General features: G+C 44.8%; 8 protein-coding genes and 1 long non-coding RNA gene across 12 annotated transcripts; 2 read left to right on the top strand and 7 right to left on the bottom strand.

Moving 5' to 3' along the window:
* Positions 1 to 3,852: 3,852 nt before the first annotated feature.
* Positions 3,853 to 7,367, bottom strand: LOC102720543 (serine/threonine-protein kinase D6PK-like). The gene is made up of 3 exons (XM_006659465.3): positions 6,952 to 7,367; positions 5,355 to 6,385; positions 3,853 to 5,016 (listed from the first exon to the last, which is right to left on the bottom strand). The coding sequence occupies exons 2-3, from the start codon at positions 6,257 to 6,259 to the stop codon at positions 4,137 to 4,139; spliced, it is 1,785 nt and encodes a 594-aa protein (XP_006659528.1). The 5' UTR covers positions 6,260 to 6,385; positions 6,952 to 7,367; the 3' UTR covers positions 3,853 to 4,136.
* An 8,530-nt stretch (positions 7,368 to 15,897) lies between these two features.
* LOC121053205 (histone H2B.2) lies at positions 15,898 to 16,542 on the bottom strand. Its single transcript, XM_015840704.2, has one exon. It carries the CDS (start codon positions 16,470 to 16,472, stop codon positions 16,011 to 16,013), a length of 462 nt encoding a protein of 153 aa, XP_015696190.1. The 5' UTR covers positions 16,473 to 16,542; the 3' UTR covers positions 15,898 to 16,010.
* A 4,657-nt stretch (positions 16,543 to 21,199) lies between these two features.
* On the bottom strand, positions 21,200 to 21,970 carry LOC102708275 (cytochrome c1-like). The gene has a single exon (XM_006660179.1). The coding sequence runs from the start codon at positions 21,968 to 21,970 to the stop codon at positions 21,200 to 21,202; it is 771 nt and encodes a 256-aa protein (XP_006660242.1).
* A 10,237-nt stretch (positions 21,971 to 32,207) lies between these two features.
* LOC121055163 (fasciclin-like arabinogalactan protein 1) lies at positions 32,208 to 33,302 on the bottom strand. Its single transcript, XM_040526933.1, has one exon. It carries the CDS (start codon positions 33,284 to 33,286, stop codon positions 32,429 to 32,431), a length of 858 nt encoding a protein of 285 aa, XP_040382867.1. The 5' UTR covers positions 33,287 to 33,302; the 3' UTR covers positions 32,208 to 32,428.
* Positions 33,303 to 37,202: 3,900 nt separating this feature from the next.
* On the bottom strand, positions 37,203 to 37,823 carry LOC107304745 (skin secretory protein xP2-like). Its single transcript, XM_015840163.2, has one exon. The coding sequence runs from the start codon at positions 37,821 to 37,823 to the stop codon at positions 37,203 to 37,205; it is 621 nt and encodes a 206-aa protein (XP_015695649.2).
* A 1,735-nt stretch (positions 37,824 to 39,558) lies between these two features.
* Positions 39,559 to 43,503, top strand: LOC102719697 (translation initiation factor IF-2-like). Of its 2 annotated transcripts, XR_001550912.2 has the most exons (2): positions 39,559 to 41,669; positions 43,154 to 43,503. XR_001550912.2 is itself a non-coding variant. In XM_006659462.3 (1 exon), exon 1 carries the CDS (start codon positions 39,718 to 39,720, stop codon positions 41,518 to 41,520), a length of 1,803 nt encoding a protein of 600 aa, XP_006659525.1. In that variant the 5' UTR covers positions 39,559 to 39,717; the 3' UTR covers positions 41,521 to 42,096. The 2 variants fall into 2 exon arrangements, 1 of the variants encoding a protein (XP_006659525.1); XM_006659462.3 differs by lacking the exon at positions 43,154 to 43,503 and having other exon boundaries at positions 39,559 to 42,096.
* A 5,692-nt stretch (positions 43,504 to 49,195) lies between these two features.
* LOC102707426 (dof zinc finger protein MNB1A-like) lies at positions 49,196 to 50,368 on the bottom strand. Its single transcript, XM_015840563.2, has one exon. The coding sequence runs from the start codon at positions 50,253 to 50,255 to the stop codon at positions 49,446 to 49,448; it is 810 nt and encodes a 269-aa protein (XP_015696049.2). The 5' UTR covers positions 50,256 to 50,368; the 3' UTR covers positions 49,196 to 49,445.
* A 1,554-nt stretch (positions 50,369 to 51,922) lies between these two features.
* Positions 51,923 to 54,482, top strand: LOC107304812. Of its 3 annotated transcripts, none has more exons than XR_005812367.1 (4): positions 51,923 to 52,124; positions 52,264 to 52,378; positions 52,671 to 52,946; positions 53,098 to 54,482. It is a non-coding gene; the product is annotated as an uncharacterized LOC107304812 (long non-coding RNA). The 3 variants fall into 3 exon arrangements; XR_001550860.2 differs by lacking the exon at positions 51,923 to 52,124 and having other exon boundaries at positions 52,214 to 52,378; positions 52,671 to 52,754; positions 52,826 to 52,946; XR_001550859.2 differs by lacking the exon at positions 51,923 to 52,124 and having other exon boundaries at positions 52,214 to 52,378.
* A 9,146-nt stretch (positions 54,483 to 63,628) lies between these two features.
* On the bottom strand, positions 63,629 to 69,321 carry LOC102707148 (transcription factor BIM1-like). Its single transcript, XM_040526944.1, has 11 exons — positions 69,144 to 69,321; positions 68,903 to 69,028; positions 68,010 to 68,240; positions 66,253 to 66,447; positions 65,997 to 66,126; positions 65,277 to 65,346; positions 65,069 to 65,203; positions 64,756 to 64,969; positions 64,510 to 64,651; positions 64,222 to 64,345; positions 63,629 to 64,041 (listed from the first exon to the last, which is right to left on the bottom strand). Exons 1-11 carry the CDS (start codon positions 69,154 to 69,156, stop codon positions 63,922 to 63,924), a joined length of 1,500 nt encoding a protein of 499 aa, XP_040382878.1. The 5' UTR covers positions 69,157 to 69,321; the 3' UTR covers positions 63,629 to 63,921.
* Positions 69,322 to 70,452: the final 1,131 nt, after the last annotated feature.

The raw sequence follows: 70,452 nt of genomic DNA, 5'->3' as shown, positions 1-70,452 counted from the left end.
GGCTACATTATTAGCCTTGCTATTAGTCTATTAGTCCCTTCCATAGGTACTTATTAGGACTAAAACTTCCTTTTACACATGCCCCCTAACAAACATTACTATACATGATACACTTTTAGTCTCTTTTAGTCCCTCTAACTAAATAGTAGGGACTAAAGATTTTAAGCCATAAATTAATTTGTAGTCCTATAACTAAAGAACCAAACACCACCTTGGTTTTTCCCATATCCATATAGATCTAATTATTATTATTATAACATAAAAAGGAGATAGTGATAGCGTAATTTCCGGAATTCAGATCTAATCGTGCCCAAGATTACGGTGACCTCCGTAAATATAAGCGCATTGCAGTTTTTACATCTCCGATTGTACGGGTGCGTGGGCTATGACGAAGAGGAAGAGAGAGGGCTGCGCCGCCGCGGATGGAGAAGAGATCGTGGCCGGCGCGCAAGCGCCCCCCTCGTCGCCATCGGCGGGCGCCATCTGCGACGACGTCGTCCGGCACATCTTCGCCCGCCTGCCGGCCCGCGACGCCGTCGCGTCCATGGTGCTCTCGCCGTACCACCGCCGCCTGATCACTAGCCAGGAGTTCCGCCGCCTCCACTGCCGCCACGGCGAGCCCCTGCCGCGCCCGCACATCGCCTACGTCGCGACGGCAGCCGTCTTCTCCCACCGCCACACGATCGGCCGCGTCAAATCTCTCGAGAAATGGGCCCAAGAACGAGCGCAGCTCGGCTTCGGGACCGGGGGTTTCGCCTGCATGTCGCGTTACGACCCGGCCGACCCGGACTCGTCGAGGTACCATGGCTTCCACGTCGCCGGCGCCGGCCGTACCAACCCGATGCGCGCGCTCGCCGGGAAGATGTACAACCACCGCAAGTACGTCGGCACGTGCAACGGCGTCATCCTCCTCTCCGGCGGCCTCTTGCTGAACCCGGCCGTCGCCGACGGCCATAGGGAAGTCCCCATCGACACTTCCTCCTCTCACATATTGGGTTTCGGCTACGGTCCAAGGACTGGAACCTACAAGCTGCTCGTTTCCGAACACAAATGGGTTCCCAACCCCAAATACCCCAGAAGTAGCAGTGGTGGTATGGCAAGGCTCAGCTATGGCGGACCGGCCTATGGCGGTAGGGCACGCCGTCCCCCCAGCCCTAGTGTTCGTGCTGACGAGCTGCTCGTTTACTCGCTGGGCAGCGCGGCGGAGGAGCAGCCGCGGACGTTGCTCGCCGGCGAGCCGGGCAACGAAACGATACGCAGCCGCACGGTTTACATCGACGGCACGGTGTACCTCCTCAACCCCGACAAGGGGACAGTCCTCGCGTTCGACGTCGACGACGAGATCATCACCTCCATCGACTTGCCCGGAGAGCCGCCAGCCACAGGCGGTGGCGAACCGCAGCTGCACGTCAAATCGGAGCTCATAGAGATGTCGGGACGCGTGTGCGTGGCTACGGTCCACGACGGCGACAAAGAGCGCCTCGCCGTGTGGCTGCTCAACGCTGATCGCCAGTGGGAGCGGCGGTGCATATTACGCAATGGCTGGGCCTGGCCGCGTATCGCCGGCGTCTGGGACTGCGGCGGCGTGGTGCTCGCCGTCGACGAACAGAGCACCATCTCTCTGTACGACGACGCGACGGGGGAGGTGTCCCAGCTGAACCCGCCGCCTGACGCGTCGCCGGAGATGCGTGACTACCGGGTCTGCTGGGGATACAAGCCGACGCTCGTGTCGCCGGCGAGCGTCGTCGGTGAGCTCAACCAGGGCGAGCAGCAGCAGCGGGACCTCGCGGCGAAGGTGCTCGCCGCCGTGAATCCCCTGAACGAGATGAACAAGAGGAAAGGGCAGGACGCGGCGCTGCACATCGTGTGCTTCATGGAGTTCTTGGTCAGCGTCATGCGGGAGCTCCCCGGCAAGTTGCACCATGGTATCGGAGATTTAGATGAACTTTACTAGTCGCGCAGGAATGAATTTCAATAATGTTGTTTAATTTTCAGTAACCTGCAGGAATCAGAAAAATAAATTACATCGTTCTGAATTGCGCTGCATCATTAGTAGTACTGATCGTTGGGTGTTACTTTTCTCTTCTTTTTTCTCCATTATGTATAATAATTTAATTGAATTTGGAGTTTGCAATTTTTTTTTCAATATGCCCGACAATTTTTTTTTCAATATGGCACACGATATTATCATTCATTACTAAATTTTTTAGGGAAATTTGCGATGCCTAAATATATATATATATATATATATATTTATATTTATATTTATATTTATATTTATATATAACTAGTCTCGTAAAATTGAACAAAAAACATCTTAGATATGTCGTATCTTGTAATTGGCAAAATGTTCCAATTCTTATTTCTTTCTCGGAAGAAATGACTTACTTCACCCTCAAGTTCAAGATATCTGTTAGCACGCCGATCACCAGATTGTTTCTTATTTCCGTATATCTGGCAAAATCGTAAGAAAGATCGTGGGAACCTACACCGTATCAAGCGATTTGCGACTTTGGTCCATGTATTCTAAGATCAAATGAACAGCGGATATATATATATATATATATATATATATATATATATATATATATATATATATATATATATATATATATATATATATATATATATATATATATATAAAGAAAGGATTGTTTTATATTTTTTTTTGAATGGGACGTGATGGTTTATATTTGGTATCTTCGCATATACAAACTTTGATGGTATAACGGAACTAGGACACGCGCACCGCGCATGGTTGCTAAATATATGTTGTGCTCATCCATTTTTAAGAGCGATTAAATGACCCAGCAGCGACAGATGCATTTTTCTGCGCGACGGCGTGATGAGGAGGTGTTCCATTTCAACGCATCGCCGGAGAAGTTCGACTGCGGACTAGCACCGGATCTGCTGGGATTACCAGCTGACACTCGTGTCTGGGGCCGGCGAGCATCGTCAGTGAGTTCAGCCAGGACGATCGAACGGCGGCGCCGGGACCTTGCAGGCCGATGTCCTCGCCGCCGTGAAGCCTGTGAACAAGTTGAGAGGGCAGGACGTGCAGGGACGCAGCGCTGGGCATCTTGATCGGCGACATGCGGAAGCTTCCCAGCAAGTCGCACTGGTTTCGTGGATTTAGATCAATTGTACTAATCTCTGTGTTTTTCTGCAAAAAATGGAGTTGGGACTTGATTTGGGCTCCCTCGGAGATGTGCGAATTCAGTAGGAATTTTATGTAGTGAAGTAGCTCAGTTCCTGGAGGAACACCTGAAATGATCCTGTTATGAATTAACTTTTAGGGTGATATATTGGTTCTTGTAAGTCATTTGAAGCTAACAAGCATAGTAATACTGAATATGCACATGTTAATGTATATCAATGAATGATTCATATGTTGAAAGTTGCAGCCTAATCTTCTTGCTTATTATATGTATAAACAGAACAGCTTATTAATAATTAAAAATAATTTATGAATAAAACTTTTATATACATGTTTATTAGTGATGAAAAGCAAAGGCTGGAAAATGAACTGTGATGAAAAAACTCTAAATTTAAGTTCTAAAAATCAATTTTTAACTTATAATTATAAAGCATAAGTGAAAGATCGGACATGGGAGGCTTGGTTTTCTTTTTCTTCTCCTATCTGTGATCGAATTTGGAGTTTAAATTTTGCAACTTTGCACCAGCCCAGTTAAAAACTGCAATCAGCCAACCTGCTAGTACACAGTACAACTCTCTCACAAAATGATAGTGTACAGTAGTTACTGGTTGTAGATTCACAAATTGTGTAAGTTTAAATATTGTGTTCACAATCATGTAGTTTTTCGGCAGTACGCTTGCACCATACATGATGCAGCAAAGAAGCTTCAGTTGCAAACTTGCAATTCACTCTGAAGCAAAACATGAGTTAATTGTACCAGGGGAAACAGGGCAGTGTATATCCTTTCAAACATCATCCCTGGATTTGATTACAAATTACACCATGCACAGGACGGATTAGATCATAAGCAGTTCATGGAAAAATAAAAGGTTGCTCGGAATACAGCTAATAATCTAAACAGATATTTCTAAAGCATCCTCCTTTCATACATCAGCTTGCATGCACCAAACCCTTTTCAGAAGCAGAAAGGAAGGCAAACCTAGAAGAACTCAAACTCTAGATAATTGTCTGAGCCCTTCTGATTGGCAGCTGGGGCAACCTTCTCTGGAGCTGGTGCTGGCCTTGGTGGGCGCTCAAGCTCAACTGGCTTGGGTATCTCAGGAGGGCTTGCGCACCGTATGAGCGCCCAATTCACACCCTCAAAGAATGGATGCTGCTTGATCTCTGTCGCGCCACGCTTGTAGGCGAGACGGTGTTGCGGGTCCTTGACCAGCAATCCTCTTATCAGGTCCCTTGCAGAGAAGCTCACCAATGGTGATTCCGGAAACCGCAGGGGCTGGCCGACAACATTGAAGAGTGTAGCCCGGTTTCCTGATCCCTTGAAGGGGGTCTTGCCAAACAAGAGTTCATAGAGGAAAATGCCAAAGGTCCACCAATCCACAGCACTGCCATGACCCTCCCCCTTGATGATTTCCGGTGCCAAGTACTCATGGGTGCCAACAAAAGACATGGACCGAGCGTCGGTTGGCTCAGCTATGAGCTCTGGCAGTGGGCTAATTTGGTTGACAACCTCAGGTTTTGATTTCTTCTCCTTGGACTTGGACTTGGACTTGGACTTGGAGAAAAACCGGGGACCGAAGCAGGTTGTTGGAGCTACACATGATGGCTGGATGCAGGATGGTTGAATACAAGCAGGCTGAACACAGTAAGCTTGATTGTTCCTCTGCAACGCATCTGGTCCAGGATTGGCGGACTTGACGACGGTGGGGCTTACAGCACAACGAAGGGAGAGATCAAAATCAGACAGCATTATGTGCCCATCCTCCCGGACAAGGACATTTTCTGGTTTCAGATCACGGTATATAATCCCAAGCATATGCAGGTATTCTAATGCAAGTAGAACCTCTGCCACATAGAACCTGAAATATAACATCCCCAAAAGTTTGAATAAGAAGAGTCATTCATGCCTTCGAAGACGCCAAAAGAATTAATCAAATGATCATGAGCACTTCTGAAGTTCTGGACTACAACTAAGCAATGATTATATATTGCAGGGATTGTATAGTTATATATAATAGAAGCTATGGCTGATATTTAAAGGGGATTCATGCAAAAGAATGTATAAACGCAGTGACGCTACAAAATAATAATGAAGATGGGAACGTAAATTTTTATAAGTGATACTCATAAACCTGAAAGGTAAATGGCATGCATTGTATATATAATAATAAATGTAAATTCAATAGTTTTCACATACTTTGCCGCTTGCTCTGAGAAATGTTTTCCAGGCTGCCTTTGTCGAAGAGTGTGCAGGTCCCCTCCTGGGCAGAACTCCATAACTAAACATGAGAACTTATCTGTCTCAAAGTGTGTATACAGTGTTGGCAGAAATGGATGATCCAGAGATTGCAGGATCTCCCGCTCTGTTTGCGCCCGAAGCAGCTTCTTCCGACTTGCTAGAGACCCCTTGTCCATGATCTTCATTGCAAAGTAACTCTTTGTACCACTCAATTCAGAGAGGTACACACTGCCAATATCACCACAGCCCAGTTTCTTGAGCAACCTAAAATGGTTCAAACCAAGAACACCATCCTTAGACCGGATCATCCGGATTGATTCCCACCTTGAATCACTCCCTTTGTGTGGCTTCGTCGTGCTGCTGCTCAGACTGCTGCACGAGCTCTCATCACTGACGTTGCTGCTAGTGCTCGGACGGCACATGCTACTCTTACCACTCTCGGTAGAATCAGCTGTATCACTGACCTTGCCACTTCCACAGGTCTTCCTCAGACTATTCGTCCCGTCGCTCACTTTAGCAGAAGCAAAGCTCTCACTAGTGCTGCTCTTTTGCGATGTCTTCTTCTGCTGATTCCCGTTGCAATCGAATTCTTGCATCTCTTTCAGCTCACCAGAGCCCTCCTTTGGGGTTAGTGGCACATCCAAAACACCTGAGTCTGAACCAACATTAGAAGGACCCTTGTCCAATATAGATTCAGAAGACTCTTGCCGCTGATGAGATGGCTTTTGCTCCTCTATAATCTCCTTCGTAATAAGGTCTGACCTGCCATCCTTACCGGCCTTGCTCGCCTTTGCAGGAACAGGATCAACAGCCGGTTTAGCCTGGTTTGAAGGCACAGTCTGCTCCACCACCTCAACAGACATGATGGTCAATATGACTTGTGCGACTGTAAATCTAGCAAAAGCTCACTCCACTTTCTTTAAGCATCCAAGAAAGGTCCCTGATTTAACATTCAAGCAGCTCAAAAGAGACCGTGCCTAACTCCACATCTGAAATCCATCACAAAAAAGAAATAAATGCATTAGCGCATCAAATGAACATGTATTGTGCACTCCTGTTCATCCCCAATTTCAATCTTCCGGGCATGAAAGCAAAAGAAACAAGAATTATCCAAGAATTTAACTTGATCAGAGAAAACCTCAAATGGCAAAACCAGCTCTTCCCATGGGGAAAAATAGGGGACGAGAGCCAAAAACAGGGATTGGAAACAAAAGGGGATCTTTTGAATACCCAAAGATAAGGGAGAAAACGAGGAAATACGTTGCAATGCAACCTGGAAAAGGCTAGCAGCAAGATCACAAGCCTCCTCTTTCCCACAACATTGAATAAAAAGAAAACGGTGGCGCATGATACAGCGCACAAAAATCATATGAGCACTAAAACTCCAGCAGTAACTGGATGAGCCGTAAGGCGAGGGAAACAAAACAGACCATGTCTAGACAGTGACCGGCGACATTGCATGAACAGATCAAGAAAGAAAAGCCAGCAACCGAGGAGTCAGAGACACCAATCAGTCAGTCAGTCAAACCCATCAGAGAAGGGAAAACCAAGGTACCTTCTTCTAGCTAGGCCTAGCAGGCCATGGCTCCAGCTCCAGCTCCAGCTCCAGCTGCTGGCTTGACACGATGGGGGAAGGAAGGAGGGGAGCAACGCAGGGTATGTACGCCTTCTTTTGCAACGGATTATGAGTGGGTTAGTAGTAGTATATGTGCTCACAGAACGGAGCCATGGAGGCATGAATTGGGGTTGGAGATGGCAAAAGGCAAAGCTAGCTCCTCCCCCATGCCTTGTGCTGACCTGTGTGGGGTTGGACAGTTGGGAGGGTGGGGGTGGTGGTGGCTGCAAAACAAACAAGCTCCTGTAAAGAAGAGAAGTGCTTGCATAAACAAGTGAACTCAGAGAGTGGTACCATGGTGTGGTGGCCTCCCAAGGCCTTAAGCTAGTTTCTTGTTTTTTCCCTTGCACTTGTTCACTTCCATCAAGGCCACCACCACCACCCTCAAATTTAATCCTGCTTTGACCCACCCAATGTCACTTTTGGATGCAGCACCCTAGGCCCCCCTCTGTTCCTCTCCTTCACTCCACATGTGACTCCAATTAAAACAGCAGACCTATCCTTGTAGCTTTGTTAGTACCTCTAATTACTTCACTGTTGGACTATTAATATTCTCTTCATCTTATATATACTACTCACTCCGTTCCAAAATAAACCAATCTTTTATTTTTTACCTATCATGTTTGGTTCTTCATCTTATTTAAAAAATTACAATTAATATTTTTGCTTTTATTAAATGATAATCATGGGTAGTACATTACGTGTGACTAATTTTTTCAATTTTTTAAAAAATTTCAAATAAGACGGATGGTAAAACGCTGGACACGAAACCGAAAGATTGGTTTGTTTTGGGGGCGGAGGGAGTATTTTTTCTATGTCCCATAATATAAGGTAGCACATATCTTTTCTTAAAACTTGACTTATTTTAAATTACTCACCATCAAAACGTCCCAACAATATAACATGCACGTATATATACAACATAGGTAATCTAAATAATGAGATGGTTATAACTCTTTCTAAATAATGTTATCCCAGTAATGTTAGTGATAATTACGTCTTAGAAGAAGAGAATACTATTCTTATCATTGTTATTCGGACTTTATATGCAATTTTACTGCTCAAACGTAAAGTCATCCCTCCACTTCTGCTCATGTCGCAAAGAGAAAACCCACCGAAGACCTACTGTTAAAAAGAACCGGTTAAATTCCGTTACCCACGACACCATGTCCCTAGTGTATTCCTATATCCTATCACACACCAGGTCAGCTGAAATGCTCGATCTATCTTTCTAACATAATTCATCTCCATACTTTTGTTTCTATTTATATTTACTTCGTTTGTTTCATACGGATGACTTTTTGAATTTTGAATTTGGTCAGATTCATTCATATACCAATATATATTTTTTGCATATATGTCTTGATTTATTAGCACACCTATAATCTAGACAAGATCAAAAAGTTTTATAATGTGAATAGGGAAATATAAGTTAAAATATAAATTTCCAACATTAATTTACAGTTGATTTTGAGGTTTTTGCCGAAGTTTATTTTTAGCTTCACCTTTAATCACTAGAAATATGTATAATTATTTTTCTTATTTAAATATGTCATTTGAAAATTATCCCTTTATTTCTAGTTGCATAAGCTTATGTTCCCAGTCATATAAACACATTTCAATACATATACATCTTACTAATTTTGAAATAAAATAGCTTATTTGTCATGAACTAATCAGTTCCACCAAGATATTCAACATTTTCTATTTGCCACTTTTACCTATTAAGTGGCAAAGGATTTGTCACCATCTTCTTACTGTTGCTGTGAAAGGGATTAAGGGAGAGTGGTAAAGAGTGAAAAAAAAATAAAAGCCCCGCGCCGTTTATTTCGCCAAGGGGCAGATTCGGAACCCACGTTGTGAGAGGCAGGCAGGAAACAACCTTCGCAGCCTTCAATCACTCCCTGTCCCCCCGCCCCGACGCAGCTTTGGCTTCGGATAATTCCGCCGCTAATCTCGAGGCGCCCGCCCAAAGCAAAATGGTGGTGAGAGCCTCGGAATTCGGGCCGGCTCCATGTGTGGGACGGACGGACGGACGGTTGGTGGTGGGCTGGCTGATCTCGAGCTGAGCGCACCAATCTTGAAGCGTGGTTAAACGTACTTCTCCTTCTCAAAATAAACCAATTTTTTATTTTTTACTTATAATTTTTTACTCTTCGTTTTATTCAAAAAAATTTTACAATTGATATTTTTGTTTTTATTAGATGATAAATCATGAATAGTACTTTAAGTGTGACTAATTTTTTTTAATTTTCTAAAAAAAGTTAAATAAAACGGATGGTTAAATGCTATACACGAAAACTAGAGAATTGGTTTTTTTTTTACAGATAGAGTAAACCGTTTCCTCGAGGACCAAGAAGAGTTTGAAACAGCCAGCCGCTACTACCGAGATGGACTTCACTTCATCCCAGTAGGCATTTGACCGTGCCGGAAAGCCGCTTTCGTGAAATGAAAACGGCTTTCGGTGAAAGAGAACAGCTTTGTGCTAGGAGCCCGGGATTCACTACTACACTGTAGTCCGTATAATCACTATATTTTGTACTCTGTGCTGAGCAGTCTAGTATTATGCAGGATCATTTTTTTTCTCTCTTGGTTGTTTGATGCTTGTTTGTTGCTCGTGCCATATTTCACCGACTTTCAATTGGCCAGCTTTTAGCCGAATAAAATCTACTACATCTATTCTATAATAACTTTAATTTTTTATTTCTATGTCTAATGTTTGATTATTCGTCTTATTTTAAAAACTTTAAAAATAGTCCACGTAAAGTACTATTTATGTTTTACCATTTAGTAATAATAAAAATATTAATTGTAAAATATTTTAAAGAAGACGAAGACTTAAAACATTAAATCTAAGAAAAAAATAAATTTAATACAAGACGGAGTTGATAGATAATTAAAATTCAGATAAGTATATCCATGGACATGTACAGTTTGCGACAGCCAGATCAAGGGGGGCCAGGGTTGCAGAATCTTTGTAGCTGCCATGTTGCCTCATCAGCAAACAGCACGGAGCAGCCATGCTAATCCCATCACCATCCAAATCTCCGAAAGCTCCTATTCTACTACTTTCCTTGTAATAATATCAGTTTTCGTTTTTTTCGTATTCAACGTTTAATCATTCGTCTTATTTAAAAAAAATTATGATTAATATTTTTATTATTACTAGATAATAAAATATGAACAGTACTTTATATGTGACTAATTTTTTTAAGTTTTTTTATAAATTTTTCAAATAAGACGAATAGTCAAACGTTGAACACAGAAAAACGAAAAAAAGATTATTATGGACGGAGGTAGTATAGCAGTACTGTACTACCGCTACTACCAAAAGATCTGTTCACAACTCCCATCGCTCACAAACATCTTGGCAGGACCAAAACGGGAGCTCGTACGGAGCAGGAACGGGCTAAGGTAAATTCTGGTTTCAAAAGCGAGCAGTAAAAACTGAACTAACAACAGCTAATTGCTTCTCTGTTTCTGCTCAGTTTTGACAGTTTTGTAGACACGGGAAAAGGATCAGGGCTAGGCTACACTGTTGTGTCACCTTTTCCTGCTGTATTCTCGCTATCATCAGAGAAGAAATGGCCTATTCTACTGTACGTGGTCCATGGATCTACGTCAAGGCGAGCTGAGCAAGTGCAACTCGAAAGGAATCATTCAAGGGTTGTTAGGTCATATCCCAGGTCCATGCTAGGATTTGCAACATGCTTGACTGACGATTCAACTCCATTTAGGTGGTGTTTGGGGCTAAACTTTTTTTTAGTCCCATGTCATACGGGATGTTTGAACACTTATTATAAATATTAAACGTAGATTATCAATAAAACTCATTCATAATCTTAGATTAATTCGCGAGACGAATCTATTAAACCTAATTTATCCATAATTAGCCTATGCGATGCTACCGTAAACATACACTAATTATGGATTAATTAGGCTTTGAAAATTTGTCACATGAATTAGCTCACATTTCTGTAATTAGTTTTATAATTAGTCAACGTTTAATATTATAATAAATATCAAAATATCCGATGTAACATGGGTTAAAAAAATTAGCAGTATCTAAACGCCCCCTTGGCTGCAGTAGGTAGGCATTATATAGAAGGGCTAATAGCCATTTATGTACAGTCAAATGAGTTATAATTAATGGTCAAATAAGATGGTTTATAGCAGCCAAAAACAGATGGGGGGTTAGTTTAAGCTTTGATACAACAAAGCCTATCTAGGTTTGGCTCCACGAGCCCCACCCAGCACATGGAGCCCCTCAATGTGCGAAGGCATCTAATGGAGATACCTTCCAAGTACTTGTTCTAATCTATGGAGGCTACATGTGCAGTGTCAGGGGATAATGAGGTAGATATAGCAGAATCCTAAGTGCAAAACGTGCTTGCTAAACTAGTCAAATTGGAGTTGAGTAGGATGTGTCCAATGAAACAAGTTTGGCTTTGTTCTCTGAATGATTTATCCTTAAAAAAAAGAATCAGAATGGTATAACGGTTATACTAGACGATACCTGGAATTGACAGTGGCAGGTGAGTACTCCCAATTAGGTGGTGTTTAGATTGGAAAAATTTTTAGGAGAAGTGTCACATTAAATGTATGACCGGATGTCGGAAGGGGTTTTCGGACACGAATGAAAAAACAAATTTCACGGCTAGCCTACAAACCGCGAGACAAATCTTTTGAGACTAATTAATCCGTCATTAACACATGTTGGTATTGTAGCACTTATGGCTAATCATGAGCTAATTAGGCTCAAAAGATTCGTCTCAAGATTTCTTTAATAACTGTGTAATTATTTTTGGTTTATCTATGTTTAATGCTTTATTTAGGTGTCTAAAAATTCGATGTGATGTTTTTGAAAAAAAATTTAGAAACTAAACAAGACCTTAGATGCAAAACAAGCTGAGGGACAAAAACGGCAGGCTTTTATCAGTCACCTGCAAAGTGAAAAAGGTTTCATTAGTACAAAGGACTTGCAGGAACAGTGCGCACCAACAGCAGGTGCAGCATCACAGGCTAGAAGATGCGGTGTAATTAATTGGAAAATGTGATTAACTTACAACTGAAAGACTGATCCTAGTAGCAATCTGAAACCCACCAGAATATGATGCTATATGTTAGGCAACTTCAAATTTAAACAGGCAATTAGGAGTAGAAGGCAAGAAGATTATAGTTGACCTAAAAACAGGATTGGCATCAGGATATGTAGTTAACATGATACTCTGCCAGAAGCTTTGCTCTTCAGATATGTCCCTTTCCTTTTTCTCTTTTTAAATCTCCATACACATCACATGATGCTGACAAGGTTGCAACTTGCAACTCAGATCGGAAAGATGGTCTGCCTACAGGGCATCAGTGACAGAACAGCATGATTTGTTCATTAACAGAAAAGATGGGAAATCACGTCACCAAGCCTTAGAGCAAACCCAACGGCTCATATATATATATATATATGATCATCTATATATATCTATTTGAATGACTATTCAAAAAAGATCACTCTTCCATCTCACCTTACACTCTAAGAGATCATCTATAATATATCATCCATATTATTTTATTAATATCTTGCAACAATCTGCTCTCATATTGATATCACCCTCTCCTCTTGCGAATAAATATTGAAATATGCATGGAGGAGAGAGAACATGTAAATTTGAATAGCCTCTCCCTAATTTGGATGACTATCTATTTTTGTATGATGGGATGTATAATCTATTGGAACTCATTTTTTCTTTTAAAATATCTATTTCAATACGAATGATGGAACGTATAATCTGTTGGATTGCTCTTACGGTAGAAATTTTTGGCTGATGTCACAAGCCCCAGATCCAAGAGAGCTGTATAGCCTATATAGGCATAAAGGTATAATCAAGAATTGCTTCTCCTGGTTGAGCTTAGTCCAGACTGAAAGAGTATTTGAGTGAAGCCACACCAAGATATGGTGGCGTATCTCGTATATATAACATATATAACATGGGCGTACAGCCTCAGAACAACCAGAACTACAAACTAGGTACATCCGTATGACTAGGTACAGGATGGTTGGACGGGCTGCTAGCTAATCCATGTATAAACAGAACAAGAGAATGACCCGGCTATGTATGTACGCTAACACAGACATACTATAGGGCTATGTGCAAATCACATATATCGTGATGAATAATGTATCTCCTGCAGTCCTGCTACAAAAGCAAACATAATGAAGCCACTGTCGCTTCAACAGTAGTAACTGTGAAATCTTACAAGTATCTTAGCAGCATGGCACCATTTTGGCATATCATATGGATGCTTTGCTAGCACGAGCATCAAACAAGGTCGGTCTTTCATTGTGAAGTAAGCAAACTTATGTACAGAAATTATCATTAGGAGGATCTGCAGCACAATAACTGCCCACCTGAGTTACATGTATCGCTACCGGTAGGAATGTTAAAAGACGAGATTTGCCTGTACATTTTTGTTGCTAAACAAGGAGCTCAGCGATGTTGTAGCATACCACTTTCACAAGGTTGTGAAACAACCTACTCATTTAATCGCCGTTCAGGAATATGGGGGAGAAAGAACTGCAGAAAAAGATAGGAAGCTACAGATTTAATCACAGCAATACCTAAAAATAAGTGTGCATACTGATGAATGCTGTGCCAAAGCTTACCGTTAGATAAACTGAAAGAGCACTTGCGTTCGAAAATTTCTCTGGGGTCTAAGGTTCGATTGGACAAAAGTATTTTCTCCAAGATTTCATTCCTGTAAATAAGGGGGAAAATCATGGTGAAACTGTAAAATTAGTGGTCTCTTATTCCTAAAGTTAGCATGACATAATATTCTCAGTTTCATCAGCGACGCCAAATTGCAGGTTTGGAAGTATATTATATCTTCAACAGGAAATATATATTAAAAGATCTAAACATACATAACTTTGAAATGCAGAGGCAAAACAGATGCAACTAGAATTAGAGAACTACTGAACCACGAACAGTTTGATACAGTTGGCCCCAGTAGGAAATATTTCCTCAATACGCTGGGTGGGATGGTTGTAAAAACTTTATACCCATAAGGTAAAAATTTATACATCCAAACTTTATACCATAAAGTAAAAAAAAATCATATATACCATAAACGGGCTAACCCATGAACTATATATAGAATAAACGGGGCCGTCTTCACCATGGGCTGAGCATGTTCACGAGTAGAGCCTGCTAGCGCACGCGCGCCAATTAGACTTTCTGGATGGGAGGAGTCGAGTAGGCTTACTGGGCTGAGAAGCGGTGGGAAGTGGCCCAGTTGGCGTAGGCCAGTTCTTCCGATGCTAAACTGGGCCGAAAATGGGAAATTTTTGGCCCAGGTTGTAAGTTAAGTTTTATTCCTCGAAAACTACTTCCAACGACAGATTCAACCCTTCAAAAACACTTGAACCTTAGAACTTGTAAAACCGGTTTACAGCCAAAACGAATTCCATCCTTGTGTTCACCCTGCATAAGCTGTACTGTGACTGATTTGGTGCGATTAGTTGAATCGAAAACTTGTTTTCCATAGTATTGTCAGGATTTTGTGGTTATTTGCAAACATTGGTAATAATCTCAAAAGGTGACATCTTTTTGCTTTTTAAAAGAAAAAACCAAATGTCATATTTGTAAATAAAATTTTTATATATGTGTTCTTAGTGATATAAAAGCAAAAGGTTAAAAAATTACAATAAAAAACACTCAAAATTAACTTCAAATTTAAGATTGATAATTTAAATTTTGGCTTATAACCATAAACAAAAATGAAAAGATAGGGGTGCAAACCACTGAGATAAAATTAAATGCTGGTAGTCGTGGAAGATTGTTTTCCAAAAGGCCGTAGGAAGATGCAACCTGCCGACCAAATAAAACTTGTGTTGTTTGTGCTTTGTGTAAGGTAGAGCACTAGGAGCAGTTTCAAAGTGAATCGTGTTCTTTTATCTCTGGATTAAATAATAACGGTTGATCCAAGTAAAATTTGGAAATTGCTAGAGAAAATAGGTACTACTGTTGTCATTGTTGATGAATAGGACTAGATTATTACTGATATACACCCAAAATGTCTCCCTTTGTTCATTCCAGAAAATTTGCAAAATAAACTATCAGTAAACTCGTTGAAGCAAAAAGAGAAAACAAAAAGAAAAAAGCTGCAAATCCAGTGATGCCTCTCATCCTATATTCCATTAGAATCTGGATCTGTCACTCCGTTGGGCTCCGGCCAAACCTAAAAAATCAAAACCAGACCCCGCCAAAACCTCAAATTTCAAGTTCCATCCGCCAAAATGAAAACTAGTTCGCCAAAATTTAAGCTCCCGCCAAAAGCAAACCACGTGGCCAGCTGCCCAGCCTCAGACCCCTCAATATTCAAGCGGCTTCGCGGTCCCGGCAAATTTCAGAAGCTCGTTCTCGCGCGACCAGGACGAATCGAATATCAATTCAAAATTTTCAAAGACAGCCAAAACTGCAATACGCCTAACGCTTCAGCCACAGTTTACAACGAAAGCAAACTCATGCGACAGAATCAGATCTCCCGCTCTTGGCTTCAAAGTGCAGCTCATGCTGACCATTCCATCCTGTTCTTAAATCAATTGCACCAGTCCACTTAGCAAGCCGGAACTTTTTCAAGCACAACAAAGCAGAGAGCTATTAGAACAATTTCCCACATGGAACTGGAACGTTGAAACAAATTTACAAGATGGCAGAAACTCCACACTGAAAAAGCACCAGGCATTCACAATTTGCAAGTTAGCAAAACGGCATCCACAACCTCACACCAAAATGACACCTTATATGATAGCAATTTGGCAACCAGAGGTTGCAATCATCATAATATTCAAGATCAGAACACCACAACTCCACGGGCACAACCATGAGCTTCTTACAATAATCAGCAAGCACTAGACACATCCAACAGGGAAACGAGACGGAGAAACAGAGACAGGCACGGCAACTACCACCGCTGCCAGAGACTCGCTGGAAGAACCTAACTGCCTAAGAGCTAGTGAACTTGGTGACGGCCTTGGTGCCCTCGGAGACGGCGTGCTTGGCGAGCTCGCCGGGGAGGACGAGGCGGACCGAGGTCTGGATCTCCCTGGAGGTGATGGTGGGCTTCTTGTTGTACCTCGCGAGCTTGGCGGCCTCGCCGGCGAGCTTCTCGAAGATGTCGTTGATGAACGAGTTCATGATGGACATGGCTTTCGAGGAGATCCCGATGTCGGGGTGCACCTGCTTGAGCACCTTGAAGATGTATATCTTGTACGTCTCGACGCTCTTCTTGCCCTTCTTCCGGCCGCGCTCCTTCTTGCCCTCGCCGCCCTTCTCCCCCTTGGACGCAGGCAGCCTCTTCTCGGCCTTGGGCTTCTTCCCCGCCGCGGGGGCCTTCTCCGCCTTCTCGCCGGCCTTGTCCTCCGCCGGCTTCTTCTCCGCGGGCTTCTTCTCGGCCTTCGGCGCCATCGGGGATCGGCGGCGGGTGGTGTCGCGACGAGCTGGGCAAAAGGGAGTGTTTTGCTTTGGGAGTTTGGGTTGCGTTGTGGGGTAGAAGACGGAGCCGGTGGTGGAAATTTATAGAGGTGACAGGTGGGTTGCGATTAGTGGGAGGAGGGGTGCCGCAGATCGCTGACGTGGGAAGCATCTGGAGCGTCGGTTTGGTTCGAAAGCGACGGAACGGATTCGATTAGGCGCGGATCGGTGACGTGGCGGGGATGTTGGTAGTCACCGGCACATGAACGGTACGAATTGCTTCAGTATGACCCAAAATCCAAATTTTGTCTTTTTTACCTAAGAAAAAAATCCAAATGTTGGGAATTGTTTAGGATCGACATTTGATCGTCTGTTTTATTTTAAAAATTATAATTATTATTTTTATTGCTATTAGATGGTAAAATATTATTAGTATTTTATGTGAGACTTTTTCAAAATTATTCATAATTTTCAAATAAGACGAATGGTCAAATATTGAACACATAAATTCATAAATGCAGTTATATGTGACACAAAGAGTATTAATTATTACAAAATAAAAAATATTATTTGATTTTAAAATATATATATATAGAACTTTTTACACAAAACATGTTATTTAAGAGCATCTTCAGGAGATGCCTAAAATTAAAGTCTTAAAATTCATGTATTAGGAACATCTAAAAAATTATTGGGATGAAAAATCACTCCATTCTCCAAGAATTGCCTAAAATAGATTCCTGAAAAACTTTAAATTTTGACACATCATCAATGTGGGCCCTTCTCAACTAATACTATTGAAGTTCTTTCACTGCCCAGCACATGGAAGTATTCAATTGTAAGACTTCAATGTATTCCTGGATAATCTGATTAATCTGTAAGTGGTGCGTTTAGTTTTGAAACCTAACTTTACGGTAGGGATAGGGATAGTTTCTAGTAGTGCGATAACTAGGTTATGGAGATTGAACATACTTACACACATAGGATGGAGATGGCGCGAGCGGCCTGCTGGAGGCGACGCACGCGGCGGCATGGAGGCGACGCACGGCGGAGATGCTGTTGCGGGAAGGGGTGAAGTGGAGACAGAATGCATGTCAGGTTGGAGGCGACGCGCCGCAGATGTGCGTGACAGGATGGAGGCGGAGACGCCGTCGCGGGAAGGGGCAAAGTGGGGGCCGAGCGTGCAGAGGCGACGCACGGTGGACGCATGCGGCGGAATGGAGGCGGAAATGCCGTCGCGGGAAGGGCGAAGTGGAGGCTGAGCGCGCGAAAAAAATGGCACGATCGATCCACTTTTGAACGAAAACTGGTTTGGGAATACCCAGAATCGCCCCAAATATTGGATACATTTGAGATGATATTAGGAATAACCGAATTTTAGGAATGTATTTAGGTATCTGTTGGAGAAGTGTTTTTTGATCAATTTTCCAATTTTTTGGTTTTTAGGATTTATTTTAGACATTTTTTGGACATGCTCTAATGGTTTGAAAATAATCAAACGAAAAATAAAGAGAAAGTAAACTGCAAAGAACGAAAAATAAAGAGAAATTAATCAAACGAAAAATATGATTATTTAGTGCCCAACGGGCCAGCGAGTAGACGAACTGACCCAGCACAGCAATGGCGGCCGCCCGCCGATGCCGCCGGGACCAGAAAAACCCGATGGCTGCTCCTGGGCACCAACAATGCAAGTGGACCAAGTGGTTTCACTGAGAGGTATTAAGGCCGCGTTCGGTTGTGGAGGTCATGGAGGAGGAGGTAGGTTAACTTACCCAGCGGGAAAAATAGACTAATAAATTAGTACATAATTAATTAATTATTAATTATAAAAATATAAAATAGATTAATATGATTTTTTAAAACAACATTTTTCTATAGAAATTTTTTGCAAAAAATACACCGTTTAGCAGTTTGGAAAGCGTGCGCGCAAAAAACGAGGTCACTAAAGGGAGCAAGCGAACGCGGCCTAAGTATCACGTTGATGCCACATAAACTTTATATATATATATATATATATATATATATATATATATATATATATAAAGAATCTAACAAAATATTGAGCGCTCTTACAATTATCCTTAACTTTCTATTTCAGACCTCATCTTTTTTTTATTTTAGTCATCTTATTATTTTATCTTCACAGGTCCAAACTTTTACGGTAAACCTATCAACCATAAACTATCTATCTATCTATTGTAATATAAAGAAAGGCTTGAAAGTATGCTCGACGTTCGCTTTGGAGGCTAGAAATTACCACGTTAATCGAAGAAAAAGAAGAAATCTACACCATAAGATCACAGTGGGTCTAGAATATAACGGTGTAGATTAATTTAAATATATGTAAGAAATATAATCATATTTGGAAACATTTGAAAAAAGATTACGGGAACCCTCTCAATTTGGCCACACATATGGAATCGGACTCTTACTATGTTGAAACAACAAAGGACTTAATTAAACTGTAATTAGCCAATTAAGTATATGTATGCAACCTAGCCGCGGTGTGTCGTCGAAACAGGGCTATATTCTCGTGCATGCACACACACAAGATAACTAGCTAGCTAGCAAATAAGTGCTCAAGCAAGCCTGCCATTAACTCATGTTTTAACACTTAGCAGTTTTAGGATTTTTTTTTTTGAAAAGATAACAGTTCTAGGATAATTATTAACCGGAGAAATAAAGAAAAAACACAACCGCTTGATCGTAGTAGGATCACATCGATTTCAACGATGTAGATTAACATGGAGAAAAAGAAATTAAGAGTCTGAATAGAAAACAGCTTCTATAAATTGAGACCAATCTATTATTATTTCCTTGATTCTAGGAAGATACTTATGAACAATTAGGTGTTTTGATCAAATTTGCAGGAGTCGGACATATTGTGTCTTGCTCTGGCTTTGATTGAATATACATGACTCGGACATCATATGGCGTAAACTCATGTGTGCACAGTTAAAAAGATATCCTCAGATATCGTATAGCGTAAAAGCTTAGTGGCGTCTGAGAGCAAGTATAATAGCAAGATATAAGCTGAATATATGCTTATATAGAGGAGAAAGTAGATGAGAGAGTGTAAGCAGACTATAAGCTTGTAGCCAACTCGGGCATAGGAACCAAAAAACTCTGTGAGAGTGATATGTGGGTCCTGCATTAATGATGAAGAGCTAACTATTATATAGATGAACTAAAAGAAAGCTATAAGAAATATTATAACCAGTTTATTGACTATATTATTAGCTTACTTTCAGTGCTTGACGGGCATCGGCGGCGGCTGAGTGCACCACGATCTAATTCCCTTTGATTATTTTTCAATTTTTTGGAATCTGCTCAAAATTCCAAAAAAGAATAGAGATTAAGATGGTAAATCGGAGTCCAAGTATATGCGGACTTTCATTTGACCCAGCAGTCCTTGATCGATTTTTTTGCTCCTTTCTACGGACGTATAAGTACACAAGAGCGGGCTGGAACAATAAGGATTAGCTCAGTGATCATCTATATTCATATCTATCTTTTTGGTTCTAATATATGATTATGTTCAGCTAATCATATTTTTCATCTAGCATCAATCATATATATGTGTTCATACACACCAACCTAATTATGGGAAGATAAGTAGGCAAGGCATGTATGCGTTGATGTATTCAAAATTCAATAGCTAGGCAGATAAAAACAAATCCATTGTTGTTTACTCTCCATGTTCGCCAAAAAAAAATTACATGTTTAGCCATTTACTTTTATAAAAAAATCTAAGTGCAATAACATGGGAATTCAAGTTAGGCATAGAAAATATGGGCACAACTTTTGATAAATTTATGTTAACATATAAAAGATAAATGTATTTAGAATTATTACACTTATTTTATTGGATAGAGTTGTTCTATCCAAATGTTTGGCTTTTTAAGAAAAAAAATTCGAATGGCATATGTATGAATAAGAAATAATGTTGAATACATTTATTTATATATATTCTTATCAATCTAAAAGGGCAATGCTGAAAAATAAATAAGATAAAAAAACTCAAAATCAACTCTAGATTTATGGTTAAAATTTTAAATTTTAACTTATAAACATAAATAAAAGCGAAATGATGATGATGAATGATGGTAACGAGACCAGACAAACAATAGTAAATAGAAAAATATAGTAAAGTAGAATGGTAGCTTGGGTGAGGACCCAAATAAGTTACAACATATGTTCTACTATATATTATATATTATAAGTGTTTTTCGGTGTATATTAATTATTTAACTCTAATAAATCTTCTAAAAATAATTAACATCTGTGATAGTATATAAACACATAGTTAAAATATAGAGTTACATCAACATTAGAAATGAGAGTATACATCTGTGATGTGATGGGAGCCCCACATTGAGCAACATATCGTTTCAAACTTGGGACATCGATCTGTAGCAGTGGTGTTAGGTGACATCAACGGGGCAGCAACCACAGGTGAGCAATATTTAATAGTGTTAATGTGAAATAACTAATAATTAAAAGAAAAAAATTCCATTTTTAAGAGTTTAAAGAACAAACATATATTATTGAAACTTAAAATTAAATTAAATCTAGCTGCACAAATGCGCGGACCATATTCCTAGAAAACTAACATTGTTTCCTCCGAGTTGGACGACACAAAACTCAATTACAGAAATTGTACAAAGTTAAACACAAATGCAGTATTCATCAAATCAATCGTATGGAACTTCCGGCTGTCATTACATCTGACCGTCGGGCGTCGGGTCGATCGGGAGGCCGTCGGCACGGGCATTCGGATCTTTCTTCGATTTGACTGGGTTTTTTATCACAAACTTGACGTACGTGAGGCCCCCGGTCTTGCCAGCTGAGGATTCCGTGGCCTCGGCGGGCGTGTCTGCCACGCCGTATGCGGATTCCGCAGCAGCTGTGGGCGCGTCGGCCTTGCCTTCTCTGGCGGGGGATTCCGCGGCCGCGTCGGCTGGTGGGGATTCCACGGCTGCCTCGGGCGCATCGGCCTTGACTCCAGGGCTATCCGCGGCCACGGCAGGAGCGTCGGCCTTGCCGTCAGAGGATTCCTCAGCCGCGACGGATGCGTCGGCCTTGCCGTCTCCGGCGGGTGATTCCGCGGCCACATCGGCTAGTGGGGATTCCGTGGTTGCCGTGGGCGCATTGGCCTTGACTCCAAGGGTTTCCGAGGCCACGGCGGCAGCGTTGGGCTTGCCGTCTGAGAATTCCTCAGCCACGATGGGCGTGTCGGCCTTGCCGTCTCCGGCGGGGGATTCCGCGGCTGCGTTGGCTGGTGGGGATTCCGCGGTTGCCGCGGGCGCATCGGCCTTGACGGCAGGGGTTTCCGCGTCCGCGGCGGGAGCGTCGGCCTTGCCGTCTGAGGATTCCTCAGCCGCGACGGGCACGTCAGCGGGGTACTCCAAAGCCGCGTGGACGAACGGCGGTGCCACCGTGGCGAGGGTGACCAGCAGGAGCGTCGTCGCGACGGTGATGCCGCGAGCCATTGCTGAACTATCCGTCTATCCTGCGGTGAGCGTGGAGATGCGGTACGTGGAATAGCTGCATTGTTTGCTACGGATCAACATAAATAGTTGGGCGATACGGATGTGGAGGAAGACGGGAGGGAGAGAGAAAAAATGGCGGCATCACGTTCGCGGCCGTGCGTGCCGAGCGCTCCACCAAGCGTCGATGCTATTCTTGGCGTCTATGCTTCTCACGTGGAGGGTTTTCAAAACTGTTTACGGAGCCCACCCCACCGAGCCAATCAGACCGCATAAATTTAAATTTAAAAAGTTAAATCTTGCTGCTGTGGTTCGATAAGCAAAACCACACGATATGTTGCAATATTCTTGGCGGTAATTACAATATTTTTTAATTATCACATGCTGGCACGGTAATGTTAATGTTAATCACGATTTGAGTGTTAAAACCACCTCAATATGTCACGATATATCATCACACTTTTTTTAAAACTTTTACCAAACTTTTCTAAAAGTTTCGAAATCTCACGAACCTTTTTAAAACATACTAGAACGGCAGCTGGACCGATTATTCCGATATTCGTGACTGTTTCGCGGTTTCATCCAACACTGACCGTCGATATTGCTTCCTTGATACATATAGGCGGTGTTTGATGGGGCTAAACTATTTTAGTCCGTATCACATTGAATATTTGACTTTTATTATAAATATTAAACGTAGAATATTAATAAAACACATCGATAATATTGGAATAATTCGCAAGACAAATCTATTAAGTCTAATTAATCTATAATTAGCCTATGTGATGCTACCGTAAACATGCACTAATTACAGATTAATTAGGCTTGAAAAATTTGTCACACGAATTACCTCTCTTTTTAATATTTATAATAAATATCCAAATATCGTATAGTCTCGTCTGAAACACCGTCGTAGCCTGCGACGTGGGTGGCACTAGTACGACCGTACGAGGGGGTACGTACCGTATCGTAACGCGAGCCGCGAACCCGCGAGGTGGTGGCAGCCGCGCGCGGGGCCATGGGACCGAGCGGCTGCACGTATCGGGCGGTTCGACCGACGTGTGCGCGCCGGTGGATTTTTTCTCGTGGGTCGCGGACGGTACGGGCCCAGGAAACGAGCGGCGCACCGCGTCCGGGCCGCTCCGCTCGGTCCGTCTCCATCGCACACGCGGGTGCAGAAACGCAAAGTGATGCGTATCTATCATCACCAATGCGCGCGGGCGAAGTTGCAGGGGAAAGAGATCGCAAAGGTGTTGCGTTTAAATCTGGGGGAAGAGGAGGAGCCTGGCCCGTCACGACTCGCGACACATCACCATTCCTCTCTCTGTCGCCTCTGGTGGTCCTGCCATTCTGTGCATAGCTGGGTTAAGCTGCACACAGTTGACGAGCATCACTGTTATGCCGGCCTGGGACCTCACCTTTTCGTTTCTCTTATATCTATAAATTAAAATATAAATTATTAGCTTTAAATTTGATTTTAAGATTTTTATTATAACCTTTCCAATATTTAATTTATTAATAAGAATATACATATATAAGTTTTTCATAAATTATTTTTTATTTATAAATATGCAGTGAATTATCTAAGTGAAACTGTTTCTTTAGACATTTGCATCATGAGCTAAAATTTGCACCGTCTTCTTTCTCTTCGCTTATGCTTACAAACCAAAATTTTAAATTTTAACCTTAAATTTAAAATTAGTTTTGTAGTTTTTTCATCGTGGTTTATTTTTCAGTGTTTATTTTATATCATTAAGTATATTAAGTATATGTATATAATTTTTTTAGCGGTCGTAAATAGGTCGTTAGCATGGCCTTTATGTTTAGTAGCAGAGAGCCAGAGATGTTCAGCCCTGCCGTGGACTTTGCTACAAGGAGACGTTTAAACAGTACAGTTACCAATAAAAAAAATAACAGTAGACATTTTCTTTTTTTTTTTTGCCGGGATGATCGAAGGCGGACCACCATGATTTCAACAAGTTCCTAAATTTTTTTTAAAAAACATAACATCGAATTTTTGGACACCTATATAAAGCATTAAATATTAAATATAGATGAACTAAAAAGCTAATTGCATAATTACGGAAGAAATCTTGAGACGAATCTTTTGAGTCTAATTAGTCCATGATTAGTCATAAGTACTACAGTAACCAACATATGCTAATGACGGATAAATTAGGCTCAAAAAATTTGTCTCACGGTTTACAGGCTAACCGTGAAATTCGTTTTTTCATTGATGTCCAAAAACCCCTTTTGACATCCGATCATACATTTGATGTGACATTTCTTCTAAAATTTTTCTCAATCTAAACACCTACTTCATTAAGATCGGGAATTTACAGAGCTTTCCCCCTTTTCTGATAGACCATTCAGTGGTCTCAAGAGCAATCAAGCACTCGAGGCCGAGGATGCTGCAATGGAGCATTACACCCACTGACAACACGAACAGTAGGTAGCACTGGGTACGTTCCTAGAGCGGCAAGTGTCATTTAGTAAATTCCATTTATCACTAAGTCACCTCAAACAATAGCTCCAACAACTCTTTTATCCCATCATCTATCCTAAAAATAGAGGATAGAGAGTAAAAAAAGTGCTCCAACAGAATATCTATTCCATCCTGTATTTATAGATGTCCTCTATATCAAGAGAATATCTATATTTAGATGTTCTCTCTCCATCATATAAAACTCAATTGTCCTCACTTTGACCATTATAAAACATAAAACAAATACAGTTACATGTATAAATAAAATATAATAGACTAGAATATATATGCCCTAATATAGATGATCTGTTAGAGCACACAAATATATAGAGGATGAAACTGTTTTAGATCATCATCCAAACTAAACTAAGATATAGAGGACCAAATTTAGATGAGTTGTTGGGGATGCTCTAAGCATTCTAAAAGACAACTTCTTCGATGATCTAACTCTTAGCAAGAAGCTCATAATACAAATGACCCTACAAGTCATTCCCACTTAACATTAAAATATGTGCAAAAAACTATCTCTTAATTAAGAGATAACTTTTATCTCTCTTCTATTAAAAAATTATATAGTATATCTTATAGATAGCTTATAGATACCCATTGGAGGTGGCCTAAGGCTGAGTTTAGATGGCAAAACAAAATTTTTTGTTATTCACATCGGACGTTTGACTGGATGTTGGAAGGAGTTATCGGACACGACTGAAAAAACGAATTTCACGGCTCGCCTAGATACCGCGAGACGAATTTTTTGAGCCTAATTAATCTATCATTAGCACGTGTGGGTTACTGTAGTACTAATGGCTAATCATGGACTAAATAAACTCAAAAGATCCGTCTCAAGATTTCTTCCATAATTGTGCAATTAGTTTTTTTTATTTCATCTACGTTTAATGCTCCATATCCAAAGATTTGCTACAATGGTTTTGGGGAAAAAAATTTTGGAACTAAATAGCGCTCCCACATAGAGCTCTAGCTCGCCACGTAGGAGTTGGTTCGCCAGGGCGGCGTGGACCGTGCCCCAGCCGGGGTGCATGTCCCCTTACCAAGAGCCGGTGTCTCTGTTAGAGATTACAGAGAGAAATCAGAGAAAAGGAAGAGAGAGACGCCGACGCCACCCCTGCCCGTTGATGCCGAGGCCGGCCACCGCCACCGTCCGCGACGCGCCGCCGGTGGGCTCTGGCTCCGCGACGACGCGGCCGCCCGAATCCAGCGTCCCCGACGATGCCGCCGCCCGGATCCAGCGTCCCCGACGATGCCGCCGCCCGGATCCGGCGTCCTCCGCTGCCTAGATCTGGCATCTACCGCCCGCCTGACGCAGATCTGCTGCCGTTCGCCCCGATGGCCTGAGTGAGCTGCTACGCCCCGAAGCGCCGGCGAGCTCCACCGTCCGATGCACCGCCGCGCCACTGCGCTACCACACCACTGCCCCTGCCCGACTGCTCCACTGCTCGATGATAAAGAGATGAGAGAGATAGAGGATGCACTGGCGGTGGAAAGGAGAAAAAGAAAAGCTTAAAAAATTTGTGGGCCCCACATAAAAATAGCCTGCACTATGGAGGGTGTGGCTTCATTCTATTCATCGTAACCTATTCCTTTCTCTAGAACCTCTCGATAGGGATACTTACACTGTATATGCCCTTACACCCACCGAGGCCACGAACAGTAGGTAGCACCGGGTACGTTCCTAGAGCAGCGAGTGCCATTTAGTAAATTCGATTTATTACTAAATCACGTGGCACACGTACGCTTTTTCACGCCTTGTCTCGTGGCGTCCGCGGCACCAGTCAGCTGCCTGCATCAGGCTCAGCTCAACAAACCCATTTCAATAAATTGCGGAAAAAATTAGGTGGTGTTTAGATTGAGAAAATTTTTGGGAGAAGTGTCACGTCAAATATTTGACCGAATGTCGGAAGGGGTTTTTGGACACGAATGAAAAAAATGAATTTCACGGCTAGGCTAAAAACTGCGAGACGAATCTTTTGAGCCTAATTAATCCGTCATTAGCATATGTTGGTTCCTGTAGCACTTATGGCTAATCATGGACTAATTAAGCTCAAAAGATTTGTCCTAAGATTTTTTTCCGTAACTGTGCAATTAGTTTTTTGGTTTATATATGTTTACTGCTTTATGTAGGTGTGTAAAAATTCGATGTGATGTTTTTGGAAAAAAAATTTGGGAACTAAACGAGGCCTTAGGCCTTGTGTAGTTACCAAAAATTTTTCCCAAAAACATCAAATCAAATCTTTAGACACCTAAGTAGAGCATGAAACATAGATGAAACAAAACACTAATTGTACAGTTATAGAAGAAATTGTGAGACGAATCTTTTGAGCCTAATTAGTACATGATTAGCCATAAGTACTAGAGTACCCAACATGTGCTAATGATAAATTAATTAGGCTCAAAAGATTCGTCAAGCAGTTTACAGTCGGAATCTAAAATTTATTTTTTAATTAGACTATGGTCGCGTTTGGGAAACATAGTGTTGACACCAAAAATGACAATCAACAGTCACGCACGTAGGTCTGGAATCAATTTTAGACCATTTCAGTGCAGGACCTAAATTCTTAGAATGATGCGCGGGCGTGCCAGTCAGTTTGATCCTGCAACTGATAAGACGAACAGTAAAGCAAGCCGATCGACTATCGAGCCAATAAGTAACTAAATATCCAGCCGATCGGATGTTGATGCTGCAGCGGTTAGCCGATAGGGTAAACGATCAGCCATAAAAAGCTTGGATCGGGTGGAACTCAAATAGAAATAAACTTGAACTAAATTAGACCAATATAACCTGCCAAATTACTTATTAATCTTAGCTGATCGAACGAGCCCTTATAACCAGATCGGACTAGACGTATAAAGAAATTGGACTTAAACAAGACAGTATGCAGTCGAGCACGATATGATTATGGGAAACTGGAAGATCGACAAGGCTAATAAATAAACCGACGAATTACTTGGAATAAACAATAAATACTTTGCTGCGATCGGCTAAACCCAACTTGCATATAATTCTCACAAGCCGATGCAACGTAAATAACTGCCGATCTAACTAAATCAAGTCGATTAGTATAAAAATAACACAATAAGACAATCGGCTAGTCTATTGATGTAAATATGATAAACATATAGATCAGCGAGGATCATCGGCTATAAACGACTGACAAACAAGCAAGATCTATAAAATATCTAACCCAGATTGCTAAGAATAATCATAGAAAATCGGACCCAACCGAGACAGTTCAAGATTACGCCTAGCAATGTCAGGCTAGATACTAAATAGATCTAGATTGCTATCAAGCCAACGAGCCGATGATCGATAGCTTATCGGCTGGTACCCCGATAAAACGATGAGCAAAATACATCAATCTGATATAAACCATCTGATAAACACAATCTACTAGATCGGACCGAACCGAGACAGTACTAGATTGAATATATCGAAAAACAAATATCAAACCAACGTAGATCGACCATTTCAGCAAATATCAAACCAACGTAGATCGCCCAAAATGGTCGAGCAGATCAACTCAAAACATGAAAGTTACTGATACGATAACTAGCATGTTTTGAGTTGATCTGGTCGATGCGAGACAGTTCTAATCTAGTCGATGCGATTACTGATAAGATCAGACTGCACCGAGACAGTTCCAATCTAGTCGATGCGATTACTGTGGCCCGGCGGAACGTAGGACTTACCCCTCCGTCGGAGATCGAGATGACGTAGCCCCACGTCAGGTGCCAAGTTTCGCCGAAGTTGAAACCTCGGTTAGGAGGGTGGCGATGCGCTTAGAAATTGATCTATTGATTGGTAGATTATTTACAATGACCCGGGGCATACATATTTATACTCTCAGGTGGGGCTAGGCCGTGTTGGACACGCCATACAACTCCTAATAGATAAAAAAAAATAACAAACTCCTAGATAGACTCTATCACTAACACATGAGTCTCGATCGGACTCTAACTCTTTTAGAGATAAAGAAAAAAATCCAAACTAATTCTAGTTAATAGATAAAATTAAATTACACGGACTCTGATTATTACCGAATCTATCTGTGACATTCTAGGCTTAATCAGACTCTATTTCTTATCCAATCCGGACTCCATCGGATGAATCCGAGTCGTATTTCGCCTGGTCTTCTATTCGATTGCCATGCTTTCTGTTTGATTCAGTCTTTAATCACAACTTTATCTCAAACGGCAAATTACCAAATTCTGTCGTTAACACATAGGAATAGATTAATACATAATTAATTAATTATTAATTATTAAAAAAATACAAAATAGATTAATATATTTTTTTAAAACAACATTCGTATAGAAAATTTTTATTAAAAAAAACGTCGTTTTGGAAAAGCGTGCGCGGAAAACTTATCACCCCCGGCGACCACGGCGTGACCGTACGCGTCCACTGGACCTCCCTCGCAAAAATTTTTTGGCCCCTCCCAAAATTTTTTTTCCCAAACTGAACGCAGCCTGAGCGTCAGGCGTCGGGTCGATTGGGAGGCCGTCGGCGCGGGCATCCGGATCTTCCTTTGATTTGACTGGGTTTTTTATCACAAACTGGACGTATGGGAGGTCCCCGCTCTTGCTAGCTGAGGAATCAGTGGCCTCGGCGGGCGCGTCGGCCACGGCGTATGCAGATTCCCCAGCCGCGGTGGGCGCGTCGGCCTTGCCGTCTTCGGTGGAGGATTCCGCGACCGCGTCGGCCGGTGGGGATTCCGCGGCTGCCTCGGGCGCATCGGCCTTGGCTCCAGGGGTTTCCGCAGCCACAGCAAGAGCGTCGGCCTTGCCGTCTGAGGATTCCTCAGCCGCGGCGGGCGCGCCGGCCTTGCCGTCTCCGGCGGGTGATTCCTTGGCCGCGACGGGCGCGTCGGCGAGGTACTCCGAAGCCGCGTGGGCGAACGGCGGCGCCACCACGGCGAGGGCGACCAGCAGGAGCGTCGTCGCGACGGTGATGCCGCGAGCCATTGCTGAACTATCCGTCTGTCTTGCGGTGAGCGTGGAGATGCGGTACGTGGAATAGCTCCATTGCTTGCTACGGATCAATATAAATAGTTGGGCGATATGGAGGTGGAGGAAGACGGGAGGGAGAGAGAAAAAAATGGCGGCATCACGCTCGCGGCCGCGCTTGCCGAGCGCTCCGCCAAGCGTCGATGCTATTCTTGGCGTCTCTGCTTCTCACGCGGAGGGTTTTCAAAACTGTTTTACGAAGCCCCGCCCCCGCAGCTCGGTGAAAATTGGCAATCATCGTGTAGAGACCGCATAAATTTAAATTTAAAAAATTAAATCGTGCTGCTGTGGTTTGATAAGCAAAACCACACGATATATTGCAATATTCTTAGCGGTAATTACAATATCTTTTTTAATTATCACATGCTGGCACGATATTGTTAATGTTAATCACGATTTGAGTGTTAAAACCACCTCGATATGTCACGATATATCATCACACTTTTTTTTTTTGAATTTTTACCAATTTTTTTTAAAGTTTCGAAATCTCGCAAACCTTTTCAAAACATAATGGAACGGCGGCTCGACTGATTATTCCAATATTCGTGACTGTTTTCATGGGTTTACCCAACACTGACCGTCAGTATTGTTTGCTTGCTACTTACATGTAGTTGGTGTTTGGATGAGGCAAAACTTTTTTAGCCTCATGTCATATCGGGTGTTTAAACAATTATTGTAAATATTAAACATAGACTATTAATAAAACTCATCATAATCTAGGGCTAATTCGTAAGACGAATCTATTGAGTCTAATTAATCCATAATTAGCATATGTGATGCTACAGTAAATATATACTAATTATGGATTAATTAGGCTTAAAAAATTTATCATACGAATTAGGTCTTAGTTCTATAATTAATCTACGTTTAATATTTATAATAAGTATCAAACATGTGTCACCTAAACACCGCCATAGCATGTGACTTTGGTGGTACTGGTGCGACCGTACGAGGGGGTACGTACCGTATCGTAACGCGAGCCGCGAACCAGCGAGGTGGTGGCAGCCGCGCGCGGGGGCCATGGCAGCGAGCGGCAGCACGTACCAGGCGGTTCGACCGACGTGTGCGCGCTGGTGGATTTTTTCTCGTGGGTCGCGGACGGTACGGGCCCAGGAAACGAGCAGCGCAGCGCGTCCAGGCCGCTCCGCTCGGTCGCGTCGTCGCATGCACGGCTGCAGAAAGTCAGAAACGCAAAGTGATGCGTATCTATCATCACCGATGTCCGCGGGCGAAGTCGCAGGGGAAAGAGATCACAAAGGGGTTGCGTTTGAGAGCACGTATAATAGTGGCTGTAAACTAACCATAAATATATTTTAAAGAGACGGGAGCAAAGAAATAAAAGAAACATGCTATTAATTTGTAGTGAGTTGTAGCACAAACTTCAAGATACAACGTTTGTATAACACGTGAGACCATGTATTAATATTTTATAGATAATATTATATAAATTGGCTATTAAATTGATTATATATAAATTGAAGCTAACAGTTAGCCGTATTACTCAACTTGCTCTAAATATGGGGTAAGAGGAGGAGGCCAGCCCGTCACGACTCGCGACACAGGACCAATCCTCTCTCTTTCGCCTCCGGTGATCCTGCCATTCCGTGCATAGCTGGGTTAAACTGCACGCGAGTTGACGAGCATCAAAGTTATGCAGGCCTTGAATCTCACCTTTTCGTTTCTATTATATTTGTAAGTTAAAATTTAAGTTATCAGCCTTAAGTCTATTTTCTAGTTTTTGTTTTATTACTAAGAATACATATATAAAAGTTTTTTTCTATATTATCTTTTATTTATAAATATGCAGTGAATTCTCTTAGTGAAACTACACTTTGGAGAAGCATTATGAACTAAAATTTGTAGTATCTCGCTTATGCCTATAGACCAAAATTATTTTTATGATTTTTCATCGTATTTTATCTTTTAATTTTTTACCTTGAATCTTTAAAAATATGTATATATATATTTTATTTATAAATTATTTTACGTTTGTAATTAGCAGTAAATAATAGTAGACCTTTTTCCCTTTTCTTTTTTCTTTTTTGCCAGGATGATCGAAGACAGATCATCCTGATTTCATTAATATCGGTAATTTACAGAGCTTTTCACCTTTTCTGAAATACCATTCGCCCCTCCTCGAGTTAAGCTTATCATCCTCGTTTTTCGCACGCACGTTTCCTAAACTGCTAAACCGTATATTTTTTCTAAATTTTTTATAAAAAAATTGTTTTAAAAATCATATTAATTTACTTTATATTTTTAACAATTAATAATTAATTAATCATATATTAATTTATAACAATTAATAATTAATTAATCATATATTAATTTAGTACTACGTTTTCCATGTCAAGAAACGCAGCCTCAGTGGTCTCAAGAACTCGAGGCCGAGGATGCAGCGATGGGGCTTTACACCCACCGACAACACAAACAGTAAGTAGCACTGGGTACGTTACTAGAGCGGCAAGTGCCTTTTAGTAAATTCGATTTATTACTAAATCACGCGGCACACGCGGCCCCAGTCAGCTGCCTGCATCAGGCTCAGCTCAACGAACCCATTTCAATAAATTGCGGACAAAATTAGGTGAGCACCAACACAGAATTCACCTCCTATACTGCACACGGTCAATTTTCTGATTCGTGTGTATAACAAGCAATTCCCAAATTAGTAATAGCTGCCAAAATGTAAATGTACATTTGGGATTTGAGAGTTTCGCAAATTCTGATCGAAAATGTTTGAATATACCATGCCACATCAATATTTGATTTTTTTTGTTCATGCTAACAACATCAACGGAGTAAGAAAGAACACAGGAAAAAAAAAACGAATTTATGCAGCTTCGATCCAAGAAAACACAAGTCTCAGCCCTCACGCCACTAGCACACGCTCTGGCACCGCCCACCGACACACCGCCGCCGCTCTCCTGCAGATCCGCCTCGAAACGGGAGCGCCGCTAAGCCAAGGCGGCGGCCACGGCCACGGCCACCGGTAGGGCGGCGAGCCACCGCAGGCATGGGGCGCCGGCCGCGGCATTCTTCTTGGAGTTCTTCTGGTCCGCTGGCGGAGCGTCGTCGCCGGCCGGCGCGGGCGCGTCCGCCACGTGCCGGCGGGACGCCTTCTTGGACTTGGAGGCCTTGGGCGCGTCGGCGACCGGGGCGGGCGCCGGCGCTGGCGCCTCGACGGGCTCGAAGAGCTCCACCGGCTCGAGCACCGTGTCCAGGGCGTAGATGGCAATGGGGTCCTTGTCGTACACCGTGTCCTTGATCCGCGCGACCCCGTCGCTGGCGTCCGTCTTGATGGTGACCTTGTCGCCCTCGTTCTGCACCGTGAAGTTGAAGTTCTTGGCGGAGCCGTCGGTGGCGAGGGTGTTCATGACGCCGTTGTTGGACTTGAGGCTCCGCAGCGAGTAGTAGACGGGCACGGCGTGGAAGAGCAGCAGCGACGCCTTGCCGTCGGCGGTGAGGTTCTTGTACTTGGGCATGAACGACCTCATGGCGTCGTCGGTGGGGCAGAACGCCGTCACGCCGCCGTCCGCGGCCGACTGGAACGTGGCCAGCGCGTCCGGCGAGGCCGCGACCAGGGACGCGAACGCCTTGCAGCCGCCCTTCGCCATCGACGCCGTGATGTTCGGCGGGGCAGGCGGCGCTGCGGGCGCCTTCGCCGCCGCCTTCCCGTCGGCGGCGGAGGCGGCCAGGGGGAGGAGGACGAGCAGCGCCGCGGCGAGGCGCATTGACGGCATTGTGCCTAGCGTGTGGGAAGTGTCTGCGTGCGAGTGAGGGGAAGTGGGAGCAGTGTAGTAGTGATGAGTCATGAGTGTAAACAGAGTGGGAGGTGAGCTGGCTTTGTAATGGATTATGGAGTACCCATGGGGTTCAGCAGTAATATCATGAATTGCCCTTCTATTTTTTCTCTAGTCTAATCATATTCTGTCAGGTTAAATTTGTACCTAATCTTTTTGCTTCTATTTATAAACCAAAATTTAAATTTTTAGCTTTATATTTAAAGTTGATTTTGAGATTCGTCAAACTAGTTTGTTTTTTAAACCTTGATTTAGATAGTTAATAATATATACTATTTTTTATTTATAAATCGGGAAAAAACAAACAATGAGGACATTCCTTGCTTGCTCTTTTGTTTCTTTTTTTTAAAAAAAAACAGGTCTTCAGGTCCGTTTCTTTTTTTTTTCTCAAACAATTCGATTCGATGTCCTTTTCTGATATTGTAATTGGTCATGTTGGATTAATTGATGGTGTTTGGGAGCAATTTGTTTTGAAATAGAGGAGGTTGCCACACGAGTTCGAAATTTTTCATTTTTTCCCTGTATAGTATGCCATCCTGTAATTGCATATATTGGTTCTGAGAAAAGTTTACACACACACTCCTAACAGTTGACTTGGATGAATATTGGAGTAAAAACTATAAAGAAATAAAATTCAAAAAAAAATAAAGAATTAACCTTGTCCATAGCATATTTTAGAAAGCCATTTTTAGCGACAACTAGCTACCCTCCACTTATAAAAAACGGTCTGACAAGAAGCACCTGCAAGTGCCCACTTAAAATTACGCCCTACTTCCTCATGACGATTCTTAACTCGTTTAACTCCCGCCAATTAAACCCCCCAAAAGATTAGCACTAGCTTGCAAACGAGCAAGGCAAAGAATAATTCAATGGCCGACACCGGAATGCATGGATTATGGACGAAGAGCCGGAGGTCCCCATGAGAACGCAAACGCTCCGACGAGGAATCAAACCCAAAACTTTAAGTACTAACTAGACCTTTGTAATCCCTAGGTTACAGCCCGTTCGCCTTAGCACGGCAACTTGCCGGACGCAATGAATAACGTTTCTAATTATGCCACGGATCGCCAATGTTTGTACCTATTTGCCCTTATAATTGACGTGGGGACAGTGAGCAAAACACACACACTGCCGATAGTACATGTGGGCCACCGACATGTGTGCACGGCAATTGTACAATGCCTCGTCAGCTCCCTGCTGTTTTGTTTGTTAACTGCAGTTTTTTTTCTCTACCTTATGCAAGTAGATAACTCTACCTTTTTTTTATATTTATAAGTTAAAATTTAAATTTTAAAACCTATATTAGAGTTTTTTTATTATAATTTATTTTTCAGTCATTGCTGTTAGATGGATAAAAACTATGTAAAATTTTCATCCGCGAATTTAAACGCTTTGCTTATGTTTTTAAACAGCCAAAACAAGGGGGCTGAGAATTCGTGTAATGCAACGCTGTACAGTCTGCCAGCTTACACGGACGCCGTGCTAGCGCACAGCAGCCGTAACACAGCGCCGTTGCTGGCGAGTCGCGACCCGTTTACGCGACGAGAAGCCAAGGAAAATTTTATTCAGGACGGTGCCCGACGGCGACGGCGACTGGTGGCTGCCACCGACAGCGGATCGCGTCATCGCGTGTGCATCCGGCCGAGACGCCCGCGGGCCAGGAGACGATCGAATTTGGGCCGCTTGCGACAAACGCGTAGGTGCTCGCCATGCAAATGAAACGGCTCGGGTCTCGGACGTTCCATGGGACCATGGCCCGTGGTGCCTACCGAGCGACCGATGAAGCCTAGCAATTTAGCAAAATTTGTCGAACGTGCAGCAAGGAACATTGACCGCCATGCTGGATGCGCCTATGTGAGAAGAAGCTGTGGCTTGGAGCAAAATTGGAGCGGGAGTACTTATAAGGCCACCTCTAATAGGTATCTATGACATATACTATATAATTTTTTTTAATAGAAGATAGATAAAAGCTACTACCTCCATTTAACATTGTAAGTTTTTTTACCCTTGCCATAAATTTATTTATGGATGAATGTATATAATTTATATTTGTGTCTAGATTTATTAGGATCCATATGAATTTAGGCAATGGTAGAAAGACTTATATTGGGAAACGGAGAGAGTATCTCTTAATCAAGAGATAGTCTATTGTATATATTTTTAATGTGAAGTGAGAATAAATTGTAGGGTTATTTGTATTAAAAGCGTTCTAGACCATTAAAGAAATTGTATTTTAGAATACATAGAGATAGCTGTTGTTGGAGGTGGCATAATGGAGCCTTTTCTATCGGTTGATGAAAGACGAAAGAGTGCTAAGTTTTTAGAGAAAATTTACTCCATACCATTAAGTTTGCATCTATTCAATGATCTGCCATTGACTTTATCAAGTTCTAAGATATACCTTCGGTTAGTAGTTTTCCCTATAATATATCCTTGGAACCTTTGCATTTGTAATAAATATCCAAAATGCCGTTTAGACATACAAGATTAACTATTAATTTATCATGTTAGAAGATCGAGAAAATTATGCAATTTTTTTATCGTTATAGCATATAATGATTTGTTAGTATGCTAGGCAAAAATTTTCATAATTTTTTTGATCTTCTAACGTGATAAACTAATAGTCAATCTTGTATGTCTAAAGAACATTGGACATTTATTACAAATGCATAGGATCCAAGGGTATATTATAGAGAAAACTGCTAACCGAGGGTATATATTAGAACTTGACAAAGTCAATGGCAGATCATTGAATCGATACAAACTCAATGGTATGGAGTAGATTTTCTCAAATTTTTAATAAATACTCCCTCTGTTTCATAATGTAAGATGTTTGACTCTTTTAGTTGCAATATTTGACCATTTATCTTATTCAAAAAATTATGAAAATATCATTTATTTTGCTTGCAACTTACTTTATTATCAAAAGAACTTTAAACATGAATTGTCATTTTTATATTTGCACTAAATTTTTAAACAACACGAATAGTCAAACGTTACAACAAAAAAGTCAAACATTTTATGTTATAAAACGGAGGTAGTATTTAATGAAATTTTCTAGTACAATGTTAAAAATATATTATGGAATTATGAGATGATAAACTTTTTTTAAAAACATTATTTATTAGTTCAAAAAACCTAAGTACGGACAGACATGGGTCGACCTGCCGGTAATCGTGGTTAGCTCTAGTTAATCTAAATTAACATGTCGTAGAAAAAACAAATTAAACTAAAGACACACACATTCATAATTATTTTTTATTTATGTTATAATATGTAAAATTAGAATTTAAACTTACATATTTTTTGTAAGTGATATAACTCATACTAATTTATCTTATCAATTTATTTAATATTTTTATGATTATTTAGATGATATACAATGTGTAAATATTTATCTGCGTGTAAAAAACTGTGTCGTGTCCGAGAGAATATTAGTTGAGCGTGCAAAACATGTCGATTCTTTCCCCCCCTCTCTCTCCACACTGTTGAATGTTATCAAAATTTTATATTCTCGTGGACCCATCTTCTTGCCTACCTATACATTGTGATATTTTTTTTTAACAAATACCTAATTTTGCTACCTCTCACCTTATATTTTCTAGTTGGTGAAGATACATTGGAGATGCCCTACGCAGGTAAATCACTATACAGTGAATTTATATATCTGCAAAAGACGCCCAGACCCAGAGGAAACTGCGTATTAATTTCATCGACGTTAAAATTACACACGGCCAAACAATCAACAAAGAGTAAGGGACAGATTAACCATACGCACAACGTAAAACGGCCTAATTTGACTGAGGAGACATTAACAGCGGCCTAATTAATCGCCCAGCTCCTCAAGAATCACCGACCCCTGCAGCGTACAAATTACCACCAAACTCCTCTCTAATTAATATATAAACCATCGAAACACCAATGCCATCTAAAATGAGAGCACGGCGGCGGCGGCCACCACGGCTGCTGCGACGCCGGTGCTCATGCCCGCGCTGCCGCTCTGGTCAGCTGCGCCGGGGCCAGGCGATTCTGCTGGCGAGTCTGAAGCCGCTGTCTCCGGCGGGCTGTCAGCCGCAGGGCCGGACGCTTCTTCCGTGGACGGTGCCTCGCCGGCCGGCTGGCTCGTGTCTTCCTCCATGTCGCCGCTGTCCGGCGGTGAGGCCTCCTCCTCCGAAGGGGAGGAGGACGGGCTCGACGAAGAGTCCTTGGGGGCGCTGGCCGGCGCCTTGCCTGCCGCCCCGCTGGCGTGTGGCGACTCTGAGCCGGCGGGCGACTCGGTGGGCGTCTCCGACTTGGCGGAAGGGGCCTTGGCCGGGGTGGCCTTGGGCGTCGCCGCCGCGGACTTGGCGGTCGGCGACCCCGTGGGAGCCTTCTCGGACTTCTCGGGGGACGCGCTGGGAGCCTTCGACTGGGAGGCCGATGAACCAGAGGACGACGGGGAGGAGTTGGACGGCTTCGGCGAGGACGACGGGGCCTGTGACTCCGCGGAGAGCGCCACGACGGCGGACGCGGCAAGAAGGGCGGCGACGAGGGCGAGAGCGCGGGCCATGGTGCGTCGTCGTGCTTCGACCTCGTCCGGCTATGGCTTGGTTTCCGTGCAGAGGTGCCATGGCGCGGCGGAGATATATAGGTGGCCGGCGGCGAGACAAACACGGTGGAGACGGTGGCTATTCTGGGGCGCGCGCCTTGGCCGTTGCGTGGTGCATGGTGCCGCCGCAAGCGCGCCAAGCGGCCTCATGCCATTGCCGGCATTGAGCGTAGTGGCGGGTATTTTGGGTCGTTTGATTACCGCCGTTGGATCTGCAACCTGCGACGCTTTGTGTGGCTGGATGTGGATGTGTTTTTGGAATTGTTGAACTCACCTCTGTTCTTTGGTCATCGTCTGACATAGGACCAAGAATTTAAAAATTCGAGTTTATACCTACATGCTTGTCCATCTTCATTGTAGAAAAAAAATAATCCAATTTCTAGTTGGTAAAACGTCCATAAACTATTTACCTTCTCAGAAATTGGAGGACTCTTCTGAAAAGCAAGGAGGAGCCTATGCTGGATCAGGCAATTGAAAAACTTCAGGATAGCGTAGCGCAGCTAGCTCAAGCCAGAGGGAGAATTGGGATTGGATAAAACCAGTGGTTTCTCGTGTTTTTAGTTTCTAGATCAGTAGAGTTTGTCTGTTGGCTTGGGTTAGCTTTTGAAGAAGGAGGTTTGCTATCTTAGGTGTGTTGTGCCATGTTGGTTTTCTTTTTGTTTTTGGCCTGGATGGTTGGCCTTTCTGGTGCTGCAGTTTTTTTGTTCTCTAGAAAATTTGTAAGCTGGTAACCCTAGCCAAAACATTATTCTGCTTTCAGTAAAAGCAGGGCTTTCGAGCCTTTTGTCTAAAAAAAAAACTATTTACCAGAACTTGAAGTTACGAATATACTAAACTACGATATTATATTCGACTGAAAATCATGTCAAAATCTGGCAAATTTCTAACCTTATGATATGCATCGCGGCCTGTGCTCCGACCAACTCTGACGACCTTTTTATATATATGTACTTCAGTAACTATATAGCGGCGGGGAGAGCTGAATTTGAGTTGCTATGATGACACATTGTTTCAAAAATGAGCCCGTGAGATAACCTTAATAAGTCTGGTATATTTTCCCTCGGGACACTTAACGATAAATTCAGGCTTCCAGGCTCACATCGTCTCATAGTTTTACAACGGCTAATAAGCCAAAATTTAAATTTAAAACTTAATTTTGGACTTGATTTTGTTGTTTTTTATCGTATTTTTTTATAACCTTCGCTTTTAAGTCACTATGGACAATTGTATAAAAGTTTTACTTGTAAATTATTTTTTTTTTACAAAAACACATTTTCGTTGTTTCATCTGAAAATGAAAACGATGGTAGCCCATGCTTTTAGTAAGCATCCCCGCGGCACACTATATAGTTCTTGACTGTATCTTTTCCGCTTCAGAATTTGCTTCCACCAATTCCTTTAAACTTGGTACGAACAAAATTTCTCTTCAGAATCTTAGTTTGAAGACGGATGCTTTCCATATGTTCCGTCAGAAAAATTTTCAAAAGAAACAAAAACATTCCTGCTTCATGGAGTACCATTTTCTCTTTTTTTAAAAAACAAGAAGAAACAAAAATACCGCGGTAGACATTAGATGGGCCGACCCATTCAAATGAATCCGTTCTCAGATTTCGGCCACGGACCAGCCCAGCGAAGTCCTTATCCCACTGACATCGAGGTCCCACCACACAAACCCAGCAACCAGAGAGGTCCAGCGCGTACCGTGTCGCGGGGCCCACTTGCCTCCCCCAGAACCAAAATCACCTTCTCGGGCTCGAATTCGCAGCTTTGTCCGGCTCCCCGCCTCTAGCCCCGCCGCAAACCCTAGCCGGAAAACCCTAACCCTAGAGCGTCGCCGTCGCCGTCGCCGACGAGCCATGGAGCCGGACGGCGACGCGGCGTTCCACCGGAACGAGGCCATCTCCGCCGTCCAGGACGTGGACCAGTACTACGGCGACGACGACGACTTCGACGACCTCTACAACGACGTCAACGTCGGCGACGGGTTCCTCCACTCCTCCTCCTCCCAGCCGCCCCCATCCCAGCAACTCTCACCACCGCCGCCGCCTCAGCAGCAGCTGGAGTCTCAGCCCCAGCAGCTCCCTCCTCCTCCTCAGCAGCAGCAGCAGCCGCCGCCGGCCCAGTACTCCCTGCCCCCGCCACCTCCGGCCCCGCAGGCCCCGCCTCCGCAGCAGAAGGTACACATCCCTGGTGTGGCCGTCCCAGCTCCTAATCAGCCTCCGGCCCAGCCTAATCTCCCGCCTCCACCTCAGCCGCCGGCCGCCCCGGCGCCTCTGCCACCTCAGCACCACCAGATCCAGCAACGCGGCGACGGGTTCCACCGCCCGGGAGGCAATTATGGTGGTGGTGCAATCGTGGTCGGAAACGGCGGGCCTGCTGGTGGGAGTGATGGCCCTGGTGGCACGACGCTTTTCGTGGGGGAGCTCCACTGGTGGACGACCGATGCCGATCTTGAGGTGGAGCTCATCAAGTATGGGCCGGTGAAGGAAGTGAGGTTCTTCGATGAGAAGGCGAGCGGCAAGTCCAAGGGGTACTGCCAAGTTGACTTCTATGATCCTACTGCTGCCACTGCCTGCAAGGAGGCAATGAACGGCCACCCGTTTAATGGTCGTCCATGCGTTGTGGCATTCGCTTCACCGAATTCCGTCCGTCGCATGGGCGAGGCACAGGTTAAGAACCAGCAGTCCATGGCTGCACAGACATCATCTATGCAGCCTAAGGGTGGGAGAGGTGGTGGCGGTGGTGGAGCCCCCCAGGTTGGTGGTAATTATGGTGGTGGCCGTGGAGGTGGACCTGGTGGCGGTGCAGGTGGAGGTGGTGGAAATTGGGGGAGAGGTGGTGGAGGGATGGGGAACAGAGGCCCTGCTGGGAATATGAGGAATCGGATGGGAGGACCTGCAGGTGGCCGGGGGATCATGGGTAATGGTGGCATGGTTGCACCACCACCTCCAATGCTACCTCCAGGGGGAATGATGGGGCAGGGTTTTGATCCTACTGGTTATGGCGCAATGGGAAGGATGGGTGCTGGGTTCGGTGGGTTCCCTGGTGCACCAGGGGCAGGGCCGTTCCCTGGGTTGATGCAGCCATTCCCACCGGTGGTTGCACCACATGTTAATCCTGCTTTCTTTGGAAGGGGTGGGATGGGTGCTGGCGGAGTTGGTATGTGGCCTGACCCCAACATGGGTGGCTGGGGCGGGGAGGAACAATCAAGCTACGGGGATGATGCAGCTTCTGATCAGCAGTATGGGGAGGGTGGAAACCATGGTAAGGAGAGGGCTGATAGGCCACCTGATAGGGAGTGGTCTGGTGCATCAGAGAGGAGGCGAGAGAGGGAGAAGGATATACCCCCTGCTCAGGATTGGCCAGAGAGGAGGCACCGGGATGAACGGGACATGGGCCGAGACAGAGATCGTGATTATGACAGAGAGAGGGAGAGAGATCGTGATAGGGAGAGAGAAAGAGACCGGGACAGAGAGAGGGATAGAGAAAGGGAGAGGGATAGACACAGAGATGACAGGGACCGTTATGGTGATTATCACCAGCACAGGGAACGTCATTCAGAGCGTAATGAAGATTGGGACAGGGGGAGATCTTCTGGTGTGCGCAGCAGGTCAAGGGAGGTTGATCATTCCAAGCGTAGGCGGATGACACCTGAGTAGTGTGTCATAGAGGCAATTCCAATCCAGGCAGCGTCTTCTTTTTGCTTATGAGCATGGTTCGGTAACAACTACCAACTCTTTCCTGCTTGTAGCTGTGGTGGTTCTAACTGCTTGTGTCTCTGCCGATCTGTTATAGCATTATTTGAGATGTAAGTTGAAGCTTATTCTGATCCTTGCTTGTTTACAATTGTAACTCTTCATATTTAATTGTACTTGCTCTGTAGTATGCTGGCATTCTGTGGCATGTAACACATCTTTTTTGTATTGATTTAATCATGTAACATGTCCTGTAAACTACATTAGTTCTTTTTCCTCTGGTTTATTCTTTTTTGAGCTACATGCAGTACGGCATTGTTCAAGCCAAAAGCTGTATCATAGGACCATTGTTTATCACAATGGAATGTAACTTTGACTGTTGTAGCAATTAGGTCCCTTTGTAATCAGGTTCCCCCAGCCATTTTTTATGCATGAAAGGGGGGTTTGTAAAGGCTGTATACCAATTCTTTGTAACGGACAATGTTTGCCCTTTGTTAGTGGATGTAATGGATGCTATGAGAAACTAATGATTTCATTCAATTCCATGATGATGAAAACAATATTTGCGTGCTTTGCATTACGACATTCCGAATTTAATCTTGTGAGAACATATTTTCTTGCTAGTATACATATAAACACATAGAGAAATAGTTCAAGTACCTGTAAGAACACACACAAGCATTCTGAAGCATCATTCATATAAATAGGGTTATGGAAATATGTGACAATGACCTAATAACATAAAAGAATTTGACAACATAAAAGTTGTCTTATAGCAGTGAAGCCTAGTAATATAACATTTTCAGGAAGCTGATTTGGCTGCATAAAGTAAATACGTTTGGTGAACCTTCATCTTTATGCGCAATGAAAGTTTAAGACAACTTGCTATATTATACAACTTGGCACAACTCCATAATTTATTTCTGAAATCTAATTCTATTTCCTAAGCAAGTGCAACCACAACTATAAAGAAAGATTCCTCCACTCACAAATCTTGATTAATTGACTTAGCTTGTGCATAAGTAAATTGACAATTGTGAGAAGTGTTATATTTCTTATATTAATCCACCCTTGGAGAATGTCAGGTACACCCACAACTAAATTGGATAGATATTCTTTTCTCACTGCTCCTTACACAATTATTAATTGATTATGGTGATATACTTTAGCATTTACTTAATGAGTTTAAATCATATTTCTGATGTTTTTGTGCCTAGCATGTGTTATGAAATCTCATGCAATGTACCTTGCATGTATGAGGGATAGACACTCGTAAATTTTTTGGTTAGGATTTTGAAAAATCCTCGCGAAGGGAACAATACTGCCTTTTTTTTTGTTAACTAGTATTCTTTTGGTAGGTTTTGGAGGGTACTTAATAGAATCAGTTCTTTTGCATCATGAACTTTATACATTGTTGCATGTGATACAACATTATGCTTGCTGTCATAATTTTGACATGAAATGACCTTTATGCATGATGCTACATCAATACATCGCTACTACTTGTGTTTTAAGACAACCACTTCACTATTTACCAGTTAACGGATTGTATCCTTGCATCCTTTTTGAATTACCATTTATGCCTTTTTATTTGCAGCTCTATATGCTGTTGGAAACTTGGAAATCCGTTCTGCTACATGAACATCGTCTTCCCTGGATGGACAGTTGTCTCTTGATGTTTTTTGAAGTGTCTGAGAAAGCATATAAACATAAAGAATCTATAAATGTGTAATCTGCATTGCAGCTTAAGAGTTAGAAAGATTACTCTGAGATTGTACCGTTTGGTAGCAGGATGTTTCACCGCTTATTTGTGTTATAACTTTATAAACATGCATTGTTATCTCATTATGTTGGTGACCAAAATCATCTTGGTTTGTATTATGAGAATGCTTTGTTATCTCATTGGTGACCAAAATGATTTTAGCATTCCTGTGAATCAGCCTTCACCTTCAGCAAATCCAGGTTCATCCCCATTTCGTAGTTAATTTTGTTCATTTTTTATTTATTGTTTAGTAGCTTCCAGTGGAACTTAAGTTTGTGGAATAGTAGGGTATACCCTGCAACTCTTCTGTAACGATATGCCTTGCAATGGGGGATGCCAGTTTCCTCCTCAGAAACGTTAGCCCTTCGGCTGCAGCTCGTCAGAGTAGGCATCAACTCTGTTGATGAGGGTGCAACTGAAACTGTATTTTCTACCACCTTTGTGTGCATGTCCAGCATGACTCACACGACCTGTGTTTGTGCCACGGTCTACATCCAAAACAAATAACGTGAGGCTAAAATTTTTATTCTCCCTAGGACGTTGGCGTTCAAGTAGCGTGTATGTCAAAGTCAGGTGCGGATCCACAGAACTGAATACCATTTTTGTAAGACTAACGAAAATTTGGAGCTAGGCTTTTAGGGCTAAAATCCAAGCTACCCTATACCTGAATCCGCCACTGGACTTTTGGGGCCTGGAGGAGTTGCGGCACTCGACAACACGATGAACGGGGGTGTCGGGACCCTATAACTTTTTTTTTAAAGTATATGTCGTATCGAATGTTTGGACACTAATTAGAATTATTAAATATAAACTATTAATAAAACCCACCTCATACGCTAGAATATTTCGTGAGACGAATCTATTAAGCCTAATTAGTCCATGATTAGCGAATGTGATGCTACAGTAAATATTTGCTAATCGTGAATTAATTAGTCTTAAAATTTTCTCTAATGAAATACCCTTTATTTATACAATTAGTTTTGTTATCAGTCTATATTTAATTCTCATAATTAACATCTAAATATTCGATGTGACAAAGGATAAAAAAAAGTCCGAACTTGAGCGCTCGATTTGGGGTCATGCCGTTGGAGCTCGAGCTTTGGGGGGGCATAGGAGCTGGAGCTTTGGGGGCATAAAAATAAAATAAGTCCATTTGACATCCCTTAATTTTACACTGAGTTTGATTAGCATCCTCTAACTCAAATACCAGGAATCTTTATCCCTAATCTAGTCTAAACCGGACAAATATAGTCCCAAGGCAGGATGATGGTGTGGTTTAGCTGACGTGGCTGTTGACCCGGTCGTATGTTCTTGAGTCGTCGAGAAGAGTGGTGATAAGGCCCGGGACGGGATTCCCGCTCACGTCAGGCCCATGTGGCCGCGACCGTTTGGTGTGGCAGAGTCTCCCTTTTGAGCTCGAGCTCTCGCGCATGGCCACTGAGCCTTCCACTCGCTCCCGGCTGTCTACTTCTCCCTGTTCCGCCACATGCGCCGCGCCAGCGTCTGCTTCGACACCGTCACGTTGCTGGCTTGGAGGGGCGGCCAAGTCTGAGTCGTGGCGTGAAGAGTAGATCGGCTAGCTTGCACGTATGTGTATGTGCTCATGCAGCTGAGAGCTTGTATCGTTGAGAGAGAAAAGGTCAAGTTTGTTTGCTGCATGTACGTGTGATTAAGCGGTGTGTGGTGAATTAAAAGGTGTGGTCTGAATAGACAGTGCATTGGTTGCTGGTGTGCAGCACCACAAAATTTCTTGTGCGTGAGTCTTGTGTTCTTTGTATTTCCATGATTCCATCCACGAGAGAAGCTAGCAAGGAGCAAACTTGATTGCGTTCGTGTAAATACCAGTGAGTTTGTGAGAGAGGCTGATCATTTTCTTTGAATTCCAACAGAGCGCGACGTGCGGGAGAGACTCCCAGGGCTTCCGCGCCAGTGTGTAGCTCTGCAACGCGCTCATCAACTTCCTCGCGCGCTGCTGCAGCCTCCCCCAGGCGCAACAGTTGTTCGACGAAATGCCCAAGAGGAGCATCGTCTCGTGGACGGCGCTGATCGCTGGGCACGACATACATGGGCACAGCGACGCCGCCGTCAGCCTCTTCGAAGCGATGGTGTCGGAAGGCATCTGGCCCGACAACGTCGCCATGGTCGGCGTCGGCCTCCTGTCGGCGTGCAGCCACACGGGGGATGCACATCGAGGGCCGGAAATACTTCTCAGCGATGGAGAGCGCTTACCACATGCGGCTAACGTTGGAGCACTACACCTGCATGGTGGACCTCCTCGGACAGCTCGACGGCGTCGCCAAGGTACGCGCAGGCTCAAGAAGGAGGCTCGGGTGCAGCTACGTCGAGCACATGGGGAAGGTTCACCTGTTCATGGCCGACAACCACTCGCATCCGCAGGCGAAGAGGATCTACGAGCTCGTGGTCAAGCTAGAGCAGATGGTGAAGGAGAAGACTGGTGGTGGTGGTGTCGTCGAGAAGAATGGTGATACGGCGACGGCAGCGGGTACTGCCGTTCCATTTGTGGGGTTCCGTTGGTGGACAAGGAGGAAATGGATTTCAAAATGCTAACCGGGTCAACTGCCACGTCAGCCCATATGACCGGGTCGACTGCCACGTCATCTAAACCACACCCTTATCCTGCCTTGGGACCTTATCTGTATGGTTTACACTAGATTAGGGTAAAGATTCCTGGTATTTGAGTTAGAGGACGCTAATCAAACTCGGTATAAAATTGAGGGGTGTCAAATGGACTTATTCCCAAAAAAATTAGATTGTGCAATGGGCTTACCATCCATGCCCTTGGGCCATGGCCTAGGTTGCCGGAGGCATGGTCCGCCCATCTTTGGTACAAAGTGATCACTGATTTAACACTAGTTTAATGTGCACCTTCGTAGAAAACACTACTCATGCAGTTCAATCTAAATTTTATTAAAATTTAATTTTAGAGTTGATTTACATTTTTACATTGTTCTATAGTTTTTAGACTGAGCTTTAAAACAACAAACTCATGATTTACACGTGTATAATAGTTGTACTGACGAACCATTTTTAAGCTGCTTCCTTATATTTCTCTTGTTGTCAGCTACAGTTGATTTAGGTATTTTTGTCTTTGGTGGTACTCACGTTGCTATTTTAAGAGCAAGTTTAATAGTATAGCCAACTGCTTGCTCTAAATCGTTTATAGCCAATTTAATAATCAATTTATACAATATCTCTCTATAAACATATATTACACAATTAATATCTGATCACACCTGTCATACACATATGTGTCTTGCAGTCTGTGCTGTAGTTGGCTATAAATCTATAGGCCGTTGTTTTGCTCTTTTTTTTTATCTTGTTAAAATATATTTATAGCTGGCTTATAGTTACACGCTGCTCTAAAGAGTTATGTTTCAGTGATCAGCAACTTCCAAACCCGGTGGCTGCAGCCGGGTTGACAGGCTGGCGAGGTGTTCAGTACCCTCCGTGCACGGAGCGACGGGCCAGGCCGCCAGAGTCATGTAGAGCATCTATTTTCGTGTGTGATTATCAGCTAAATGTCTGTCCTGTGTAAAGGATAAAAATATATTATGTTATTTCTTGAATAAATAGAAAAATATTTTTTTATGAAATATATGACTATCTTTTTTATATAGGAAATATCTACATGAATTTGATTTTATGTGGTATTCATCGAGATTTGATTGATTTTTAATATTACAAAGTTAATGAGGTAAATTGTAAAAATGCAATGGAAGTAGGTGGTACTGCCACTACCATTAGAGGCTTTTACAGTAGTAAAGATACCTATAAGAAATAATTTTTTTAATCTTAGATTTAGAGTGGATTTTAGAGTTTTTTTAACCATAGTTTATTTTTTAGCCTTTGTTTTTTATCGCTAAGAACGTATATAAATTTTTTATTCACATATTATTTTTATTTACAAATACGTAGTTTTTCTTTTCTATTTTCCTATGCATAAGCCAAACAGCCCTCCCTTAAGTTTGAGAGACATTTGCATCTAGATAGATCCAACGTAACTTCAAGTAACTAATTACCCAAACATACTCGAGCACCTACAAGCATCCAACATGGGCATCTGGATTCCTGGCACGTTCGGAACTGCTGTGAACAGCTTGGCCTTTAAACACACGCACTGTGCGCTGCATCAGGGCAGAGCAGCAGCCGGTAGCTCCCCTCGCACACATTGACTGGTGGCGTCTACAGTACTCTTCGTTGGACGACGCCCATTTTGTCACCCTTTGTACCGTTGCACGTCGACTGTTCCTCATCAATGCCGACTGTTCATCGAGGGATACGATTTCTCCATACCACTGCAGCGCCCATCGAAGACGGTCCACTCCAGCCGGATACACAGACAGCGTCGTGCCGTCGTCGAAGTTAGGCAGATCCCTAATTATCAAAGCAAAAAAACCTGTCGTCATAGCACCAGAAAAAAAAAACCTATGGTCCAGTACCTGTCAAAATCCCTACTCGTATCAGCTCTCCATCACCATGGATTATTATAAAAACAGCTGCCTCCAGAACCCGGTCAACCGCTGTCCCAACCAGAGCCCCACAGCTAGTGAAGAACGCCGAACGCTCGACATGGCTTGCGTCGCGAACCACTCCCGCCGGCAACGCGCATAATATAATAGTACTACACTACTACCCGGCTCGAATGACAGCGGCGCGTCGCGTCACCGTCCGTCCGTCTCCCCACCTCGTCCGCGCGCGCCAGCGTTCACCGAAGCTCTCTTAAAACTCTTTTTAATTATTTGCGCGGGCGTGCGTGGTGCTACCGACAGCGCGCACGACACGCCACGCTTCACGGCGCCACGACCCGGCGCGGCGCGGGATGCGCGGCACGGCCCGCTGCCTTGCCTGGTCTGGTAGTACTACGACTTGTCCCGTGGGCTCGCCGCTCGGGCACCACAGCGCCCCGGCGATTTTTTGACCCCGACGCGCAAGCGGCCGTCGCGGTCGCGGCTGCCGGGGGAGAGGGGTGGGTCACGGGCGCGCGGGGAGGCGAGTCGGCCTCCACCGATCGGGCACCCCACCATTTAACCCCTCGACCGCGACGCCCAACCGAACGAACGGCCCCGGCGCGGGCGCCTCCTCTCCCGCTCGTATACTCCGCGCGCCCGTACGCACCGGCGCACGCGGGGAGCGGGACGCGTCGCGCTCGCACCGCCCGACACGTCGTCACCTAACTTACCCGCGCCCGTTCGTGCGTGCGTGCGTGCGTGCATCGGTGCATACGAGCGGCAAGTGGCCTCGTCTCGTCAGTCATCACGCTCTTGCGTCGGAGCCAACGAGGGATGCGAAACGGCTGGCTGCTCCTGCTGCTGCACTGGACGCAATTATTCCCGGGGGCCCGTGCCGCTGCTGCTACGGTGGCTGGCTGGCGAGTGGCGACCGAGGCCAGCCATCGATCAACCGATCGATCACGCGATGCCCGGGAGGAGATGCGCACACGACAGCGATTCCGCCCAACCCGGAATCGGATGCTTCTGCCCGCCGCCCCCCCAAACGCCACGCTCCGTGCGCTCCGAATCACGCGCACTACACGCCATGCGCGGCTGCAATCCGCCGAATCATCCACGCATCCATCAACCCGTCGTGGTTCGCACGGCTCAACACCACACGAAACCACCCCCATGCCACGCCCCAAGTCGCCTCCGCCACATGAACATCTTGACCACTTCATCGTAACGCTCGAAGAACTCGAGAAAAAAAAAATCTTTTTTTTCCATCGTGACAAAGGATGGAAGTACTACGTACTCGCTATGCAACAAGGGACAGAAAAACAATGCTCACCATATGCAGCAGATGACTTCCATGCATCCGATGCAAAAGACATTTTCCAGAAATCAAGCAAATCAGCAGGACCATTGTAAGAAAAAGCCCAAGCCTTGATAAGTTATACACATGAAAACAACCCAAACTTGGTTGAGTTAGCCATCTCAGAGTAAAACACGGCCACTAATCTCAAAAAACTAAGATTAAGGTCATCATTTTCACCATATACCCCACGCGCAATTTACTAATTAATCGGAATCGATGTATCATCATCGGGTGTAGCGGAGACCCACATGCACCTGCGCGGGCGGCGCGCCGGAGCCTGCGCCGCGAGTGAGCGAGCTCATGGAAGGTCGAGGAAGACGGCGGTCGGGTCCGGGTCGGTGAACCAGGTGCTGGCCGGCCAGTAGGAGGCCACGTCAAACGCCGCCGGTGGCCACTCGAAGTGCAGGTCCGGGTCGGCGAGACCCTTGGTTAAGGATGGGTAGTCGGCGAAGTCCAGCCCGAGGGTGACGGCGGCGGAGTCCGGCTGCAGGAGGTCCGTGAAGGAGTCCTCCTCTACAGCTGGGACCACGAGCTCCGTGGTGATCTCGCTGGCGGTGTCGGCCACCGGCGGTGTAGTTGTCTTCGTCGTCGTCGTCGTTGAAGTCGTCTTCTCTGTCGTTGCTTCGGTCGTCTCGGTCTTGGTGGAGTCAGCAGCCGTCGGCGTGAGGACAGAGGTCTCTGTGGGCTCGGTGGGCGTGACGCGGCGCTTCTTGGAAGGCTTCTGTCGCTTGGCGGCGGAGGCAGCGGATGACGAGGAAGAGGACGGCGACGAGGTGGAGGGCTTCTTGCGCGTGCCGCCGCCGACGGGGACGTTCCGGAGCGTTCCGCCCTTGGTCCAGTAGCGACGGCAGCACTTGCAGAAGTGCCGCGGCTGGGAGGTGTTGTAGTTGTTGTAGTAGCAGAACTTGGTCTCCCGCGACTCGCACCGCGGGCAAGGGTCACCCTCCCCCGCCGCCGCCGTCGCAGCCGGTGTCGCCGCCGTAGCGGCAGGGGCAGCCGCAGAAGCCTGTGGCGGCGCGGGTGCGGCGTACCCCTTGGGGCGGCGAAGGTCGACGGTGGCGAACTGCTGCGCCGGCCGGCGGCCAGGCTCAAGCTGCTGCTCCTGCATGCGCGGCGGCGCCGTGTTTATCTCCTTCCTCGCCGCGCGCGCCGGTGGAGCTAGGGAGTTGGGAGGGAGAGAGAGCAGAGCAGCGCAGCGGCACAACTGGTCGAGCGGGTCGTGGGCGGTTGGCGCAAGGCGGAGTCTCTTATGGTCGCAGTCGCGGTGACGACGAAGGTGGTTAGACGACGCCGGGTCCTCTACACATACCGCCACCGCCCCCAGGGCCCACGGGTCAGCGGTCGGTTCGTCATGTGGCGGCAGGTGGTGGGCCCCACGTGTCAGGGAGGCGAGATTTTGTAGTAACCGCGATCAGTCGCGCCGCCGTTCGCCGGCGTGGCGCGTAGTAGCGCGGGAGGACGACAGCGACCGTCTCGTCAGGGCCCCACCACCCACTTACCCCTCGCGTCGATGACGCGGGCGGCGGCAACCACCGTGGGCCCACGCGTCAGCGGGTCTGGATGAGGGGGAGGGGGGGTTCGGTTCGGACGGATGGATGGATGGATGGGGCATTATCGTCTCGGGCACGGAACTATGCGCCGTGTCGGCCACCGGCGGGGGTGGTCGCGGGCGAGCCACGTGGGCGGACGGCAATAGTTGGGCAGCCAAGCTTCGCGAGGCGCGGAGCTGTGTCGTGGGCCCGTCTCGTACGCCGGTGTGTGGCCCCCACCCTGTTGACGCCTGCCTGCCCGCGCCCAGCGTCCAACGACGCGAATCCACCGAACCCAATCAAACCCCGCCTCGCAAACGAGCCGTTTCAACGCGACGCCGACCGATCCGCTCGCTGCCGCGGAGCAGACGAGCAGTTCAAATCACCCAGGCTTCCAAAAAAAAAATGCCCATCTTTTTTAATGACTTGTTTAGTAACTAATTTTTTTTCTAAAAACATCACATCAAATTTTTAGGCACCTAAATAAAACATTAAACATAGATGAACAAAAAAACTAGTTACATAGTTATATAAGAAATCTTGAGACGTATTTTTTAGTCTAATTAGTCCATAATTAGTCATAAATGCTACAGTAACCAACATGTGCTAATGACGGATTAATTAGGGTCAGAAGATTCGTCTCGCGATTTTTAGGCTAGCCGTGAAATTTTTTTTATTCATGTCCAAAACCCTTTTCGACCTCCGATCAAACGTTTGACGTGATTTTTGTTCTAAAAATTTTCTTAATCTAAACACTACCTAAGTTTGAAATTTGTGGAAAAGATCTACGAGGAGCAGTATAACATTTGCAGCGTGTGGGGTGACCACCTCGCGTCAAAAACATGCGACGAATTCGAATCCGGCAACGGTGGGTTCCCAGCAGCAGCAGTACACACGCTGTCGCAAGCCGGTGGCCGCCGCTGCAGTAGAGCGGGACAGGGCGGGTGCGTGGGGCCGAGCTGCCTGGACTTCACCGGATCACCACGGGATGGGCCGTACGCCCCGTGTAGGCCCCCGTCCCCGAGGCCCGAGCACATGGCCGGGGCATGGACGGTGGTCTCTCGGTCGCCGCGTGCGCGGGCCCCATCACGCAAACCAAACCAAACGAATCCCCCCGACCGCGCCGCGGCTTCCCGTGTCGCGCCCGCGCCGCTCTGGTCTCGTCTCCCGCTGCGTCGGCGCGGCGGGAGGGCTTGCTGGCCCCCCCTCCGCGGGGCAGACCGGACGGACGAGCGGCGGTGATCCACCACATCGATCGATCCCAGGACAGCGACGCGTCGGAGGGGGAGTGACCGGATTCGATTGGAAGGGGATCGGATTAGGATTCCTCCTCTTCTTCTCGATCGTTGTGGGGGCGCACACGCACGCACACACGAACGATGGGTGCGTGGCAGGCCTGCCGTTGGGTATTCTTACCCGTTCCCCATACCCACATCTACGTCAAACGGGTAAAGTATGGGTTAAATTTTCTTTACCCATTAAAAATACAGAGGGTATGGGTATACCCACAAACTAAAAGGATATGGACATATTTCTACCCGCTTTGTGCCCCATCATACCCGTCCCCAACCATGTCTTCGACAGCAGCGGCGAACTGGTGATGGCTTCGGCGGCGGCGGCTTCGGCGGTGGTGGAGAGTGAGGCAGCGGCACAATGCCATCCCCGTCGGTGATCCTAGGTGTTGAGGAGCAACAGTGACAAGGTATTGCTTGATCTACTCCTTTGATTTCTGGAATCTTTCCCCTTCTCAAACCCTAGTAACAATCAATAGAGAAAAACCAAATCTTTCCTGTGCTCTCAGCTATGGCATGATTCTAGTTCTAGATTTATGCTTGTGGTGGAGATTGATCGAATCTTTGATTTGATAATCCTTTATTTCTGGTTTGCTCTTGTGGATGGGGGACAAGACAGTGAGAAAATAAAAAGATCTAGGATAGACGTTGCCATCTAATCCTTTTGTTTTGCGATAATAATTTTTTCTTTTATTCTGTCAGATACAGACTATTAATTGGTGAGCGCTTCTATTATTGGTTCAATGCAAGACTTTAGCTATGACCATGCTGTAAATGAAAGTTCTAGTAAGTGGAAAGACATAATATACTTGTACATTCTGTCACTTCATTACTCTCATCAATTCACGTAAGTTTAGGTGGCATGAGAGATTTTGCTGTCATGAGCTCAAGTGACACATGTGAGATTCAGAGCTCAGGTGGTAATCAAGATTTATAGAGTTTTCAGAATGAATCATCTGAAGAGCAAACCAATGATGGGTAATATTTCTTTTTCACATACTTGGAATTAATTCTTTGTGTTATTTTCATCATTCATGCTAAAAGAACTTAAAATATTTATAGCTTTGAAATAGAGTATCAATTTTATTGTAGAATATACTGATACTATACCTTTGATTCAATTCGATAGAGTTGATGGAATAATTGAGCTAGGTCGATATGCACAAAGTCATCATGCTACTAAAAAGTTAAGATCGAGAGTTTGGAAAGACTTTAAAATAGCACTAGTGGAGGGTTGTGCTAAGACAGTTTGTATACATTGTAATTCACAGTTAGTCACTGGTAATAAAAATGGAACAAGTCATTTGAGTTATCATATACGTGTTTGTCCGGAGCTTCAAAAGTCAAAGAAAAAGAAGACCGGTACTCCAAAGGCAACACTTTCTGTTTTTGACCAGCAAAGAAGTCGCGAGGATTTTGTTCGAATGGTAGTGTGCCACAATTACTCATTCTGCATGTGTGAGCACTATTACACAAGACAATTCGTTTATAACCTACAACCTCAATTTAAGTTAATGCATAGAACTGCTGTGAAAGAGGATGTCATTAGGTTATATAAGGAGGAAAGGGGTAAGCTATATGAAATATTGGATAAAAATCTGAGTCGAATCAGCATAACGTCTGATATGTGGACATCAACAGAAATGACTGCCTATATGAGCATGACAGCTCATTACATTGATGCTGATTGGAAGCTGCATAAAAAGATAATTGGGCTTGTGCATGTAAAAACCCCCACACACAGGTGTTGCCATTGCTAAAGCAATTATGACTAGGTTGTATGAATGGAATTTGGATAGGAAACTCTTTAGCTTTGTTTTGGACAATTGCTCAGTAAATGATGTTGTGGTGCGGGAAGTACTTGCTGTCCTAGTACCTAAGAAAGCATTGCACTTGAATGGTGATTTCTTTCACATTCGATGTGCTGCACACATGTTAAACTTAATAGTTCAGGATGGTATAAAAGTCATTGCTCCAATTATGGTTAATCTTCGAGAGACAATAAATTATATCAACAGATCTACATCAAGGTTAGAAAAGTTTGAATTGATTGCCCAACAAGTCAGTGCTCCAGCCCTATCTTTAGAAACTGATTGTCCAACTAGATGGAACTCCACTTTTGACATGCTTGAGACAGCCATTAAGTTTCGTGAAGCTTTTGTTCGACTGAAAGAATGTGATAGTTCTTACAAGTTTTGCCCATCAGATGAGGATTGGATACATGTTGCCAAAGTAACAGATTGCTTGAGAGTCTTTTATGAAGCAACCCTAAGAGCTTCTGGCTCAAAATTTCCTACGACGAGTCTTTACTTCAATGATTTCTGTGGAATTTATATTTTTCTGCAAGAGTGGAAGTTGAGTAATGATGCCTTTATTGCTGCAATGGCTGTGCCAATGGCAGAGAAATTTGAGAAGTATTGGGAGACTTGTAACAAGTTGTTATCCATAGCAACTATTATCCTCGTTACAAGTTAAAGTCTATTGAGTACTACTATGGACTACTTTATCCTTTTGAAAAAGAAGTGAAGGTTGAACGTATTAGGAAATGTTTTAGTGACTTATTTGATGAATATTCAAAGCAACCAACCCAATCCTCATCGGTTGTTGGCACTTCAAGAAACTTTCAGGAGAGTAGTTTGCAACCGTCCTCGGTGAGCTTATTTTCCACCAGATTAGGATTAGAAAAGTTTATTCAAGAGAGCAACTCAAATCAGCAGAAAAGATCAGAGTTCGATGTCTATCTGGACGACCCTCCTCACCCTGGAATAAGTGATACTGATTTTGACATCTTAAATTGGTGGAAATTGCATGGTACAAAATATCCGATTATTTCTCAAATGGCCCGTGATATCTTGAGTGTTCCTATGTCAACGGTAGCTTCTGAATCATGCTTCAGCTTGGCTAAGCAAACACTTGATGACAAGAGATGTAGCCTACTCCCTCAAACACTTGAAGCTGTGATTTGTACACAGGATTGGCTAAGGGGTTATATAACAGGTAGATATCACAAATATTATAGTGCAATATTGTTGCAATTTTGATAAACTTGCTAACTTTTTTTTCTGAAACAGGTGATTTTGTGGAACAAATGACTGCAGGTAGTGTGTCCTGCACTCAAGAAGTGCCAGCTGTACATCAGCTTGAACGAGGATGTGATGTTGCATGTTTTCTAAAATTGTTAAGACTACAGTGAAACATATTGCTCCTGATGCTAGCCAGTCACTAATTTTGAATTGCATCTTATGATTAACAACAGATATTGTTATGCTGCTATTATATGGCTTTGATGATGTATTATGTTTCAAACAATAGACATCTCTGTCATTTTGCCTGGGCCAGTGCTCCCCATCCAATGTCATAATTTATTTTGTGTTGATATTTGGAGAAAATCAACGTTCTCTGCAGTTGCTTTGTTTTTTCACTGAAAACTTCAGTCTTTATCCCTAATATGTCCTGGTTTTTATCAGGCTAATGTGTTATTATGCCTATTACCCAAATCTTCTTACCCATATCCATCAATTTTACCCATTCTCCAATGGATATGGATAATTTAGATGACAGTGGATATGGGGAGGGGATGCATGGGCATGATATACACTGGGTGTGGGCATGGGTGAGGCCGGGGATCCCCAAACCCTCCCAACGGCAGGTTTAGTGCGTGGCGCGCATCTCCCCTCCCCTCTCGAGCCGATGGTCTCGTGATCTCGTCGGCTAGGGGTTCATTGTTTGCTCCCCGACACAATTTCCGGTAGCAACATCTCATGGTCTCTCTCGCGCGTGGGGCCGCGCCGGGGCGCCTCCCGTGTCGTCCACTCGATCAATCGATGCTGGTACAACAACACGAGCAAGAAACGAAGTCGCTAATTAGCCGTACGCCGGATACAGCCAGCCTCGCATGTCGCGGTAACGTGACGATGAGACGTTGAGAACGAGCTGCCATTGTATCAGCTGCTCTGTCACTACACTCTCGCGATGCCTACATCGTCTCGAGCCATTAAGGCTTTCCTTTTGACTCCGGCGGTGGCGACATGGTGCGACGCCGTCCAAGAGACGGGATAGAAAATGGGTCGGCTGCTCGGCGTTGTAGGTGTAGCTAGGTTGGTCCTGACGACGAGTGATCTGATCTCTGCGCGTCTCAAGGATTATGATCCGGCGTTTCATGGATAGCCATGACTGACATGGGGAATATTTCAATCGATCAATCCGTCGTCTCAACGCCGCTGTCATTGGTAGGGTCGGTCCAGAGCTGAGAGCTACGATAGGATAATGCGCGAATTCGCGTGGCTCGCAGATTCGATCGGCAGAGGAGGCCGACTTTCCCTTGGACTGGAAGCAACCTATCCGTCCGTCCTGCACGTTTTGTTTTGATCAAATTCAGAGAACCAGCGAACGTACAACGGTACAATGCGTACCCTATTTAATCGTTTCTGCTACAGCGTTGGCACGTCGTGCTCGGCTGCAGGTCGTTCGTGGTTTGCTGCTCGCGAGTCGCGATGACGCGGCGGCAGGCAGGCAGGCAGGCGGCCACTTGATCGATCGGCGTGGGCGGCAGGAAATCACGGGAATATAAGATGTGTATGACGCAACGGCGGCGCCGGTACGGTTGACAATCTTTTCTCATCAGTTGCTAGTAGTTTCGTAAAGAATCCATCTTCAGTTCTCGCTTAATTTGTAATTTTTTTTTAAAAAAACATCATATCAGATATACGAACACACATTTAAATATTAAAAGTAGTCTAATTATAAAATAAATTATAGATTAGCCAACAAACAACGAGACAAATCTTTTAAGCCTAATTAATTCATCATTAGCACATATAGGTTACTGTATCATTTATGGCTAATCACGTACTAATTAGACTCAAAAAATTCGTCCCACAATTTTCTCTATAACTATGTAATTAGTTTTATATTCATGTATATTTAATGCTCCATTATATGTCTAAAAATTTGATGTAATATTTTTGGGAAAACTTTTTGAGAACTAAATAGGGCATTACTTTTGCTACTGATCAAACGTTTGATTTTTCTTCAATCAAACACGCGCACAAGGGGGCTAGGGGTGCGTGTATGGGCTTTTTGACTTGCGTGTGCACGCCTTCAGATTATCATCCAACGACAGTGACCGGATTTGATTGATAAAATTAAAATTTTAAACATTTAATCACTAGGCGGATCCATTCATCTTTAGCTCATGTGGTTTGTTCTATAAATAATTTATTTTTAAGTAATTATTATGTTTAAGTTGGTTAAAACATAGAACAAATGGAAAAAAATGTATTGAGCTATGAAAAAAAGAGCAACGAACATTATATTTTTAATTAGTTTTGTGTATGTTAAGTTGGTTAAAAAAATTATTTTGCTACGGATGGAGTATTTCTCCCCTATCGCATAAAGACTTCATTTTTTGTCATCCTTGTTTGTCCAACAAAAAACTTCATTTTCTGAGCAATTATGCTATTAGAGTTTGGTAGAATAAAATATAATTGACTTAGGATCTGCAAAGGTATGAAATAGTTAGGGGTAGACAAAAGCTCGAAACTTATGGCTCAGATCAGTTCGTATGAAGCCTAAGGTCATCTCAAGCTTGTTGTCTTAATTAGTTAAGCCGAGCTTGGCTTTTAGTTTGCTAGTTTATCGAGCCAGCACTCGAGCTATCGATTAGCTCGTTAGTACAAAGATCACTAACCCTAAAGCGGCAGAGATGCCACTGTGCTTCCAGAACGACATGCCCTAACTGCCTATTTACCCGGGGTAAATAGGGGTGAGGTGAGCGCATGCCTGCGTCACATTTAATATAGCGCTGGCACACGCCAGCACTGTCACGCCCAGAAATTTATACCAAATTTCTGAACAATAGCATGTATTAAATCTCGGTTCAGACATCAGTCCGAGTACACACTATGACAAATTAATACACAGTTTCACGTCTTAAAAACAAATAAAAACAATTATCTATCGAAATGCAACAGAAAAGAAAAACAAACTAAACCATCTAATCTTCAGCTTCAGCTGGCGAAGACGGCTCCACACCACAGGCATTCTTGACGGCGGACTGAACCTCACTTCAACCTTCGAAACAACCTTCTTCTGACACAGGCTCTGACACTTGCTCTGGTGGGGGAAAAATTAAGCAAGTCTGAGTACAAACCACCGTACTCAACGAGTAACACCCAAGAGAGGGAGAATAATGAATGCAATAGGGTATCAAGGATAGGCTAAGGTTAGTTGCAATAAAGCAGCAGTTAAACAAATAACAGAGATTAAAAGAATAAAGGTAATAGAATACATTAAAGGATAAGTGAATAACAGTTGTAAAATACCACAACACTGTCCAACGTTACACCACGTTGCAACAGGCCCAAACCACCGTCGAACGTTACACCACGTAGCGACAGGGTCAACCCTCTGCCCAACGTTAAACCACGTTGCGACAGACCCAAACCTCTGCCAACGTTACACCACATTGCGCAGGGTCAAACCAATTCCGAGATTAATAAAATTATTAAAGGGGTTCAACTAATCCCAGTGAGTCTGTCAATTCGCCCAATAACCGCGGGCACGGCTATTCGAATAGTTTTACTCTGCAGAGGTGTACAACTTTACCCACAAGACATGGCTGCAAACCATGTCACCATGCCCCAACGTATCACCACGATACCTCAGTACGGAAACCATGATAAGACCTTTCACCTAACCCTCCCTAAACAATCGCACCACACTTCAGGTTTCACCCCCTCCTTTACACCAAGTCGGGCAGTCCCCTCTTGTGCCTTGGTAGATCCGAAAGCAGCAGAGGCTTTCGTTACAACACGATTGCCCGTTCATACTCCATCACGCCTACCCTTGCCTCGGTACGTCGAATAGGGACAAGCTAGATTACGAGTCTCACCGTTACCCATTCTGGCTTGTGGTTAGTACGTGTAAGACCTTCAGGGTTTCCTGAGAACCGGTCCTTAATTGCCATGGGTGCGACTCTCAAAACCATGCACCCACAACCCACCATAAGCAATATTTTAGTTGTATTAATCCACATTGGGAAATGAATAATGATTACAACCATTAAATGTCTATCAAAGTGTGACAATAATTAGATAATAATTGGTGAGCTAGTTGAACTAAGCATGGCTAAGCATTGCCTAACCCTAAGTCTAGTCAAATTAACCCTGGGATGACAATAATAATAAATAGGGATCAACGGGTATAAAGGTAAATGCCCAACAGATAAATAAAGTAAATACATTTGAATACAATGCATGTTTGAATGTAAAAGCGGGAGATTTTATAAACATAGGTTCAATATGATCAAAGAAGGGTGCCACTTGCCTTGCTTAGACCCACGAGGAACTTCGGCGACGACTTCGAGAACGAACGGCGCTGCGACGGGGGAAAAACCTACGACAAACAAGGCAAAACAAGAAAAACAGGCTAAAAAACTACTGAAACAGAGAAAGAAACTATTTTTAATGGATTCTTGGCATTTTTCTGGATTTAATGAAACTTGAATGGACCTAAACGGAGACTAGATGAATTACTTATGAATTTTAGAAGTTTTCTGGGTTTTTAAACTAAACAGGAAAGTCCTAAATCAATTATTGCGCAATTAATGGGGCTGCTGACGTCAGCGAGGAGAGAGGAGGTGCTGACGGGTGGGGGCCACTTGTCGGTGGGAGAGAGGGGAAGTGGTCGGCTGACACGCGGGCCCGACCGAGAGGGAGGGGCTGGCGGGTGGGACCCGCTGGCCAGTGAGAGGGAAACAGAGAGGGGAGGAGGGCGCGGCTGGCGGCGAGCGGCGCGACGGCGCGTGGCGACGACGCGGCGGAGACGGCGAGGGCCGAGGAGAAGGAGAAGGTGGCGACGGCAATGACCGACGGCGCGAGGGCGTCGACGTCGGCGACATCGACCGACGACCGGAGGGCGACGACGGCGTCGGCGACCACCGGCGCGAGGCGACGGGCGGCGGCGCACGGCGAGGTAGGGGTCACGGCGAGCGGAGGGGTGGCGGCGACGGAGAAGGTGGTGACGGGCGAAGGGACGGCGACGAGAACAGCGACGACGAGTCGGCGTGGAGAAGGTGGAGGTGGCGCGGCTCGGAGCGGCGACGAGCGGCGGGAGGGAGAGACGATGACGGACGCCGGCAGCGGGGGCTTGGCGACCGTGCGACGACGGTGACAAAGGGCGGAGATGTGACGGCGAGCGCCAGCAGCGCACGACACCCAGCGACGGCACGCGGGACGGAGGAAGAGGGGGATGCAGTGGGGCGGTGGGATTGGCAGCGACCGTTGCGAGCGACAGCGTGACCGAGGAAAGCGAAGCGATGGTTGCGCGCGGGAGGAGGTGGCATCAGCCAAGCAGCGACGCAGCTCGGTGGCCGGTCGAGCGGCGGTCGGCGACCAGCGATGGCGACGGGGTCCGGTGACCAGTGGTGGCGGAGGTGAGCGGAGCGGCCAAGCGGCAGCGACAGAGGAGAGGAGAGGCGGCCTTGACGGCGGCGCACGACGACGGCGCAACCGGAGCAGTGGCGCACGGCAGTGACGGCGAATGGCACAGCAACAACGGCGTGACGGCGACGACGTCGGGCGGCGACAAGCGGGCGGCGCGGCGGACGACGACCGGCACTTACCGATGGCACGGGGAGGTCGGCAGCGGCGGCAAAGAGGGAAGACAGAGGGAGAGAGAAGCGGAGCGCTCACCAGCGGCGATGGAGACGGCGGCGCGTCGGCGAGGGCGAGGCGGAGGTGGGGACGCGGACGAGCGGCGGCTTGCGACGTTCGGTGGCGAGGTCGGCCAACGGCGTCGAGACGACGGGGCACGGCGGCGGGAGGGACGAAGGGGGCGGCGACGAAGCTCGGCGACCACTGGTGGCGACGAAGGCCGGCGGAAGGTCGGCGAAGACGAGGCGGCGGTGGTGACGCGGGTGGGCGGCGACGTCCGACGGCCGACGAGGAGATCGGCGGCTGACGGCCGACGAGGGAAGCTTCGGGCAGAGAGGGGGAAAGTGGCGGCGGGGCAGAGGCACGGGGATTTTAAAGGGTGGCGGTGCCGGCTAGGGCGGAGCGGCCGGTGGAGACCGAGTCGGCGACGCGGCGAACTCGGCGGCGGCGGTTGCGGTGGCGGAGCGGCGGGCGGAGGAGTCGGGGCGGCGGTGGACTCGGCTGGTGCGGTGCGGCGCGGGCGAAGCTTGGTCGCTGACAGGTGGGACCCGCCTGTCAGTGGCGCAAGGAAGGAGGGAGGCGAGACGGACTTCGCCGCGGCGCGGGCTGACGAGCGGGCGAGCTAGGCCGACGGCCCAGGCGGAGGGGAGGCGCGCGCGGGAGAGGGCGGGAGGCCGATGGCCTGCTCGGCTGGGCCGACCGAGGGGAGAGGTGGTGGGCCGGCTCGGCTGGGCCGGCCCGGGAAGGAGGAGAGGAAAAAGAAAAGGGAGGAAGGAAAATTGGACTTCGGCCCAATTTGAGAAGGAAGGGAAAAAGAAAGGAAAAAGGAGGGAAAAAGGAAAACCCCACTTTTTCCGAGTTTTAAATTAATTTGTTTGATCAAATTTTATATTTCTGCAATTTGAATTTAAATCCTGTTAATAGATTTGGAACCTCGATTTAATTAAATTAATTCCTTTTAGAGGGATTTTTCCTGAGTTAATTAAGCCAATTGTTATTTACGAATTTCTTTTTACGATTTAGGCTTGGGATAAAACTCCGAACGTGACAAGCACCCATCATAATGATGGCGTTAAGCGCTATGCCCCTCGTTTTGTCGCAATAAATGCGGTCATGCGGTGTCCTGGCTATGCCCGACGTGTGGTGGGCCCGAAAGCCGCGCCCCACACGCTCGAGGGGGTCGGGGCGCCCCGACTACACCCGACACGTGGTGGACCCGAAAGCCACGGCCCACGCGCCCAAGGGGGTCGGGGCACCCTGACCTCCCCCGGCTCTTGCTCGTGGCACTTCTTTCGGCCCTGACCTAGTGGGGCACGTCCTTGTCAGGGCCGACCCCTTTGCCCCCTCATCTTTGGGGGCTCGAGAATTGGGCTCACAGTTGCCGCACGTCAACCGCGTGCAGGGGATACTCCTGGCCCACATCTCCGACACATGGTATGCAGTATCATGTTGTTGTTACCATATTGACAAACACTTTAATGGTGTAAAACCATTATTACATTTTCTAATTATATGGTCTTACCTCCAATAAGGGTAGGAGAAATATTAACCATTGGATCAATGATCAATGAATGGTAAAATAGAACCAGGAAGTCCCTTAAAGAAGTCCTAAAAATAAAGTATTTTGGGACACATGGTATAGATCCCAGGTTTTTGAAGGCAGGCTTGCTACATATTCATATTAGGGTTAATTAGATATATGCCATTACAAATATACCAGTTTAGAAAAATACCATTATAATTCAACTAATTGAAAATATGCCATTATAATTTTTACTCTCTTAGAGGCATGCCATTTTCTACTCATTAAAGGCTGTTGGACCTTCATATCGCCCAAAATGCCCCCAAGGCTGGAGGTGAACCACGGCGACCGACCGGTGTGGAGACAACGAGGGCGGCAAGCCGGCTGGTGCGACGACGGGGGAGTCAACAACGGCAGCTTGTCGAGCAGCTTCATGTGCATCAGAACATCTTCTGCCCTCTCAACATTGACATCCAAACGCATAATTGCAGCATCAAAATAAAAGAACAAGCAAATGGATTGATTAAAGATGAAACTTTGTGACGAAATCGAACATTCAAACACAGAGATGAAGGGCGAGCTAAGCTTGGATAGGAACCTGGCGTTGAAGTGGTGGAAGTGCGTCCAGAGCTTGTTAGCCCGACGGCCTCGAGCGCGTCGGCTTCCCTGAGCCGCTGCAGCACGTCGTGGTATACCCTCAGCCTGGTGTGCTCAATGCTCTCTCGCTAGCTTCCGGGGCCCCGACGCCGGCACTGGCGCTGGATGGAGCAACCACCGTCCATCAGATCAACCTGCACGCGACACGCTCGACGAAATGCACACAACAACTGGGTGGCGAGAGGCTGGCACGGTGACGACGAGGGTGGTCGACCGGCGCAGCAATGGCGCGGAGACAATGGCGGCCAGGGTGCAGCAACAGTGGCCGTCGAGGGGATCAGTCCTCTTTTAGAAGAGGATCGAGATGAAGCAAAGGACATTTTAGGTAATACGAAAATATAGTACCCTTTAAGGTGTAGAAAATGGCATGCCTATAAGAGATGGAAAATCATAGCATATTTCCAATTAGTTAAATTGTAATGGTATTTTTCTAAGCTAGCATATTGTAATGGTATGAATCTAATTAACCCTTTATATTATAGATAACTGTCAAACAACATATTTATAAATAAAAACTAATTTATAAATAATATATATATATATAGATATATATATATATATATATATATCTATATATATATATATGTTCATACTATTCTAAAAGCCATGACAGAAAATTAATTTTTGGTTTTTGGTTTTCCACCTTCACTGCTAGCCGATGTCGAATCACAAGTAGACACCATGGGATGACAAGTGGAATATGAATTTACCAACGTCCGAATACCAAATTACAGATACCATAGTCAGTAGAAACAAATTACAGGTTGTCCTTGTTACTCCTGTGTAACTTCAATCTTCAGAGATAGATAAGAGAGCATAAAGGGGAGTGATGGAACTATGAATAGTTCATTTTTGAATTATGTTACAAAAGAGAACTCTGTCAGAGGGAGAAACTTCTCATATGAATGGAAGCATATGGACAAAAGCAGCTTCACAATCTGCAATGGAAGCTTCCTTTCTTCCCTAGAGAACTAGAATGGCGAAGTGATTAAATGAAAGAATACACCAAGGCCTTGTTTTCTCGAGATATCACGGAAACATAATATACAAACATTGGGGCTCCCCGTAAGTGGGCAGGAGCAAAAAATGGTTGAATTCTCAGGGTTTTTAGTAGTAACCATCAGCTGTTATCTGATTTGTGTCGCTTTGAGGCTTGTAGTTGTAGGTGTTCTTCAGCGCCATCGCCCAACCTAAGTTGATGCCCCATTGCTTGACTATTACAGGCTGGATCAGTGTGCTCCTATAACGTACATAGCATGTCAGATAACAATTGTACAACTAATAAGTGTCACATTGCTAATAAGTTCTGATATTGTCTAAGCAATGCCTCGGAGAGTTGGACGTCCAAATTGTGTTATAACCAACAAACTCGACATTGCGAAACATAACTTAGTGTCTATATGATGTAAATAAATCCGACCTTAGAAGTGGAGGTTGCAGCAGGAGTAGATGCCCTCTTGCCAAGATTTATCTGCACTGAGATACTGGCTTGGGACAAATCTATACCTGAGTTTTCCAAGGCATGATTCAACTTGTTAAGCAACCTGTTATGGACAAAAAGCAAAACTCAACTTTATCAACAGAAAAAATGTGGAAAGTAAACCATGCATGTCAGGTGCTGCACATCAAAATTGAAAAGAACTGAGTAAAAAATGATGACACAGATAAGGGAAAGCGGTTTTTACAGCCAAACATTCTTAGTACATACTCTTGGGAATATTGGCTTGACAGGCTGATTGTTCCTTCATCGATTGCAAGGCCAGAGTTATTTAACATGTTGCCATTTCCCACGTTGTTCTCTGCAGGTGATGGTCTCACCAGTTGAACTTGCGACTGAGATGTAACTTTCTCTAGATATTAACAAACACAAGGGTTGAGAGAGTTTCCAACTCCGGTGAAGGTGTGTACAAGTTTCTGCAAGTTATAAAGCTATAGTTGGGACTTAAAATTGTACCTGCGACATTATTGGGACTGGGAGTATCAGCTGATCTGTAAGGCATGCGACTCATGGGATCAGTTTCTGCCTGATCCTGTGCACCTGAAGCAGCTGCCGTTTGAACTGCATTGTTATTATCAGAGTTCCCTGTAAAAGGGAATATATACGAGGAACCGTTTTTTAGATGTTCTGGAGGTTCAGGTGAAGTATCTGCAGGAATTTGGCTTTTGTTCTGCAAAACAAGCGTGCGATGAAGTGAAGTCTTGTTAAAACCTCATTATAGGCCTTAGCAATTGAGATGGAAAGATTTGGTAATGGGTAGGAAACTTACCTGCGCATTTTTCCAGGAAGAACGGAAATAGATGTTTGTCCATGGCACAATCTTTGCATTTTCTTGGTTCCACTCTGGATATGAAACCTCATACTTTTGAACTTTCTCTTGTAAAAACCGAATGTATTCAATAACCTGTTTAAAATCAGCATCATTATTGATAATCAAGATATTAAAAAAAAGACCATAAATTGATTTACTTTCTTACCTCTAACAGAAATGATGCTTTGTCTCTCTTTTGATCATTATGAGGCAATAACTCTCTAAGTAGTTGAAATCTGCAAAATAATCGCACATGGAAAATAAATTTGAATGGAGCGTTTAAACAATATTATCTAATACAGGAACAATGTTTTTCTTCTGGATGTAAATCCGAAAACCTAAACTAAGAGATATATCATAGTGCATCATCAGTTTAACTATCATAATGCACATGATTCTTGAACTCCAATATACTAGCAGCAGGATATCCATGACCTAATGACCTATTATATTAATCCCTTTCCTAGCCTAACCACACCTACAGGTGCCAGCATCTCAGATAACGGACAACATGCAGTAGAAAAGATGGGCACCGTCTTCAATCACTCCTTAAGTCGTACCGATATGTGTCTCCTCAAACCAACTCAGAGGTTAAGATAATGGACACCTGGTCTTGATAAGATGACCACTTTCCAGTGGCATCACCACATTCTACATGCAGACCATCTTTCCCAGCTAAAACAGAAATACGTCGAGGCAGCAGACGCATATTTTTATCCACATTTACTTAATTACCAGTGCAAACATTTGAATGGTACATAAAAAGTTGACAAACCTCATTTTCAGATCGGACCAAGATCCTTATGTATATACACCACCAACAGATTAAGTAACCGAGAGCACTTCAAGTCGTTGTATGGATTATGGGAGCGGATTCCCCACTCACCTGTCGTTGATTTTGCTGCGCCGCCGCTGCTCGGTGGCGGAGTGCTTCGAGCGTGGCGTATTCGGTAGTTGATCCGTGCCAGCGCTGCCACTGCAGCTCCCACCCTTCCCTTCCACCCTAACCGCGAGCTCTGCAGCCAAAAATACACAAAATTAACACCAAATCACCACAAAAAATCGCTCCTTTCCACCACCTCCCCATCCAAAACGTCTCCAAAAGCGCGTATTCGAAACTGATTCGGCAGAATTGAGCTAACCTTTCAGCGATGAGGAAACCTCGCGGCGCGCGGCAAGGCCGTCGTCGTCGTCGAAGCCCGCGCCGCCACTGGATCTGGAACCGGCGTCCATGAGTCCACCGCCACACTTTCGCTCCGGCGGCGGCTGCTGCTGCTGCTGCCTGGAGGAGGCGACGGCGACGGCGCGCGCGGGGAAGGGGAGCGACCACTGGTGACCTGCCGGGTGGATAAACAGCACAAAGCACACGCCTTTAGCTTTTTCTCCTGCCCCTTTCGTCCGGTTTCTCTGAACTACTGTACTACTAGCATGAAGAGAATCATTAGATGTTTCCAAAGTTCAAAGTGAGGATGATTATTGAATTGTTTTCCACGTCCTAGGATCCTACGGTCTGTTAATATTTAATCCACATCTACTCGCCTTTGGATGTGCTGTTTGGACTTGGAATATTGGAAAGATTACAGGTACTAGTACAAGATTATACAAAAGTGAAAATAAGCATGTGATGGAAAGAAGAGTTTGCTCAACGACAAAAGGACAGCTATTACTTGTAGTTTGTAGTAGATGCAAAGAAAAATCAAAAAGTAAACAGTGTTGTGAATCAAACCCGAATCAAAAGGACAACAAGATTATACTAATACAGTACTAAAAAGGACTAAAGGAGTGGCAATACAGAAGTTAACCGATATTTTCGGGTTCATGATTCATTCAGACGTAAGAATGTTTACGTTAATCAAATTGTATCACGTGAAAGTTTTACAAAATTTGTGAATTCTAGCTTTGGTTAGACACCTTCACTACTAGTACTGTACTACTTTCTCCGATTTTTTTTTCGACGTCGTTGACTTTTTTTATCTACGTTTGACCCTTAATCTTATTAAAAAAGTTATATAATTATTGATTATTTTATTATAATTTGATTTATTACTGAAGTAACTTTAAATATGATTTATAATTTTGTATATTTAGACAAAATTTTTAAATAAGACAAAGATTAAACATAAATCAAAAAGTCAACGACGTCAGAAAAAACCAGAGAGGAGTGCCTAATAAGCCCAATATTCACTAATAACAACTTTACATACAAATGATCACGCTAGTTATCTACCCGTCTTTTCGCTTCTGCTTATACTTATAAATCAAAACTTTAAAATTTAACCTTAAATTTGATCAAAATCGAAAGTGATATATCTAGATTTTACGAAAACCATTAATAAAGAGACAAAAAAATGCTAAAATCCAAATAAATTTCTCATAAATATAAACTTTTATTTTGATTTTTTTACAAATAACAAAACCGAGCGGTTTATATTATCAATCCGTCTAGTAATATTCACGTCGCATGGCCCACGCGCAGGCCCGTCCCCCGGCCCTACTCTGGCTGCGGCTATCCACGTGCACCCGGCACGCAGCCTCTGACCCACACCGACCCCGGCCCGTCCCCCACCCATCTGGGCCCCCGTGAGCCCACGTCCCCCGTGCGGCCGGCCAGGCCTACCCGCCTAGCCCCGCCTACCCTAGAGCCTCGCGTGTCAGCGGTGGCCACCAGCTACGCACGCGGGTCGACGTGCTCGCCGCGGCAGCCGCGCACCTGCTGCACGGGCGCCCGCGGCGGCGACGCGCCAACCACCGGAAGGAGGAGAGAGAGAGGCGCCGCGCCGGGCTCGTGGGTGGAGGAGAGGAGAGGAGGGCGGCGCTCCGCTCAACCACCGGCACCGGCGCCACGACCATCGGACGCGCAACCGGGGCAAGCAAACGAACGAACACGGCGGGAACATACCTCGGGGATCTACGGCGGCGACGGGCTGGCACCACGGCGCGAAGGGCGGCTCCTGCTTGACGGCGGCGGTGGCGGCGGCCGCGTGGGCGTGGCTGATGGTGAACGCAGCGATGCCGCTCGCGTGCTGGTGGCGCAGCTGCTTCTCGGCGGTGGCCGCGGCATGAGCCGGCGGCGACTGGTCGGCTCTGTTCTCGACCTTCGGCAGGAAGTCGTGCGTCTTGAGGAAGAAACCTGCAGCGGAAATGATCACAGTTTCAATCAACCATTAGCACAGTACTAAACTCATCCAGTTCATAACCAACAAAAAAAATGGCATTTTTTTGCAATTCACAATCCATAGCATATATGCACGATACAGTCAAATAAATGGTTTCGACGAAGCAGTTTAAACTTGTGGTAACAACGAGAATCCAAAAATCAAGTTGCGCAGATCCGATCGATAATGATCTGGCATGACAACCTGCAAGAATAATGATATGCCCTCCACTTTTTTTAATTTGCACTAGCAATCGGAATTTTGAAAAAGAAAACCGAGATAGCAACAGAAAGGAAGTCGAGGACGGCTCTTTGCGTCCCAGTCCCACCCTCTCTCCCAGCTAGCTACACGTGATCATTTCCCTTCGTTAACTCGTCGTTTTCCTGGACCAAACACCATAAAAAGTCTCTCTTTTTCCGCAAGATATAAAGCATAATGTTTTAAACGACTGCAAATAGTAGGATTACGACGGTAATTGCTTAATCCGGGCCAGTTAATACTCCTATTCAGAGATAAAATAACCGAATTTGGCAAAGTTTATGGAGACGGGAGATCCAAGTACCATACTACCATCACGCACGCGTGAATGATTCACATCTGGCGGGAAAGAAGAACAAGCAGAATTGCGTGAGCTCACCTTGAGCGGGCGGCGCCGGCGCCGGCGGCTTGGAGTCCGAGAGGCGCGGCAGCGGCGGCGAGTAGCCCGTGGCAGTGGCGGCGGGGGCGGCGTAGAGCGAGAGGAAATCGTTCGTCGCCTTATTCCCTGCACGCACCGAACCGATGAGAAAGAAAATCGGGAGGGGAGGAAACCCTCGGCGCGAAACCCATGCCGGCGGCGAACACAGGAGGAGGAGGGAGAGGCGAGCGCCGGCGCGCACCTTGCCGTCCCATGGCCGCGCATTAGCCCGCGCGGCACGGCGGCTGGCTGCGACGCGTAGACGACGACGACGAAGTACTTGTTCGGGGTGGTGAAGCGGAGGCGCGCGAATCTCTCCGGGGCGGCGAGTGCTTTCGGCTCTCGTGCGCTTCGTTTCGCTCGTCTTCTCTTTCGCTCGCTCGCTGGCCTGCGGTGGTGGTGGGATGGGATGGGAACGATTCTTTATACGGCGTCCTTGTCTTTGCTTTCTCTCCTCGCGTAGCCGAGGCGAGGCGAGTTTTTTTTTCTCTCTCTACCTCTCTTTCTCTCTCCGTGACGGCGTAGTGTGACGGCCGTTAGCGGCGCCGGTTGGAGGAGTGTTGGACTTGGGTGGGCGAGCACGTGCCTGAGTGCTCGGCGTGAGTTGACCGCGGTTGCCTTAGGCGTTGACGTGAGGTGAGAGCCTAGTTTAGCCTACAGTTAAAATTACTACTGCACGACGTACACGGGCAGATACTCCATGATAACACGAGTGGCATGTAGCACGAGTTAAACATTCCGATGAAAAAGAAAACAGATTGCAAGGTTAAAGGGGTGATTAAGGTAAACGGTTTATTATATTTGTAAATAAAAAATAATCTATAAATAGAAATTTTATATATGAATCATTAGCGATCTACAAATTAATATTTCAAAATAAATTTTAGTGAAAAAATTTAAAAATTAACTCCAAATTGAAGGTTGAATATTTAGATTTTGGCTTAAGTATTAGTGAAAGCGAAAAGATGGAGTGGGAAATTACGAAATTGATTCAGGTTGTGCTCTTTGGAAGCAAAATACTCTCGTCATTAAGTTTATTTTGAGTTTTTTATACAATATTTAACTCTTTCGTCTTATTTAAATTTAAATTTTATTTTTTTAAAAAGAAAGAACGGTCGAACGCTAAACACGTTAAAAAAATTTCGTCCGAGGAAGTAGGATCGTAGTATTCCCCGATAAAAAGGGAGGAGTACTGTACCACTGTTTCCGTGGTGATGATGGAGATAAACCGTTTAGTTTCTAATTTTTTTAAAAAAACGTTATATCGAATCTTTAGGCATCTAAATAAAACATTAAATATGTATGAACATTAAAATTAAAACTAATTACATAGTTACGGAGAAAATCATAAGATGAATCTTTTGAGACTAATTAGTACATGATTAGCTATAAATACTATAATAATCAAAATGTGCTAGTGACGAATTAATTAGACTCAACGATATGTCTCGTGATTTTTAATCTAAAATTTATTTTATAACTATACTACGTTTAATATTTAAATATGTAAC

The sequence above is a fragment of the Oryza brachyantha genome, chromosome 8, assembly GCF_000231095.2.
Source record: "Oryza brachyantha chromosome 8, ObraRS2, whole genome shotgun sequence".
Lineage (NCBI taxonomy): Eukaryota > Viridiplantae > Streptophyta > Magnoliopsida > Poales > Poaceae > Oryza > Oryza brachyantha.
This window is presented reverse-complemented; position numbering and strand designations above follow the sequence as displayed.

Excerpts from the sequence above, each read along its gene's own strand:
- LOC102720543 (XM_006659465.3), bottom strand. The coding sequence starts at position 6,259 with ATGTCTGTTGAGGTGGTGGAGCAGACTGTGCCTTCAAACCAGGCTAAA. Across the intron at positions 5,017-5,354 it reads TTCTCAGAGCAAGCGGCAAA|GTTCTATGTGGCAGAGGTTC; the intron begins GTATGTGAAAAC and ends GTTATATTTCAG.
- LOC121053205 (XM_015840704.2), bottom strand. The coding sequence starts at position 16,472 with ATGGCGCCGAAGGCCGAGAAGAAGCCCGCGGAGAAGAAGCCGGCGGAG.
- LOC102708275 (XM_006660179.1), bottom strand. The coding sequence starts at position 21,970 with ATGGCTCGCGGCATCACCGTCGCGACGACGCTCCTGCTGGTCACCCTC.
- LOC121055163 (XM_040526933.1), bottom strand. The coding sequence starts at position 33,286 with ATGACTCATCACTACTACACTGCTCCCACTTCCCCTCACTCGCACGCA.
- LOC107304745 (XM_015840163.2), bottom strand. The coding sequence starts at position 37,823 with ATGGCCCGCGCTCTCGCCCTCGTCGCCGCCCTTCTTGCCGCGTCCGCC.
- LOC102719697 (XM_006659462.3), top strand. The coding sequence starts at position 39,718 with ATGGAGCCGGACGGCGACGCGGCGTTCCACCGGAACGAGGCCATCTCC.
- LOC102707426 (XM_015840563.2), bottom strand. The coding sequence starts at position 50,255 with ATGCAGGAGCAGCAGCTTGAGCCTGGCCGCCGGCCGGCGCAGCAGTTC.
- LOC102707148 (XM_040526944.1), bottom strand. Across the intron at positions 66,448-68,009 it reads CGCCGCCGTAGATCCCCGAG|GTCACCAGTGGTCGCTCCCC; the intron begins GTATGTTCCCGC and ends TCCACCCGGCAG. Across the intron at positions 66,127-66,252 it reads GGTTTCCTCATCGCTGAAAG|AGCTCGCGGTTAGGGTGGAA; the intron begins GTTAGCTCAATT and ends TTTTGGCTGCAG.